General features: G+C 38.8%; 1 protein-coding gene and 1 pseudogene across 3 annotated transcripts; both read left to right on the forward strand.

Moving 5' to 3' along the window:
* The first annotated feature begins 28,952 nt into the window (after nt 1-28,952).
* LOC125777533 (uncharacterized) lies at nt 28,953-30,295 on the forward strand (annotated as a pseudogene).
* A 6,744-nt stretch (nt 30,296-37,039) lies between these two features.
* On the forward strand, nt 37,040-38,729 carry LOC105228344 (antigen 5 like allergen Cul n 1). 3 transcript variants are annotated; one of them, XM_049446125.1, is made up of 4 exons: nt 37,054-37,326; nt 37,391-37,788; nt 37,842-38,136; nt 38,226-38,729. In XM_049446125.1, exons 1-3 carry the CDS (start codon nt 37,183-37,185, stop codon nt 38,110-38,112), a joined length of 813 nt encoding a protein of 270 aa, XP_049302082.1. In that variant the 5' UTR covers nt 37,054-37,182; the 3' UTR covers nt 38,113-38,136; nt 38,226-38,729. The 3 variants fall into 3 exon arrangements, with proteins under 3 accessions (XP_019847126.2, XP_049302082.1, XP_011206485.1); XM_019991567.3 differs by lacking the exon at nt 38,226-38,729 and having other exon boundaries at nt 37,040-37,326; nt 37,850-38,106; XM_011208183.4 differs by having other exon boundaries at nt 37,842-38,729.
* Nucleotides 38,730-72,089: the final 33,360 nt, after the last annotated feature.

Below are 72,089 nucleotides of genomic sequence, written 5' to 3' on the forward strand. Positions count from 1 at the left end.
ACAGGAGAATGATCAGATGATAAGTCTGTACATGTATCAGCTGTCATAAGCGTTCTATCTATATTTTTGACTACAGCAAAATCTATTAAGTCTGGTATTTTTCTTCTATCACTGGGCCAGTATGTCGGCTTACCAGGAGATATTATATCCAGCTTATTATGCTTATTCATAATAGTGTAGTACAACTGTCGTCCTTTCGGATTAATAAGACGCGAGCCCCAGTACGTGTGTTGGGGGGAGGGGGGCGGTTATAATCTCCACCTGCTAGAAATTTTTGACCTAGTGTTCCCAAAAAGTCTTTAAATTCGATTTCTGTAATTTTAAAACGAGGTGGACAGTATATAGCAGTAAGGTTTAAGTCACAACCCCCGATTTTTGAGTGGAAATTTGTTGTAGCTTGTAACTGTGGAGTAGCATGCGATTCTAGGGCATAGTGGTTTAAACGATTTCTAATCAACACTGCCGTGCCACCATGCGCTTTTCCATCTGGATGATTTGTGACATAGACTCTAAATCCAGGAATATTGAAATTATTTTTATTTGTTAAATGAGTTTCTGATATAAGCATTACATCAATATTCTTTTCAGACAGAAATCTGATAATCTCTAATTTATGTTGGTTAACACCGTTGGCATTCCATATACAGATATTTAGTAAGCTCATTTTTTCCTTAATAAATTTTGCAGCATTTGATTTTGTGATTTTATTAAATCTTGGATCATGTTTTGCATGGTAGACATAAATTGTGTCATACACTGTGTAAGATTTATAATCATAGTTTCAATACCTCCATTTGGAGGATTTTGCAGTTGCATTTGCACAGTGTTGCCTTTCACTACATTTGCATAGCTTCCTTGCATATTATTATTGATAGAAGTAATAGGATTTGAACTTTTCTCTGAGGTTGCTATAATTTCATTACGGGGTGTTTGTAACATTTGGTTACGACGTGCTTGAATGCCCTGTGACAACTTTGATTTCAAATCTTTATATACAGGACAACCCCTGTAGTTAGCAGTGTGATTTCCTCCACAATTGCTGCATTTTTTATTTAATTCTTCTTTCTTAAGGGTGCATTTCGAAGTGGGATGTAAATCACCACATACCACACAAACACTGCGTAGAGTGCAATATGATTTAGTATGCCCATATTCTTGGCAGTTAGTACATGGTACCGGACCGTTTCTTTTATGTGGTTCTTCCACAGTTACTCTGCGATGCAGCAAATATTTCAGATTGTATATAGGATGGGTCTCATTTTTTTTTAGTTGATTCGAATTCGGCAACAATTCAATTTTTTAAACATTGGCTGTGGTACTTTGTTTCTATTAAATATATTTACAACTGTTTTAATTTCAAAACCACATTCCTCCCAATGCTTCTTTAACTTCACTAGAGTCCACGGCGGACTCTATACCCTTCTTAGAACTCTTCAGTTGATACGAATAATAATTTTTGTTTTATTCGACAAAAATTTAACGATTTCCATGAAACTTTTTTCAGTGTAGGACTGAATTTTTTGTTTCGTCTATACTGCCTTTTTTCAAAGGCACTATATGAAAAATTGTTAGTGCCAACAATTTATTACTGCTACGCTCGCGCAAATATATCGGAGGTGGTTTGGCATTAACGACTGTGGTGGTACCCTTCGCATCGTCGTCTGAACCATTGCTTAGTATGGCAAATCTGTTGCCATTTTAAAACTTCCGTTTTATTTTTATTTGGGTGTGCTGCCTTGAAATTTTTTAGGATTGACCGCTGATTTAGAAGGACTTAATTTCCTCTTTATATTGACGTAGCGGTCAATGCCTGTTTGTACAGACGGGCCTTTTTTTGTTGGTACACTCTCACCTTGCCTTGTGATTTTCTTCGTTGCCTGCTCGTTTGTTGGTACCTGCAGGCTGGTTGGTGTCAGGGCATTTGTTATTGCCCGATTGTTGTTTTCGGCTGCTACTGGTGACTGCGTTCTTTGCTTCGATTCCTTTTCAGCTGATCGCCGCGATGACTCATCATCGCCGTTACACTTTTATTTCCAGTAGTTGTGGTTGTTGTTGGGTCGACCAAAGCTGAAGTAGGCATTTAAGGAATGCCTACGGCCTTGCTGATGAGGCTGCGAAGCACTCATTATTGTTTGTTTGATTTTTTTTTGTTTTTTGTTTTCACTTGTTGATTCGTATACTAATTGTTTATGTTTATTATTATTTATTTGTGTGCACTGCTTTAAATGTTTGTTTACAATTTATAAATTGTTTTTCTTTTTTTTGTTTTACTTTTTGATTGGTTTTATGATTAATTTTTTTTTTTTGTAAAGATTGATTTCACGGAGCGAGTTAAATAACACGTCCGTACTCTTTGAACACTCTCGTATATATACTTATATTGAAGTGAATGTGAAGGGATTTTGGGATTGCGGATTTGCCTACATTAAGGTGCGACCTTTTTGTAAATCGCCTAATTTTAAAATTTTAATTCGGTCAGTTTTTTCGCACATTATCTCTTGTCTTCGCAAATTTAATTCTTGGACAATATTTTTTCGCGTTAAATTTTCGACTGTGCTAGTGCTCATTTTGCATAACTCATCGGTTTGGCTTTCATATACTTGGGAATCGATATTATTTTTTCTCGTTTTCGTAACCGATTCCAAATATATTTGTTGCCAACCTTTATTGCTATTGGTTTGGCTTTCGTATATTTGAGAATCGCTTTATATATTTTTTTTCGTTTTCGGTATCGATTCTTAATATATCTGTTGCCAACCGTTGTAGTTTTTTTTCGGAAATTTAATTTAAACACGCAAAATGAGCAAGCCAAAGCCAACTATCGCCAACCTCTCTCCAAGTAAGGAGTTAATCGACTTAAAGTCATTAAAGCGTCAAAGGACGGTGGCAAAAAATAGTATTTTGCGAATAAAGACGGGCCTTTTAGAAAAAACCATGTCGTTAGATCCAATTGAATTGGAATGTCGGCTCGACATATTAAATTCACATAGCGAAAAGCTAATGAAATGCCAATCTAAAATTGAAGAGATTGATGAAGACGACATGGCCCGAGGGGAGTTAGAGGACATAATTGTTGAAACGAAATCAATAATTAAAAATATTTTAGCCAAAAACCGAACGTCAATTGCCGAAACATCTTTCGTAGCTTCTCACAGCTCAAGGCTCCCTAAAATGAATTTGCCGAAATTCAAGGGAGAATATTCAGAATTTAAAAATTTTATGAGTTTGTTTGAGAGCTTGGTTCATAATGATCCAAATATCCCAGATATAGAAAAATTTAACCATTTGGTAAATTGTCTATCTGGAGAGGCTCTGGGAACAGTTAAAGCGTTTCAGATGTCGGATGAAAATTATCCGAAAGCGTTGGCAAGCCTCAAAAAGGTCTATGATAACAAATGCTTGATATTTTTCAATACAATATCTAAACTTTTTGAGCTGCCAACCATCCCAAAGCCATCCGCGCCTTCATTGCGATCAATGATTGATGAAGTGTCTGCTGTTTATGACTCTTTGCTATCTCTGGGCGATGAGAAGCAAATAACAAACGCCATTATAATACATATAGTTATGACAAAGGTTGACCCTGCCACCCGATCCAAGTGGGAAGACCAACTTGACTACGATCACTTACCATTATGGAAGGATTGCGAAGCAACTCTAAATAGAAGGTTTCAGCAGTTAGCAGCGGAAGGAGCATCTTGTTCGAGGACGAAATCCGGAGCCACAACCAGCATGAGCCACATGAAGCAGCCACACATGGATAGGACTAAATCAGCTTTAGTTGCTGCAGAGGCAAAGCAGCCAACTTGTCAAAAATGCAAGTCAAAGGAACATCAGTTAACTGCCTGCCCCACTTTCAAGGCGCTTCCGGTACAACAGAGGTTTGAGTTTGTGAAATCGGTGCCCTTATGCATAAATTGCTTGCGTAAGGGGCATACTGTGTCCAAGTGTAGAGCGGATCGATGTCGTGTATGCAATCGATCGCATCACACATTGCTACACCAGTACCCGATTTCCTTCCCCGCTGCATCTCATCCGCAACCAGCAACCACACATGCCATGCATACAGCGAGTATGCCGGATCGGGTAATGTTGGCGACAGCTGTTATTCAAGTGAGGACCAGTTACGGCGAATACCTGCCTGCGAGAGCGTTACTGGACTCAGGCTCCCAAGTCAATTTTATGACGGAGGACTTGGCACAAAAGTTGCGGATTCGTCGCCAACACAAAACGTTGAACATAATAGGAATTGGAAATTCCAACACGAAAGTGGGGACAAAACTAAGCGCGTTTGTTAAGTCGCGGGTAAATAATTACGAATTTTCGGCAGAATTCTGGATAATGCGTTGCATTTCGGCTAATCATCCAGACCATAACATAAATGTTAATGGCTGGAAAATTCCGCGCAATATTAAATTGGCGGATCCAGAATTCCATAAATCAAAAAAGATTGATATCTTATTGGGTGCAGAAACCTTTTTCGATCTGTTAGCGGTTGGCCAAATTAAAAGTGGCCCTAATCAACCAACGCTACAGAAAACCCTTTTAGGGTGGGTTGTGTCTGGCAAATATGCTAGCAATCTAAGTCCTCCTCCTTCTGCAACTAGCACATTATGCCAATCTGAAGATGACTTAACGTCAATTAATTCGGTGGTCCAAAAATTTTGGGCGTTAGAAGAATTACCTTCAGAATCAAATGGCATCAAATTCACACCAGAGCAACAAGAGTGTGAAAAATTTTTCGTAAATACAACTCAAGTATTGCCTTCAGGACGGCTTCAAGTCAGAATGCCTTTTAAAGCTGACCGTAAGTTACTCGGTCACTCCTATGAAACCGCAGTTCGGCGGTTTCAGGCCCTGGAGAGAAGGACATTAAAAGATCCAGAACTTCGTAAAATGTATCTGGACTTTATGAATGAATATAGAGCCTTGGGTCACATGAGCCCAACGAACAATAAGATCCCGAGTGAGCCACACTACTTCATTCCGCATCAATGCGTTTTAAGGCCCGAGAGCACAACAACCAAATTACGTGTTGTATTTGATGCTTCGAGTCGATCTTCAACTCAAATAGCGTTGAATGAACTTTTGATGGTAGGTCCAACCATCCAAGAAGAGTTATACTCAACTCTTCTTCGTTTTCGCTTACATAAGTATGCACTAACAGCGGACATTACTAAAATGTACCGCCAAATAATTATGCACGAAGAAGACAGAAATTGTCAGCTTATTGTGTGGAGAGAGCATCCTTCTGAGCAAATTCAAATTTTTCGTCTTAACACCGTAACATACGGCACTGCGCCTGCTCCATTTCTCGCAACACGGTGTTTGCAAATGCTCAGTGATGCCAATACAATGAAATACCCACTCGGTTCATTGGCCATTAAAAGAGACTTTTATGTTGATGACTTATTAACAGGATCTGAAAATTTTGAGTCTCTAGATCTTATAAGAAGTGAAGTAATTGAAATATTAAACTCGGCAGGATTCACTTTAACAAAGTGGTTTTCGAACCACCCTAAATTTTTCGATAGTAATTGCACTGAAAAGTCATTAAGTTTCAATGACAAAAATTCTACTAAAACACTAGGAATCCATTGGTTGCCGAAAGAGGATTTGTTTCGATTTGTTTTGGATGCCAACTTTAATGATCTGCGAGCCACTAAACGGAACATCTTGTCAGTCTCCGCTCGCCTTTTCGATCCTCTTGGATTATTAGCCCCACTAGTTACCAAAGCAAAAATCTTATTGCAAGAGCTTTGGATTCAAAAACTAGATTGGGATGAGTCGATTCCATTGCGCCTCGACACTAGCTGGCAGAATTTCAAAGCCAACCTACTGCAGCTCTCGTCAATTAGCATTCCTCGGTATGTAAACTTAGAGTCGACTGCTACATGCCAAATCCATGGCTTCTCCGACGCTTCAATAAGAGCGTACGGATGCTGCATATACATACGAAGCCAAGCTGCTAGTGGTGTAAAATGTATGCTGCTTACTGCAAAGTCTAGAGTGGCTCCGCTGAAGACCAAGTCTCTTCCGCGTCTCGAGCTCTCGGCAGCACATCTTCTTGCCAAATTATGGTCACGAGTTGCACCAATGTTGAGTCGACGATTCGAGAAAATTACATTTTGGACAGACTCTGAAATTGTATTGCACTGGGTAAAAACGCATCCATCTTCATTACAAACCTTTGTCGCAAATAGAGTGTCCGAAATCCAAGAATTGACTGACAATGTACAGTGGCGACATGTGCCAACGAAACAAAATCCTGCGGATCAAGTGTCTCGGGGTTGTAACGTGGACGAATTGAATAATTCAATATGGTTTGGCGGTCCACAGTTCCTCCTAGAAGACCCTGCATTATGGCCAATTAATAACCACTTCCAGCTCTCACCAGAAGACGAAGCATTAGAGAAGAAGAAAGCTACATTTACATTAATTTCGACTGCTGAGAAAAATTCAATATTGGACCTCATTGAAAAATTCTCTTCTCATAAAAAATTGCTTCGTGTGGTCGCATATATATTACGATGGATCAGACGACCACCAAAATCCTCCAGGGGACAAGATCTGACTTCAGAAGAGCTAAACTTGAGTTTCTTGAAAATTGTCCAGGTGACTCAACATTCCGAGTTTGCGAGCGAAATCCAAAAACTGACGAAAGGCACGACGCTACCCGCAAACTTGCAAAAACTCAACCCGTTTTTGCATGAGTACTCGGATATGTCGCTGTCATTCACATTAATCCGAGTAGGAGGTCGCCTATTCAATGCACCTCTCCCATACGATGCCAAATTTCCGCTTTTATTAAATAAAAATTCGCACTTCGTTATAACGTACTTACGGTTCCTGCACATTCGAAATCACCACGCTGGGGCAAAAGCGTTGGTTGCGCTTCTTCGAGAACGCATATGGCTAATTAATGCCCGAGAAGCTTGCAGTAGAACCGTAAGAAACTGTATACATTGTTTTCATTACAAGTCGAAGTTGCAAAACCAAATAATGGGAAATTTGCCAGTCGAAAGACTTCGAGCACTACGGCCCTTTCTGATATGTGGCGTAGACTTTTGTGGTCCCATATATACAACGTTAAAAATACGTGGTCGACCACCCGTAAAAACGTATATAGCAGTTTTCGTTTGCTTCACTTCAAAAGCAGTACATTTAGAACTAGTCTCGGACCTGTCTACTAATTCTTTCATTTTCGCCCTTAAAAGGTTCATTGGTCGCCGAGGGATGCCACAGAAAGTATTCAGCGACAACGCAACCAACTTTGTCGGCGCCGACCGCAAGCTGCGCGAGCTGAAGGAGGCGTTCCTCGCGCAAGCGCCAGAACTAATGGGGTTCGCAGCCGAAGAAGGATTCAGCTTCGGCTTTATACCACCCAGGGCGCCGCACTTCGGCGGATTATGGGAGGCGGCCGTGAAGTCCGCCAAGCATCTGCTCGTCCGCGCACTCGGCAACGCTCTACTCACGACGGAGGAGCTATCAACACTACTGGCCGAAGTGGAGGCCATTCTGAACTCTCGTCCCCTAGCACCGTTGGGACAGGACCCCAACGACGGAGAAGCACTAACTCCAGCGCACCTTTTAATCGGTTGCCCTCTGCGAGCGCTGCCACCAGCACAAGTGCCAACGGACCCAATTCGTTGCTGCGAGAGATGGCAACTTGTTTGCTGTCTCAAGCAACAGTTTTGGCGACAGTGGTCCAAAACCTACATGACGGGCCTTCAGGAACGCAACAAATGGCTGCACCCCAAACGCAACCTGCAGCCAGGCGATCTCGTCCTCGTCCACGAGGACAACGTGCCGCCACAGCAGTGGGTACTCGGACGCGTGGTCGCCGCCGTCGAAGGGCAAGACGGCAAGGTGCGAGTCGCAGAAGTAGCACCCAAGACGGGCACGATTAAGCGCCCCATCCACAAACTGGCTGTCCTTCCACTAGATATTGAAGGAATCTGATCCTGTCAAGGTGGCCGGTGTTGCGTCAAGCGACAAAATATATATTTAAACCTAAAACTGAACTTAAGAAAAATGAATTGTAAAAAATTATAAATATTGAATTACATTAGTATTGTATACTTACCCTAATAATATTAAATATACTTACCATAATCTATTACTTTAAGTTAAAATGAATTACTCACCTCTTTTTGTACATACCTGTATACTTCCATTCCAACTGTTCTATCCCGTTAGTTTTAAGACTTAGGCTAAGTAACTAGATGAGCTGAAATAAAGAAATAATTGTTATTTGACCGCAATTGAATCCGCACGCGTTTTTCTATTTTTCGCTATCTCGTTCGTTCGCTTATTTTTCTTCACAGTATCGTGAGCCAAAGTGCAGGCAATTGGTTGAATTTTAATTTTAGTGATTTCACGTGTCCCGACTATTATTTTTATCTCAAAAACTCTTGAGAAATTTCAATATCATATACCGAATTTCATTCGTTTCATCGTTCGAGCAGTTCCTGAGATATGGTTTTTGGTCCATAAATGGGCGACGCCACGCCCATTTTCAATTTTTAAAAAAAGTCTGGGTACAGTTTCCTTCTGTCATTTCTTCCGTAAAATTTAGTGTTTTTGACGTTTTTTGTTAGCCGGTTAACGCGTGTTTTTCAACATAACCTTTGTTTGGGAGGTGGGCGTGGTTATTATCCAATTTCTTCCGTTTGAACTGTATATAAAAATGACTGAAGGAAACGACTATATAGAGTTTAGTTGACATAGCTATAGTAGTTTCCGAGATATATACAAAAAACTTAGTAGGGGGCGGGGCCACGCCCACTTTTCCAGAAAAATTACGTCCAAATATGCCCCTCCCTAATGCGATCCTTTGTGCTTAATTTCACTTTAATATCTATATTTATGGCTTAGTTATGACACTTTATAGGTTTTCGGTTTCCGCCATTTTGTGGGCGTGCCAGTGGGCCGATTTTGCCCATCTTCGAACTTAACCCTCTTATGGAGCCAAGAAATACGTGTACCAAGTTTCATCACGATATCTCAATTTTTACTCAAGTTACAGCTTGCACGGACGGACGGACAGACAGACATCCGGATTTCAACTCTACTCGTCACCCTGATCACTTTGGTATATATAACCCTATATCTGACTCTTTTAGTTTTAGGACTTACAAACAACCGTTATGTGAACAAAACTATAATACTCTCCTTAGCAACTTCGTTGCGAGAGTATAAAAATTTATATCACGCTTCCAACTACTTGAAAAAAAACATATTGTTCCTTAAATTTTGTAGGAAATTGAATGCTCTACAAAAATGATTCTTTCGTAAACCCAACCGTTTAAAAGATATTACTGGTAATAGTTAAAGTTTGATTATTTTTGGTAAAATTTTTTATTTCCTATGAATTTTATAACTCAATGAAAAAAATCGACATCAAGAACGGCGGGGCGGTGTAGCAGAGTATGGTGGGGCCGCATGCATACGAGTATCTGGCACTGATAGTCCGTTGCGCACTCATGCGTAAGATGGGTGGATGCCAGACAATTTAGGCAATGGCCATGTGCCTGAGCGACCTGCTGGCGTTGCTGAGGGGTCATCCCCTTGAAGATGCCATAATGTGGCAACCGATGTCGACATTACATTGGGGTTGTGGCGGTTCCGGAGCCAGAGATCACTTGTCGTTATTCGGAGCCGTTGAAACTGCTCGGAGAGCTACGGTGGCTATGGTGGTTCGTGGTCTTCGAGCGCGGAACAGTAACGGCCGAACGTACTGAGAAAAGCCTCCGTCGTCAGATTTGTACATAGCTCAAGGTGTACTGCTTTTGTCGTGAGACAGACAAAAACAGCCACATAGCCTTTCATGAGGGTAGGAGACCTTAGCATGGACGCCTTTATCATAAAAGGCCCAGCAAAATCTACACCTGTAGTGGTGAAAGGCAGAGAAAAATTGCAGCGTTCAAGTGGAAGTGCTGCATTATCTGCGATCGCATTTTCTGCTTTTGCATAGTGAAATTGCACTTCTTTATTTGGGGCTTCAGTCGGGGTATGTACAGCTCTTGGCGGACCATATGTTACATGAGGCGATGTTAGGCGTGGCGCATTAGTATGTAATAAATAAAGTGGCAAACGGACGTTAGGCTTGAATGCATCGCAATGGAGATAAGTTCCTCCTTTAACCTTAAGTTTAACCCGCTCTAAAAACTTGGGCATATAGGCAACTACCCGGAGGGCTCGGGGGAACGATGAAAATCGTTCCAGGATGTCAGTGTCATCCAGTGTTGCATGATAAGTGTCCATTTTTCGACTTTCTGGGGCAAGTATATTGCGCATGGGCTATTGTGGCAAAGAATCGGGAGATTCTGTTAACCATCGGGGGCCATTGTACCTAGATCAGCAGGATTGTCAGCACTGGCTACGTGTCGTCAAATGGCTAATCCTACTAGATCAAGTATTTCAGACGTTCGGTTAAAAATATACGTTTTCCACGCATGTGGTGGTTTTTCTAACCAGGCTAGAACTATGTACTTGTGTACGCACATATTTATATAGTGGCACAATATGGCTTTTCAGAGGCGTCGCAGAAGCCGTGTAGTTCCACTTTGTATTCGGAGGAATAGTTTACCCACCGTGGAATTTGTAACTGCAAGATGTCGCTCAAATTATTAGCGAACTGGGACCATTTTTCTAAGCGAAGAGGTTTCACTTGTTAGTCCCAGTCGGTTCCGTCTAGCCATAATTCTTGTATCAGAATTTTCGCTTGTATCATAATTGACGAAAGTCATCCTGCGGGGTCGAAAAGTTTCGCCACAGAAGACAAAATGTGTCTCCTTGTTATGGCGGATAATACGGATATTGACTCTGTAGTATATGAAAACTTGTCAGATATCGCAATCCATTGGATGCCTAGTGTTTTTGTTGTACTTTCCTTTTCGAATATAAGAAAATTAGTATCCACCAACTTTTTGGAATATTTTTTAAAATATTTGGGTGATTAGCTGTTATCTTTTTTAATGAAAACCCTGCGGTGTTGAGGGCATTTATGACCTGTGATAAGGTACTGTATGCTTGTGGAAGACTGTGGCTTCCAGACAGGATCTCGTCTACATACGTTTGCGTTTTTAAGACTTATGTTGCCAGAGGAAATTCTGACTCTGTTTCTTCTGCCAGTTCGTGCAGTGTACGAATGGCTAGAAATGGCACAGTTTACGCCAAAGGTAACTGTTTTCAATTTAAAGTCGCGTAGTGGACTATTGGCAGATTTTCGGAAAATAATTCGCTGAAAATCTTGATCACATTTATGTACGAGTATTTGTCGATACATCTTTTCCACATCCCCATTGAATACGTATTTGTATATACGCCAATTTAATATGAGGAGCATTAAATCTGGTTTTAGTATGGGTCTCGTATATAGAATATCATTTAGTGAATTCCCCCAGCTAGTGGATCTTGAGGCATTAAAAATAACTCTATCTTTTGTTGTTTTTTTGTTAGGCTTTACTACTGCATGATGCGGCAAGTAGAATGTTTAATATTTGCCTTTTATAATTTTTTCGCATGGGCTTATTTCTTCCATGTGGTTTAAATGGAGGTATTCTTCTAAAACACTATCATAATCTTGTTTGATTCTTCATAACCTCCATAGAATGTTTCTGTGTCACATGCGGTGAATGTGGTGGATGCCTGAACTTGGCTTTTGACAGCTCTACACTACTGTGGGGAGTAGATGCAATTGCTTTAATGAGCTTTAGTTGATCGCAGATCATAACTTTTGTTTCTTCGTAGTGGTCTAAGCAGTTTTCGAATATGGCGTAAGCAGATAATTTATTTTTATTAAATATTTTTTTTTATTTGATAATTTTGTGGTAGATCTGAATCGTCAGAGCCGCTTTCACCATTCATAATAATTTTTTTTCATTGAGTTATAAAATTAATAAGAAATAAAAAATTTTCCCAAAAATAATCAAACTTTAACTGTTAATATCTTTTAAACGGTTGGGTTCACGAAAAAATCATGAAAGACCTTTTTGTAGAGCATTAAATTTCCTACAAAATCTGAGGAACAAGATATCTTTTTCAAGTAGTTATAAGCGAGATATAAATTTTTCGAAAGCGAAGTGGATAATGTGCAGGTATGCTCCCGTATGCACTTTGATATTATATTTAGTATATGTAATTTATCTGCACTCGGTAAATATGCATATACATATATATGTATTAGAGGTGTCAAACTATCGATAGTCGCACCATCGATAGTTTCAAAAGTTAAAAAAAAACTATCAATACTCATCGATAGTAAAAAAAAACTATCGATACTATCTATTCGATAGTACTATCGTACTTCAAAGGTTCATAAAAAAATATTTAAAAAAAAAATCTATTGCATTACAAAAAATCTGTCTTTCCAAGAACAAAATAACTCATATTTATTTTTATAATAAAAAAAAACATTAATAAATTAATTTACAACATAAGTTGAAAGCTTAAGTTTACGTTCAAACGGAGATCGAAGAGCCACTCAGTGGTTTTAAAGAGATCAGTATTAGCACATTTTGTGATTTTTGTTGATAAATAACAACATATCTACATTTTTTTCCTTCAGTCTTGTTCGTCTGTCTGAGACTAATTCTCCAGCTTTGCTGAACATACGCTCAGACTCCGTTGAAGTTGCCGGAATGCATAAATATTTGCATGCCATGATTTGCATTGACTTTATTTCAGTCGATCTAGTCTGAAATTGAGATAAATGTTTGTTTATATAAGCGTTACACAAAATGTCATTGCTACCTTCCAGTATTCCAATGGGTCTACATCTAGCGGCTCATTGGGGTTTTCAGTGTATTCGCGTAGTGTGATGATAGCATCCGCTCTGTTGGATTTGACTTTGCTGGATAGCTTCTCTGTCAAAAACTCATAAATTTGTGGAATTTTAACGCTTTTTGATGCCGACGGTTCCTCCCTGTTGTCATTCGATGACGATGCTGCAATTCTGTTGATTTCAACCAATTCGTTTTCCAGCAACATAGACGCTTGGGCCGCATTTTGACCTGACTGAAACCCTTCTTTTTTAAATCTCGGATCCAGCAAGGTGGCTAATCTAGTAGCACTTCTGGGTTCATATGGAAACAGCCTCTGTTTAATTTTGTCGCATAAGTACAACTGTGCTTCCGATCCAACGAAAGTTTTCAATTTTGATTGAAGCTTCATTAACGTTGAGTGCAATCCCCATGCAATGGGAATTATATGGGAAATCGTCACATATTTATTACCCGATAAAATGCTTATATATGTGTTGAATGGTTCCAACAATAAACATATGTCTTGAAGTTGCTCTATTTCCTCTGCTGTTAGAACTGGTGGCGCTTTTGGTGTTCTGAAAAGCACTGCAAAGATGGCATCCTTAATAAGTAAAATCCGCTGAATCATAGCAAACGCGCTATTCCATCTTGTTTTTCACTATCCTGTTCTTTCTTTAATTTTGCATATGCAATAGTGCTGCTTTTGAAATATGCTACAATGCGTTTGCAATTCGACAATAATGCTTTTACTTTTTCAGTAGACAAAAGGTCTTGTACTACAAGATTGATGGAATGAGCAAAGCACGGCAGATGCCTCTTCTGAAACAGTTCATAGGCTTTAATCATTGATGCAGCGTTGTCTGTAACTACGTAGTTGACTTTTTGGAATATATTCCATTTTTGCAGGCACTCACGCAACGATACTGAAATGTTTGCAGCTGAATGGTTGAGTTCATTAGCGAGCTTTGATGTCGTTAAAACTGCCGATCGTATTTTGAAATCGCCATCAATGAAATGACACGTAACGGTCAAATAGCTTTCATTTGCCTTCGATGACCAACAATCAGTGGTTATAGCACAGCTTTCAATTTCATTAAGAATGGCCTGTAATTTAGTTTTACCATTTTCATAAAGCTTTTGTATATGAACATTCAGAATGGTATTTCGAGATGGTAGTTCATATCAAGGATCAAGACACCGAATGAGCTCTCTAAATCCTTGATCTTCGACAATACGAAATGGTTGTACATCTATAGCAACCATTCTTGCCAACGCCAAATCAATGTCTGCTTTCCGCGTGGAATTATTACCGTAGATGTCATCTTTTTTAAAAAAAATTTTCAATGTGCCGCCGGGCTTCGCCTGCTCGGCGTGCAGAGGATGACCACGCTTAAGGTGGTCCATTAAGTTGGATGTATTTCCACTAGTTTTATATAATTTTTGGCACTTAATGCATTTTGCATATTTTTTGTCAGCATTTAGTTGGAAATGCTTCCAAACATCCGAAATTTTTTGTTTTTTGTTCGCTGGCGCATCTGCGTACGAAAAGGCGCTTAGTATGAAAAATCATTTTTAAGAAATGTACCCACCTGATGAATTGCTGTCCCCGATTTCCATTTTGGAAGGAACCGTCACTTATGTAAATCTACAGCTTAGTACTTTATTGCAACTAATACTAATTTGACCACAATATTTATTTTTAATAACACGAAAAAAGGAAACTGACTCGATGTCGTTATTTCACAATGCAGAGTAGTAATGAGCGAGATGTCAAACTATCGATAGTCGCACCATCGATAGTTTCAAAAGTTAAAAAAAAACTATCAATACCCATTGATAGTCAAAAAAATAAAAACTATCGATACTATCGATAGTCCCATCGATAGTTTGACACCTCTAATATGTATGTCTGCTTTGCTTTTTTATATTTTTTGTGTTGCTTTTTATGTTATAATTTTAATGTTTGCCTTTGCTTTCTTAGTTATACATATGCAATCCTACTTACTGCTGTATCAAGCAGAAGGGGTATTGCCGGAAAAGATTGCAAGTAAATACTTGAATTTTGGCTGCTTTTTGCTTTTGTTAAATAGATGGGTTTCAATACACAAAGGTAAGCTCAAAATATAGGCATTAAATTTTTTTTATAAATATTTCGACATATGGTATATTGTTGGTAATTTAAGTTACAGATTTTATATTAGTATATAAAACCGTCTTTTTAATGAGACTGATTCCATAAAAACCGTATATTTGAAAATTATTCTACAACTCTGCCATCCCCTTCAAAGTAGTCCTCTTGGGCAGCTATACAGCGATTCCAGCGCGTTTTCCATGCTTCGTAACATCCAGTTACGACCGATGTCTGGGCGCACCCTGTTGACTCGTTTTCGCAATCTTTCGAGTACTTGACAATAGTAGACTTGATTCACAGTTTTCACCGGTGGAACGAATTCTTTGTGGACGATTCCACGGCTATCAAAAAAGGCAATAATCATCGTTTTTACCTTCGACTTGCTCATGCGAGCTTTGTTCGGGCGGGGGGCGCGCGGAGACAACCATTGTGAGCTTTGGCACGACTAAGAGCACTATCACCATACACTCATATAATTTTAGCGTACGCTTCCGAAGCTGTTTCGCCCAATCTGGCGCAAAATTTTATCGCGAGGCGTTGCTCTTGATTTCGTTTTTCCATTTTCGTGACGAGAACTACAAACACACGTCTACTCAACTTAACCCAGCAGGCGAACTAAACAAGCTAGAGCGATGGTACATATATCAATGGAGAGGGGAGGGATGCCGAAAAGAGAAAGGGAATATCAGGGTCATATGTTTCCTTAATGCTGCCTGCGTGTTTTTCTCTTCCTTTCTCCACTCCTTCTCTCCTTTATGTTTCTAGCCACTTAAAGGTACACCTTCTATTTTTGTTGTTTAATATTTTTTAGCTCTGTTTTTTTTTGTTCGCCCCCGATTGTTTTGTTTTTGTGTATATTTAATTGAGTAGGCGCTTTTAGATTTCGCTCCCGATTAATGTTTTGTTCTTAGGTATCGCGCGTGCGATTGCATGTGTATTTTTTTTTTTTGTTTTTATTTTCATGTTCCCTTTTTTTCTTTTTTTTTTTTGGTTTTTTTTATTGTTTTGGTGCTTTTACTTTTCGCGCCCGATTTATTTTTTTGTACTTGTACAGTTTTGTTTTTTCACCGTAGGTTTGTTTTTTTGTAATGTTTCGGAACTGTGTCTTCTAATATTTTCCTGATTGTGAAGTGATTTGACATTACAATTTAAATACTTATATATACAAAATGTATACAGAAATTTTAAATAAATCTTAATTCCTTACATACATATGTGCTAGTTTTAATTGAAACTTCCTTCATCAGTTCGGGAACTGGATGAGGAGGACAGGGCGTATAAGTAATAATATAATACTTATTTATGTAAAATTCGTATGTAGCATTTATAGATATTATATTTCAATAGTAAGACGAGCACAAATAAGTTTTAACTACTTTATAGCATAATCGAGGATCAATTGATATCGCAAATTAAATTTTATATTACCATTCTAAAATAACTATTGCAAAAACAGATTGCAAAAGACTTGGGACCATTTTCTTAAAACTTGTAAGCCTTAACCCAAAAACACCGCATTTGTACGAAAACAGAAGGTTCATAGAATCAGAACAAAAAGCTACAAGAAGGCCCCAAAGCAAGGTAACCATAACACCAATAATTATATCAGCAAGACAGTAAGAGAATTATAAATAAATTTGCTGACATTAGAAAAATATATCTTTAATTTTTAATTTCCTCAAAAGAGGAGACTACGTCCTTAACATTGGGGATTACTTTGAAGGCGACAAAATAAATATTAATGAATAATTAAATATTTTGGGGTTTTTTGAGATTTCGGATTGCTTTTTTGTCGCAATTTATTACATTAACCTTATTACTCTAATCATAATTCAAAGGTTAGTATTTTAAATTTAAAATACTACACGTAATTGTAGCTTAATATTTTTGATAAGACAATAATTGCCAAAAATAAATTGATTGCTAGATAGTGTACATTCTTAAAACTCCAGTTGATACCTATTCTAATAAAAACCCGTATTATTAAAAACTTTTAGTTTAGTTTAGAAGTTTTTTTTTGAGTTTTTATACACTCTTTGCTCTCATTTCCAAAGTTCAATTATGACTTTCATTTCCTTTTTTTTATTATTTCCGAGTCATCACCAAATAACCAATGCCAAACATCACTGCGAATGCATAAACAAAAAAAAATCAAACTCTAATGCAAAAAATGCTATAGTGGACTGAAAACAAAAACTATGCCGGTAGAAATTTCCATAATTGTGGTTTGCAATTGGAAGTTGTCAGTCAATTTGTCAGTCAGTCACCGCAATGCTAGCAGGCTAGCTGAACACATTCATCAAGCTTTATATCTGATTAATACGCTTGGAGAAACTTGTGAAATAGAGTGAAATAAAGTAATAAAAGAAAAATGGAAAACAACGCACAAAAGTATATTGAATTGCAAAATAATTGTAAAAAGGTCATAAAAAACTTGGAATCGATAAAACTCCCTTATTAAAGACACTTAACTTAGCAAATAAGCAGGCACAGACATAAACAAACGATCACACAACAAAGAAAGCTATTGTCATCTAGAAGAAAAGAGCAGAATGAATTGGCATAAGCACAATAACAAAAAGGACTATAATTGACATAACAAAAGAAGGAGCTGCCTTTGCTTACTACACAGGTTGCAGCAGGTGTTTGTACCTGCCAGCCAAATAATAGCTTGACCTCTTTCAATTCAAACCGCTAAATTTTTCGGTACTTTGCATTCTTGAGTATTCAAGTATGAAAATATATATTTTTATCTTAATTACCATCTTTTTATATTTTTGCTTTCTTTCCTTTTAAGCACTTTTTATTAAATTCTTTATAAACGTTTTTTAAGGCTTTTGTTGTGCACTTACCAGTGCTGATTTGCACATATTTTCTTTGATAGGGTTGAATCTCCGAGTCGTGCTGAGAGGGAATGAATATTTGCAAAGGTGGGCACTAATTTTAGCTTATGGCATATGTATAAAACATACCGCGGTTCGTTTGTGTTAGTATATGTTTAGATTTTGCTTGCCGAGGTACATAAATAGTTAAGCGTTAACTACTCGTAACAGTCAATTTTTACTTTAAAACGTTGTATTTTGACAATTTTTTTAAGAGATAGTCTCAGTGTGATCCTCCGAAAAACCGCAGATTTCCGAGTTTTTTTTTTTTAATGTTGAAATGAACTAATCGGTATAGTTTTTTTATAAATAAATACATTCGTGATAAGTACAAAATTATTTTTTTATGTTTATTTTTTGGTCTATTATACACCATTACAATTGTTTAAATGACACGTAAAAAGAAATGTCCTGTCGATGTCCACGATTGTGATCGCAATTTTCATCTAAAACAAAAATTTCAAAAAGATTATTAATCTGTAGGAAATTGAAATTTGACAAAATATATTTCAAAAACGAAAAAAAACTTTCATAAAACGCGTTAGAAGATTGAAGTCGCTATGTTCCCCACTCTGTTTTCTTTCTACAAGACACGCAGTAGCGACCGTAATAATTTTAATATCGATTTCTAAATTTAAGAAAATGTTTATTACAGATTATACTATGCAACAAAAAAACGATTACTCGAATATCACACTGAGTAGATCCCTTAAGTTGTTCTCGTTTTACTACTTAAAAGTAATGTAGAATAGTGTACAGATCAAAATATTTTTGTCACCTAACGGTTTCATATCACGCAAAGCTCCGGATATAAAGTATATATAATTTATATTATTATTATATTATATATATATATATATATATATATTAGGGTGTGTCATTCTGAGGCAACCTTTTTTTTCAACTGAAAAACAGGCTCAAAACTTTCGAAAATGCGTAAAAAGAAGTCACTCAAAGGTGAGCTCTTAATATTAATATTAAGAGGTGCCTATTTCAAATTTTCTGTTTTCCATATAGGTAGGTAGGTAGGAGTGCAGCCCTATCGGGCTCAATTAGCACTGATGTGCCATTTTGATACACTGTTCGTGGAACCTCCTGTATCTGCTGTTACGTTCCACCTTCTCTCTCAAACCATTTTGAGGTTTCGATGAAACTACTTATGTCCGATATGCTTTTGGTGGAAATCCATTCAAGGTTTGGTGCTTGGTGGATTCCGAGTGTTTTGTGTCGGATCTGTGCCAGAGCTGGGCATTCGCAGAGAAAGTGGAAGATTGTTTCCTTGTTCCCTGCTACTCCGCAGCCACGGCAGATGTCGTTGTAGGGCATGCCCATTTTGGACGCATGTTCCCCAAATGGCCAGTGCCCTGTTGTGGTAGCTGTTATTCTGTATATACTTTTCCTTGACCTATTTAATAGGTCGTTGGTTCTTTTCCTGTCGTATGTTGGCCATAATTGTTTAGCTATGACGCATTTTGTAGTGTTTTTCCACCTGTTGTTAGCAATTTGTTGAAATTGTCTATTGATCTCTCCTTTGATCGATCCTAGCGGGCTCGGTATGAGCTCCGCCTCGGATTCATTGAGGAAAGCTCCTGCCTTTGCCAACTCATCTGCTTTTTCGTTACCAAAAATGTTCCTGTGGCCGGGAACCCAGATCAAGTTTAGCTGGAGCTTGTCTTTTATTGAGCTTAGCGCTCTCTTGCAGTTGTGAACTATACTGGAATTTGTCATGGGTGAAGACAATGCCAGGAGGGCCGCCTGGCTATCCGTAAATATAGTTGCTTTATGTATATTCCCGTGGTTTTCTAATAGAACTTCGCAGGCTTTTTCTATGCCTAGTACTTCTGCTTGGAAGATGCTAGCCGAGTTCGGTAGACGTATAGAGAGAGATATGCCCAGATCAGCGGAGAATACCCCCGTGCCCACTCCGCAGTCCATTTTGGACCCGTCGGTATAGACTGAGGTGGTACCCTCCTCTGCAATTGAACCTCTTCTCCATTCTCGTCTAGATGGTATCCTCACCTGGAAGTGCCTATTGAAATCCAGCTTTGGGAGAATGTAGTCTGATTTATTAATAGTGAGTTTGTTTAGGATTACGCTATGTCCGTAGTTCTGCTGATTCCAACCTCCCAATTCTTTTATTCTTATCGCCGCAATAGCTGCTGTTTTTTGAATAAAAATGTCCATTGGTAGTTGATGCAGGATCACATTGAGCGCATCAGTCGGACATGACCTGATTGCGCCCGTAACACCCGCACATGCTGCTCTTTGTATTCCATTTAATTTTCTAATGTTGTACAGTTTGTTTAGCGCTGGCCACCATACCAGATCTCCATATGTAAGTATAGGTCTTATGACCGCCGTGTACATCCACATGATTATACTTGGTTTGAGGCCCCAATTCTTGTTGACAATTTTCTTACAAGTATAGTAGGCCATGTATGCTTTGTTTATTCTTTTTTCTATATTTATTTTCCAGGACAGTTTGGCGTCAATCTCCACCCCCAAATACTTAGATGTGGGGGATAGGTTGAGTTTTGTTCCGATTAGTACCGGAAGTTGAAACTGAGGTATTTTGGTTCTGCTAGTGAATAGCATCAGTTCTGTTTTGTTCGGGTTAACTCCTAGACCATTGCTTTTAGCCCATAGGTTTAACCTACGAAGTGCTCTTTCCATAATCTCGCTGACTGTTGAAGGAAACATACCTGATACCAACAACACTATATCGTCTGCATACGCTACTGCTTTCACTCCTCCACCGTTTAATTGGAGGAGTATTTCGTTCAGCGCTACAACCCATAGAAGCGGAGAGAGGACCCCCCCTTGAGGCGTCCCTCTACTCACATAACTTGTTTGTGTTGCAGCGCCGTTTGAAGCTATAATCTTCCTATTCTCAAGCATCGATAGTATCCATCTGCACTAGAGATGAGCGATATTGCGATTTTTAAATCACTGTGATTTCAGTGATTGCTATTTTTAAATCACTGTGATTTTATATTGCTATTGCGATCGCAACTAAGTCGACGTTCGAACGTCGTTGTTGTTGTTGTAGCGGCAGATTCTGCCAATTTGACACTGTTTGGCCGAATAAAAGTCCGGGTCTGTTCCACTTACGTAGACCCGACTGTCATGCGAACGACGGAAACATTTTGTCGTTATTGGCGGCAAATTCTCTTTTGGCTCCTGTAGCTCGAGTCAAGTTTTTCCGCCTTTCTTTTCACTACATTTCCGCAAATGTTGGAGTGGTTCGGCTACCTGACACTTATAGCGTATTGCATAGTTCATTTAAATGATGGTATGATGGTTTCACACAATTCTAAGAATGAATTACCATTAGTGTGGTTGATAATTTGTTTGTTTAGTATACCCGCTTTTAATATTTTCAAGACCAAATAATTAACGCGAGTTTCCTAATCTTTGGGAAAATATTAAAAACGCGTAATTTTTTTTCCATAATTTTTTCTGAAATTAATTAGTTACAATTCTTGTTTTCATCACAAAAAGCTTTCAAATTTGGTTTTAACAATAAGTAAAATTAAAAATTTTATTAAAACAAATTAAAATATTCCATTTTGATTATATTTCATCTACCACTTCAAACATCACACTTCACTTCTTTTCCTTGATACATTTCCTGCCATTATTAAAAATTATAAGAACGTTACACTCAAAACTTCAAACCGCTATGACGAAAAATAGCATATACGATATATACAATACCCTGAAGAAAGTTGTTACTTTTCTGCTATTTGCTATTGTGATCGTAATTCACAGGTTCGAACTGCGATCACAGTTTCGAACGTTTCGAACTGCGATCGCAATCACTGGTTCGAACTGCGATCACAGTTTCGAACTGCGATCGCAATCGCAGTTCATAGAAGCGAACTGCTATTTATAAAAAGTGATCGCAATTGCGATTTGCGATTTTTCAATCACAGTGAAAAAATCACCGGTAGTGAAATATCGCTCATCACTAATCTGCACACAGTGTCATCTATGCCCCCATGCGCCAGAGAATTAATTATCGTATTTACTTCTATGTTATTGAAAGCGCCCTCTATGTCTAGAAAAGCAGCCATGGTGTATTGTTTGTGGTGCAGTGATTTTTCAATCACACTTATCACCTCGTGAAGGGCGGTTTCGGTTGATCGGCCCTTTATGTACGCATGTTGGGACTTCGATAACTTCTCTGCCATTATTGTTCTTACGTGTATATCTATCAGCCTTTCTAGTACCTTCAGCATAAATGAGGTAAGGCTTATAGGTCTAAAATCCTTGGCGTTCTCGTGCGTTCTTCTGCCTGGTTTCGGAAGAAACACAACTTTACTCCTTTTCCAACTTCTTGGGATGTAAGATAGTTGAAAACTTCTTCTTCTTTACTGGCGTAGACACCGCTTACGCGATTATAGCCGAGTCAACAACAGCGCGCCAGTCGTTTCTTCTCTTCGCTACGTGGCGCCAATTGGATATTCCAAGCGAGGCCAGGTCCTTCTCCACTTGGTCCTTCCAACGGAGTGGAGGTCTTCCTCTTCCTCTGCTTCCCGCGGCGGGTACTGCGTCGAACACTTTCAGAGCTGGAGTGTTTTCATCCATCCGGACAACATGACCTAGCCAGCGTAGCCGCTGTCTTTTAATTCGCTGAACTATGTCAATGTCGTCGTATATCTCGTACAGCTCATCGTTCCATCGAATGCGATATTCGCCGTGGCCAACGCGCAAAGGACCATAAATCTTTCGCAGAACTTTTCTCTCGAAAACTCGCAACGTCGACTCATCGGTTGTTGTCATCGTCCAAACCTCTGCACCATATAGCAGGACGGGAATTATGAGCGTCTTATAGAGTTTGGCTTTTGTTCGTCGAGAGAGGACTTTACTTTTCAATTGCCTACTCAGTCCGAAGTAGCACCTGTTGGCAAGAGTAATCCTGCGTTGGATTTCCAGGCTGACATTGTTGGTGGTGTTAACGCTGGTTCCAAAATAGACGAAATTATCTACGACTTCAAAGTTATGACTGTCATCAGTGACGGGAGCCAAGACGCGAGTGCGATGACTGTTCTTTTGATGACAGGAGATATTTAGTCTTGCCCTCGTTCACTATCAGACCCATTTGTTTTGCTTCCATGTTCATTCTGGAGAAAGCAGAACTAACGGCGCGGGTGTTGAGACCGCTGATATCAATATCATCGGCATATGCCAGCAGCTGTACACTCTTATAAAAGATTGTACCTGCTCGATTCAGTTCTGCAGCTCTAATTAATTTCTCCAGCAGTAGATTGAAAAAGTCCGTAGACGATAGGGAGTAGCCTAGTCTGAAATCTCGTTTGATATCGAACGGCTCGGTGAGGTCTTTCCCGATCCTGACGGAGTTTTTGTTAGTGCTCAAATAGTCAGTCAATTTACACAGCCCAATTAGTTTTACGAGGATACCAAATTCAGACATAGCGACATAAAGGCAGCTCCTTTTCAATCTTTCAAAAACAGCTATGTATTCGATTAAGAGGTGGTGTGTGTCGAGCCTCTTTTCATGGGCCTTTTCCAAGATTTGGCGCATAGTGAATGTCTGATCAGTTGTAGATTTTCTTGACCTGGAGCCACACTGATAAGGTCCAATCAGTTTGTTGACGGTGGGCTTTAATCTTTCACACAATACGCTCGATAGAACCTTATATGCGATGTTGAGGAGGCTAATCCCACGGTAGTTGGCGCAGATTGTGGGGTCTCCTTTTTTATGGATTGGGCATAGCACACTTAGATTCCAATCGTTGGGCATGCTTTCGTCCGACCATATTTTACAAAGAAGCTGATGCATGCTCCTTATCAGCTCTTCGCCGCCGTGTTTGCACCGTCGGCCCCTGCCGCTTTGTTGTTCTTCAGGCGGGCAATTGCTATTCGAACTTCTTCATGGCCGGGTAATGGAACGTCTGCTCCATCGTCATCGATTGGGGAATCGGGTTCGCCTTCTCCTGGTGTTATGCGTTCACTGCCATTCAGCAGGCTGGAGAAAAGTATGCTCTGGGCATCGGTAACTAGATCACCTTTGGGGGTTCTACAAGAGTATGCTCCGGTCTTGAAACCTTCTGTAAGCCGCCGCATTTTTTCGTAGAATTTTCGAGCATTACCCCTGTCGGCCAGCTTATCAAGCTGTTTGTACTCACGCATTTCGGCCTCTTTCTTCTTCTGTCTGCAAATGCGTCTCGCTTCCCTCTTCAACTCTCGGTATCTATCCCATCCCGCACGTGTTGTGGTCGATCGTAACGTTGCGAGGTAGGCAGCCTGTTTTCTCTCCGCTGCGACACGGCACTCCTCGTCGTACCAGCTGTTCTTTTGCACTTTCCGAAAACCAATGGTTTCGGTTGCAGCTGTACGTAAGGAGTTTGAAGTGCTGTCCCACAATTCTCTTATACCGAGTTTTTGACGAGTGCTCTCAGAGAGCCGGAGTGCAAGTCGAGTAGAAAATCTTTCGGCTGTCTGTTGTGATTGCAGCTTCTCGATTTACCGACCGTAGTGCCAAAGATACCTTCTTTGCCCACCCTGGCGTTGAAGTCGCCAAGCACGATTTTAACATCGTGGCGGGGGCATCTCTCATAAGTGCGCTCCAAGCACTCATAAAAGGCATCTTTGGTCACATCGTCCTTCTCTTCCGTCGGGGCGTGGGCGCAAATCAGCGATATGTTGAAGAACCTCGCTTTGATGCGGATTGTGACTAGACGTTCATTCACCGGAGTGAATGATAGTACTCGGCGACGGAGTCTCTCTCCCACCACGAATCCCACACCAAACTTGCGCTCCTTTATATGGCTATTGTAATAAATGTCACAAGGACCTACTAGTCTCTGTCCTTGTCCCGTCCATCGCATTTCTTGGACGGCGGTGATGTCAGCCTTTATCTTTACGAGGACATCTACCAGCTGGGCAGCGGCACCTTCCCAATTAAGGGACCGGACATTCCAGGTGCATGCCCTCAAATCATAGTCCTTGTTTCGTTTGCCGTGGTCGTCATCAAAAGGGGGGTCTCTCGTCCGAGGCTGTTTTTTTCTTTTCATTGGGGGTGTTTTTTACGTGGCGGGTCCCAAACCCAGCGCACAACCCTATGCAGGGGATGTTTCGCCTTCTCACTTTAGCTCGCCTTCAAACGGATGTTCTTAGGCTACCCAGAGGATACTTGGTCAAAGACCGGAAGTCGTGAGCTGCTTGAGTCATATGTAAAAGAATCGTTTCTGGCCACTCCCAAGTGAATGGCGATCAGAGAACTTTCCTCACTTGCGTGAACTTCTACACATGACTCCATCCTTGAATGCTTGCTTTGTATATATTTTCAAGCCTTAGAACCATTGGTTCTACCAGTTTCTGCAGCATTATGGGCATAATCCCGTCAGGACCTGCCGCTTTAAATGGTGCAAAACTATTTATGGCATATTTGATTTTACTTTTGTCTACTATTTGGCTTCGATAGTCAGCTGCGTTCACCGGTGGTTCCGGTTGAACCCTCGTTGAAGGTGTTTGCTGACTCCCGGGGAAGTGTGTTGTGATTAGTACCTCCAGAGACTCTTTTGCCGAGGAGGTCCAATCTCTTCCCTCCGCCCTAATGTAGGCAGTATTAATATGGTCTTTGGATAGCATTTTACTCAGCCTAGCGGCTTCTCTGCAACTTTCAATCGATGTGCAGAAAGCTCGCCATGAGTCATTTTTAGCTTTCCTGACTGCTTTTTTGTATTCCTTCATAAGGTCTTTATATGGCTGCCATATTTTAGTTCTAAAACTCTCATTGAAAGCTTTCCTTAGTTGTGTTCTCAAATTCTTGAGTTCACTGTTCCACCAAGGAAGAGACTTTCTCTTTTTCAAAACTGTTAGCGGAGTAGATTTATTAAAAGTTGTGATTAGGATTTTTTCCAACTTCTCTACTTCTGAATCTAGTTCCTCTGTATTTCTGATACTCTTATTGCCTCCCTTTTCGAGGCATTTTGTTGCTATACTGGTAAATTTTCCCCATTCCGTTCTTCTAGGGTTCCGGTATGTGAGAGGCGGACTGTACCTCTCGCGGATGCTGAAGAGTATCCAGGAGTGATCCGACATGGAAGGCTCATCGGACACCCTCCAGTTATCCACAACGAGACTGTCTGTGTCTGTTGATAGCGTGAGGTCTAGAACTTCCTCCCACCCCGGGAACCTATCCGAGCTTGGGAAAATAAAGGTTGGCTTATCTCCCTTGTTGCAAATACTTAGATTACTATTCAAAATATACTGCAAGAGTGACTCACCTCTGGTGTTTATACTGGAGCTACCCCATACGGTGTGCCTTGCATTTGCATCACACCCTATTAGGACATCATCCTTCTTGTTCTCCTCTACTAGCTTGGTGAGCGGGGCCGGTGGTATATCTTCGTCATGGGCCAAGTAGGCCGAGACCAAGAAGAAGGGCTTTTCCTTCTGTTCCACCTTCACCACTGTGATATCTGCTGTGCTGTAATTAGGACAAAGAAATGCATTTATACTTTTATTGATAAGAATGCATGCCCTAGGTTTACCTCTGTTCCGCATGTAAAACAGGTTATAATTGCTGCTGTTTAGTCCTTTTATGGAGTCTTCATTGACCCAGGGCTCCTGTATTAGGCTTATGTCGATGCCCCCCTCGTTCACGAGGGTTGTCAGATTCGCTGTAGCACTCTTCGAGTGCTGCAGGTTAATCTGTACGCATCTTATGCTGTTGTTATTGGGCATCTCGGGGTTCTTCAATGCCCACATTCCTTAGCAACTGGCTGGCGTCGTCGACCTCTTCCGTGTCGTCTTCGTCAGCCGCTTTGTCGCCTTGGAAGATTTTTATTCTTGCCTTGCGTATTCCGAAGCTGATTTTGTTGTCAGTCTTCTTCAGAGCCTCAATGGACTCATCACAAATGGCCACTTGGCTTGCTTGATTTGTTCGGGTTTTCCTCCTTTATAAGCTGCCACTCATCTATACCAGGTATAGATTTGTTCTGCAGCTTAATGCACCTCAGGAGTTTTTCGCCTGGCTCCTCTAGTGGGGGTAACCAAATGCGAGCCCGAGGCCTCTATGGAATATCCCTGGCGGGTATAAGCCTCAATTGGAGGCCTACAAAGGCGTTGCTAATTTTAGCAACACTACCCGTCAGAAAATCCAGCGAGGCCTGGTCCGCGCACTTGATGACCCTGTAGCCCCTGAGGGTCTCAGAGGAGTCAAACTCCGGGTGGGGACCCGCAGGATTGTCGAGTACATAGCTTAGCACCATACTCGACAATCTGACATCTATCTCCACCCATCTCTCCTGAATAGTGCTCGGAGCCCATCTATTATGGCCACCTGCAGGCTATCCCTGGCTACATCGCAGAAATGCCTTGCCGTTGTTGTGCTGCTGTGTTCACCCTCACTCCTCCTCAGTTTTTTGGGCTGAGCTCCGGGTACTTCTGTGGTGGAGCGATTTCTCTTCTGAGAAGTGCTCTCTCGTTTGCTCTCTTCTTGAGGTTGTGATTGCTTCCTTTTCAGGTAGCTCTCATATTCCTCTACAATAGATTTGAGGCGCTTTGTTTCAGCCTCATCAACTGGGGTACCGGCTGCCTGATCTTTGGCTATCTTCCCTAGTATGAAGACTGCCCGGTTTTTCCTCAGCTGATTCTGGGATTTTTTGCGTTTCTTTCTGCTGTCTCCTTTAGCCGCCAGTGCACTTTGGTTGGTGCTCATGGCAGCCTTGGAGGTGGACGCCTCCTCCCTTAAATTTGATGGTTTGTCTGCTGTATCTACCGGTGTACTTTGGTTGGTACGTCCGGTAGTACTCTTACTTGTCTCCTGGCTGGAGGCAAGCAATTCGTCCTCTTCGGATTCCGTGATCGGATTCCTATAATTCATGTCCGTAGTCGTCGCTGTTGTCGTCGTCATGGTTGTTGTTGTAGTTGTTGTTGTTGTTGTTAAGTTGTTTGTTACATTCATGTTTTGGTCCCACGAGTAATCCGGAAAGGGTTGGTCACTCGTCCGCAGAGCCGGTATACGGAGAGAAGGCGATTTATACCTCCGACCTCGCCCGGGCATCGGAGGGGACCGTTCGCGATCAGCTATTTTTACCCCACGCTGACCATTCAGCCCTTGGCACGGGTACCTCGACACCTTGGCTTGGGGTGGTGTTGGTTCGGGTATCCTCACAATTCCACAATAGGAGATAAGCGTAAAACCTAGGGTTTATTCATCCATTTCACTATTGTGGGAAATTATGAAGTGTCCCTCTTAGTTCGTAAGATTAGAGTGCGTTTCCTTTGGGATGCACACTTTATTCTTACTTAAGCCCCTTCGCCACGGCAAGGCGACCAACTTCAAAGAGGCCATATAAATTACATGGAAAAAAAATCATTTTTTTTGTGATGGTTATTGTGCGGAGGTTTTATATGTGCCCCGATAGCTGCCAGTAGGGATGGTAAACTCGATTCCGATTCTACTCGAAAATCGAGTTTTCTCGTAAAATAATCGATTTTTCGAAATCGATCTCCAGTGGTCGAAGTCGATTAAGAATCGGTTCTTGACATTCGTTCATCTTGCATACCTTCTAGTACCTCTTCTTGCAGTATCTTTAGCAACTCGCTATCTGTTTCGTTGCGCATCTTCACACCGAACACAATTTCGAATGGTGTAAATTTTTTGAGTCATGAAAGTGAAAATTAATGGCGCGCTGTACTTGTGGCATCTTCGCTAATATGGACGTGCTCTACTTTATGCTTTTCACAAAGTTCTTTAAACATTTTTAAAGTATAAGCTGTACCCTTATAGCCTTGACAGACGACAGCGTTAACCCTCATTAACTGCGCACTTAATCAGATTCAAATTTATAGGTGACATACACTAGCGATGCGAGTTTGCGAACAGCTGATTGACGTATTAATACCATTTTCAATTTCATAAAACAAAAATGAATAGAAGACAAGTATTGCGATTGTTAGCCGCACAGATGGTGCAAAACTACAATTTGTTAAACAAAAGTATAAATACATTACTATTAAAACTGCTTCAAAAGATTAAATTGATGAATGAATTGACAAAATCGATACTGGAAACTAGTACCAAAGTGGCGTCTTCAGAAATAAAGGAAAGAAGCGCCTGGAAATTTATAAGTTTAATATATTGTATATTGAATATTAATATTTTATACCCCTCATTTATATATGTTAAGGACCGCAATGGCACTTTTTGGTAGTACGATGTCAAAAAGATGGATCCGATTTAAAGAAAACTTTCGTGTAAATAAAGAAGCTTTTCACAAAGTATGTGAAAAGGTTAAGGAAATCGGAAAGTCCAACAACGACATGCCACTTCAGAAAAGAGTGGCTATTGCGTTGTATGCGTTAGGTTCTTCAGCGGAATACAGAACTGTAGCAAGTTAATTTGGCGTAGGACGCACCACAGTTGGGGAAATAGTTGTGGATTTTTGCAAAGCTTTGTGTACAAATTTATCGGATTGCATCAATTCCTATTTCCCGAGCATAGAAGAAGTAGAGCGAAATGTACAAGATTTTGTACACCTTGGTTTTCCGCATTGGTTTGGAGCAATAGACATTTAACTATCGTTTATCCAAATGCCTCAGAGTTATAGAGAATGCTTTGCCCGAATTAGAAAAATTGGCAGAAGTTTACCGGTAGCTCCAAAAAACGCTAACGTTATTATACATGCATGCTGTATTTTGCACAATTTTCTAAAAATTGAAAATGATGAAATTCCTTCTTCGTGGATCCAAGATGCTGCAGAAATAATTACAGAAATTGAACCACATCACACTACAAGAGCTGGGAAAAATAATGTAACAGCATCGGCTATTAGAAATGCAATAGCTCTGAGTTTTCGTGAGTATAGATGTATAGAGTAACAGAAACCAGATATTAGTACACATAATTGCAAACATTGATTTTTTAAAGAGATCATTTTTTATTTAAATTCATTTTTTTACATTATATAATGTTTTAAGACTAGAAAATAACAAAACATTTCATTAAATAATGGTTTAGGAATGGAAAAAGAAAACGATAAAATTATTTAATTTCATTTTTTTTTTGGATAACAAAACATTTCAAACTAGAAAAAACGATAAAATTATTTTAAACTTAAAGTTTCTCTGCGATTTTCTCCATAAGGGTTAAAAATCTTTCGGACAAATTACTGTGCTGTCGAACAGTCTGAATTATAGTATTTCCTCCGAAGCGTGCTTTGTTTCATATGCAACCCTTTCCAATATGTCAGTTTGTTTATTTAAAACCTTTAACAACTCGGCGCTAAAATTACGTTTTCTTGTTGCAGATAAAGGTGATGGTGACGGCATCGGACATGATGGTGATGGTGATGGCAACGAAGGTGGCAGCGGACATGATGGTGATGGCATTGGACATGATGGCGATGGCAACGGAGGTGATAATGATGGGTCGGACGGCGGCAACAATTGGGTTAATGTTGAATTCTAAAAAAAATGAAATTTATAAATGCATGTATTTACATATATAAATAAAATAAATTAAATAAAAGGGCCAATTTGGTTTTCTCCTCTCTGAAAGTAGAGTTATTAATGTGTTAAAAGAAGAAATGAAAAAAATGAAAAAAATCACCTGTATTTTTTTTCATGTTTTTCACTTTGCTGTGAATTTTCTTCGCGGCGTATTTTTGTGCCATTTCCTGCGAAATCTTATTGTATATATGAGCATTTGGCTTTGCACGCCGGAGGTCGTGGGAACATGCCTCCCACTTTTCCAGCAGCTCCAACTCATCCTTTAAAGTCCACCAAAGATAATAATTTTCGTTTAGAAGGCAATGCAATACTAAAATTACTTACTTTTTATCTAAATCGTCACTTTTCAAAATAAAATAGAATACAGCTGTCAATTATTAACGATATTGCTAGTGTTTCTGTAGTTTTAGTAGGATATATCCAAGTATATTTCGAAACCATCCACGACAGCAAAAATATATTTGTAACTCTTTGATATCGCATCTAAAGTACCCAAATGGTCAATATGAAGCGTAGATAGGTGACTATCACCTTTATCGATGCAATGTAGAAAATCCTCTTTCTTACCCAGCTTCTGGTTATACATAATGCATTCTATACAGTTTTTGATAGTCTGCTGAACGTTCTTTTCGAGATGTGGAATATAATAGTTCTGCCTTGGACGTTAAATAAGCTGCTGTAACTTCAAGGAAATAGCTGTGTAAATTTTCCTCTTGTGGGGAAGTCTTCTACCTCCAATAGAAAACAGGATGCCACTTTTCGTCACGCTGCTGCAAAATTGTTGCGCCAAAGCCATGTTTCGAGGCCTCGACATGTAACTGCGTATTAGCATTCTGCTTGTATATTTGTAAAACTGGTTCCGACGTGAGTGCCGACTTCTGGTAATTGATCGCTCTAACCTCTATTCCTCCAATCTGAAATACTGTATCTCTTTTAATGGTCTGATCCAGTGTCTACCAAACAGCACAAGTTATTAATTGTCAACTGCTTCATTCGCTCTTTGTTAAATACAAGTACAGATATTACACCTATACTCGGGACACTGCATAGCCATATGACCAGTAGGGTGGGTCGATTCCGGACTTTTTTCGATTCGGGATTTCTAATAGTGCGGAAAAGTTGCCTTAGTACTTCCTGATTCCAACGCAACTTTTTGTTTTGAGATCGGATTGCATCTTCAACCCCAACTCCGGCCTTGAAATTTCTGAAAATCGCCTAAAATCGTGAAATTGTCTACCTAGCGCCTGAACTACGCATCTCATGGCAAAATGTATAAAACAAAAGTTATTTGTCACGTCATTTGCTACCGAAATGGTATATGTGATCATGGCCGTAGGACGAACCGTTCCCGAGATACGAGCGAAAATGCGGCGCGCCCCAACGCAAGGTGAAAATCGGCTTGCGGCCACACTTCTTGACGTTGATTTCGCCGAGTACTATCACTCGCATTCATTCACCTACGCCAAAGGACACGTTCGGATAGGTCTCCACACAAATATTTTTTCATCGAGTTCCTTCACTCTTGTCGCTGATTTCGCCGAGTACTATCACTCGCATTCATTCACCTACGCCAAAGGACACGTTCGGATAGGTCTCCACACAAATATTTTTTCATCGAGTTCCTTCACTCTTGTCGCTGATTTCGCCGAGTGCTATCACGTTCGGATAGGTCTCCACACAAATATTTTTTCATCGAGTTCCTTCACTCTTGTCGGTGATTTCGCCGAGTTCTATCACTTATATTCTCTCAACAGAACACAGAACGCAAAATGTCTGTATCTAAATTTAAATTTAGACAGAAATGTCCTGTGTTTGGCACATATCCGTACAATCTCTCTGAGTCCCAGTTACCTACTTACCAGGATGTTCTTTTGTGTTATCAGTTTGAAAGATTTCGTATAGGGCGACTCCGAGGCGACAACTTTGAACCTAGGAGTAAAGAGGTTACAGAAATAGTTGCAAAAAAGGTTGAAAATACTTTCAAAATGTCATCTATTCCGATAGTTTCTCACACCAGAGTTGTACAAATGCTCACCACATACCATAAGAAATTTCTGACTCTTAAACAAATATTTTTAATGAACCAAATAGGTTTGAGCTCTAAAAGAGACGACTTTGTCTCTTCTGCCGGAAAATTATTTGACATCGCTGCTTGTAAATGCATTTATTTTTCTTCTTGCACTTGTCCAAATGAAAGGAAAGTTCCTATCAATGAACATTTCTCTTGGACCAGAGAACCAGAAGAATTGGTCACATTGGAAGTGTTGATCTACCTGAAACAAAAAAGATTACAAAGAAAAATTAACGTAAAGAAAAGCTTTCAAAACGTCATTCAACATCAACACTTACCAGAAAAGTATCAGCTAGAACACGTGACCATTCAGATCAGCCAGACTCTCATACAGACGACAACAATGTAGGTGCGTCGCACATGGATTCTTCCAAAAACGATGCTGATGATGATTTTTCTCTTCCATTCTCTAAAACCAAACAAAACACACTAATATTAGAACACACTGCTTTAGCTGCCCAAAGATTTGGAGTAAGTGATAGAGCAGCGGCCTTGATTGTTTCATCTGCTTTTCTGGATGCCGAAAAGGCAGGTTTGATAACAGAGGATCAGGCTAGCTTTATCACTGACAAATGCAAGATTAGTCGGGCAAAAAAAAGTGTTGGAGTTAAGCTCCAAAACACCGAAAGTATTGACTCTGTATATGGGCTGTATTTTGACGGCCGCAAAGACAATACACTTACACAAGTCAGCGAAGGTGAAAAGTACTACCGCGACACTGTCAAAGAGGAACATATTTCTCTTATAGCGGAACTTGGTTGTCATTATTTTGGCCACGTCACCTCTCCTTCCGGGTCAGCTGAGGATGAGACGCAAGCTATATGGCAACATTTACAAGGCAATTCAGTTGATGTGGAACATCTAGAAGTTGTCGGTGCGGTTGGCACCAACACAAACACAGGTTGGAAAGGTGGAATCATTCGGAAACTAGAAGAAAGAATAGGTAGGCCATTACAGTGGGTTGTTTGTCTTCTACATTTCAACGAACTTACATCTCGTGCTCTTTTCGAACACATAGATGGTGTCTCAAGGAGTCCAAATACATTCTCTGGCGACATAGGAAAACTGCTCCTGTTCCCTGAGAAGTTGCCTGTTATCAAATTTGAAAGTTTTCCATCCTGCCAATTACCTTCTGAGGTTATTTAACCGACCCAACTTAGTACAGACCAAGCTTATCTCTATAAAATATCAGAAGCTGTTATTTCCGGCCAATGTTCCTCAGAGTTAGCGTCGATGCATCCAGGTAACATGTGCAAATCCCACTGGCTCACCTGTGCAAATAGAATTCTGAGATTATACATTTCTACGGACAAACCAAGAACGGAAATAAAGATTTTGGTCAAATACATACTTACAGTTTACTCACCTTTGTGGTTCTCAATAAGATTCAACAGTTCAATCAAAGATGGCTCGCGCCATCTCTATGCTGCAATTCAAAAGTCGAGATACTTACCTGCTAAACTGGGCAAGGTTGTCGATTCATCCATTCAACAGAATGCTTTCTTTGCTCTTCCAGAAAACATTCTCCTTAGTATGATGACTGACGAACGGATAGAAGTCTGAAAGTTGGCCCTTGACCGTCTTCTGGCAGCCAGAGAAGCAGACTCTGACACTGTAAATGGAAGGGTTAGATGTAATAAAGTGCCAAAGCTGAATTTCAAAGCTAATATTTATTACGATATGATTAACTGGAAGACTATTACCTTGACTGTTCCACCAGTTCTTTGTTCAGTTTCTAACGAAGAACTCATAAAAGGGTTGTCGGGAGACACTGCAGAGGTATGGAAATTTAGTGAATTCCCCTCTCACAGTCGAGAGAACCGTCAAACTGGTGACAGAGGCATCTTCTAAAGTTATTGGCCCCCAATCTCGTGATCGTTTTATACGCTCTACACTGAAATCTAGGCAACAAGTGCCAAAGTTTAGTACAAAATCTGATTTTATCAATAAATTTGACACAGATTCAGACTAAAACAAGCCTGACATATGGTTGGTTGGTTGGGTTGGGCTTGGAAGGAACCCGAAGAGCAGTCACATCCACGCGGTGGGTTCTGGGTGACCATTTCGGTAGCAAATGACGTGACAAATAACTTTTGTTTTACACATTTTGCCATGACATGCATATTTCAGGCGCTAGGTAGACAATTTCACGATTTTAGGCGAATTTCTGAAATTTCAAGGTCGGAGTTGGGGTTGAAGATGCAATCCGATCTCAAAACAAAAAGTTGCATTGGAATCAGGAAGTACTAAGGCAACTTTTCCACACTATTAGAAATCCCGAATCGAAAAAAGTCCGGAATCGACCCACCCTAGTTACCATATCGGTCTCAGTCAAAATCAGTCCCGTTCTAGTTTTATTTGTCGCATCGGGTCATGCTATACCTTTTTGGAAAGCTCATTTCACGCGCTAACACGCGTTTGATTGATTGTCGTTTCTTTTAAGTCGTTCGTGAGTTATACCGTCGCAAACATGGAGCAAAATAAGGAGAAAATACGGCATATTTTACAGTATTACTACGATAAAGGCAAAAATGCATCTCAAGCCGCCAATAAAATTTGTGCAGTTTATGGACTCGATACAGTTTCCATTTCCACCGCACAACGATGGTTTCAACGTTTTCGTTCTGGTATAGAGGTGGTCGAAGATGTGCCACGCTCCGGAAGGCCTGTCGTCGAAAACTGCGATAAAATCGCTGAATCGGTCGAAATAGACCGGCATAGTAGTCATCAAACCGTTATAAACCATTTGAAGACGCTTGGAGTCACTAAGAAGCTCGATGTACGGGTGCCACACGGATTGATTCAATAAAAATACCCCAAGACTTTTTTGACAACCAATATTATATGAACTCATAGTATGAAAATGGATGAAATCGAAAGACAACCCCGCCAACTCCCCATATAATGGTTCCGTTAAAAACTACTAAAAGCGCGATAAATCAATGAATAAATACTCATGACATGATACAATAGGACTTTATAGGTGTGGCAGTGAAAAATGGATGATGAGAGTGCAACCTCCCATACTTCGGTGAAAAGCCATATCTCAGGATATACAATACTTATATTGCTACGTCGTTATGTCACAGGTGGAATATCCAATTGGCGCCGCGTAGCGAAGAGAAGAAACGACTGGCGCGCTGTTGTTGACTCGGCTATAATCGCGTAAGCGGTGTCTACGCCAGTAAAGAAGAAGAAGATTTGTTGATTGAATTGAAAGACAGCATTTCTGGTTTCGGATTACCGGCATCATCATTTATTATATAACAAAGCTTAATATCGTCTATATTAATCTAAAGATTCTTCGTAGCTTCTATCAACATATAATAACTAGATTGAGGAACGAGACAAATATGTCTACACATCCGTTTGATTCCGGAGTACTAATTTAATAAACAAAATAATTAATTAGCGGCTATTGTCTTTGAAGATTTCTAAACCTTATAATGACCTTAAACTTTATTCGGCAATATTACGATTCTTGCGGCGCCGCGATTTCATGGTACGGATGGATAGAGGAGGTACTCAGGATTAAAAAATATACACGCATATACCGTCCTCAGACTTATAGTTTTCGAGATATTTCACTTTAAAGTTCAAAAATTTGTTAAACCAATGCTCGTTATTTCACTATGTTTTACCCACTTTTCACAAATTTTTTAATTAATATATATTTAATTACACTGTAGACATTCGTATATATCAAAAATTTTTATTAATTGTATATTTTTTAAGAAAATAAATATACTTTAAAACAATTTTGCACATTCGAAGTTTCAAGCGATTTATGACATATAGCAGTGTTGCCATACTTTGTGTCCTGAATATATAATCAAAAATTTGTTTTATATATTAAAATAGAAAAAACGTATTATAGAATGGAAAGTTTTTCAGTTTTTCTCTCTTTTTGATTAAAATAGGTGTTCGATCGATGAGGGTTATTTTTTTTTTGAAGCGCGGCCGAAGGCCGCCAGTGCAGAAAGTTGTTCGACACAAAGGAACTATCAATACCCCGGTGTTCGATCTATGAGGGTTATTTTTTTGAAGCGCGGCCGAAAGGCCGCCAGTGCAGAAAGTAGTTCGACACAAAGAAACTATGAATATCCCGGTGTTCGTTCGATGAGGGTTATTTTTTGAAGCGCGTCCGAAGGCCGCCAGTGCAGAAAGTAGTTCGACACAAAGGAATATTATTTTGTATCTTTATTTATCAATTAACATAATATAAAAAACCATTTGTACCATTTTCTTTATATATGTTAAACAGAAAAATTTTTAATAGTTTTTTTAAAAGACAATATGTGGCAACACTGGTATTTGTCATGACATGTAAAGAAAAACAAAACAAAACAAAATAAGAGTGAATTGTATGTAAAATTGTGGAACTTTGAAGTGAAATATCTCGAAAACTATGCGTCTGAGGACGGTATATGTATATTTTTTAATCCTGAGGACCTGCTCTATCCATCGGTACCATCAAATCGCGGCGCCGCAAGAATCGTCATCGTGCCCTTTAATCATTAAAAGGTATGAAACCGAAATAAATTTATATTTTAAAAATTCTATGCTAAATATTTATATTGATATCCGCGCATCCTTTTAATTTTCAAGCCTAATGACACTTCGGAAATTTTATCGATTATTTCGTAGAATCCTTATTTTTAAACTCTTGATACATCCTAATAACCACATTACTTATTAATTTATTTCTTACAAATGCTACTTACACATTCTCCATGAAATTGTAATCTAATTTGAAGTGAAATATTAAATTATTTTGTATTTGTAAGTTTTAATATTGTATAATTTCAATTATTTATACGCGTGCAAAACCATCAGTATAATAGTATGATAAATGTTCTAAACATTGGCTTTTATTTTGTCGCTTTTTCGATATGGTCATGCGTTTCCGTCAATGCTTATTATTATTGTGATAAGCAAAAGGAGTTGTGTGGCACTAGTAAGCATTTTATGTGTAATCAGGATGATGTGGTAAATGTTCTTGCACATATGTATATTATTAGTACATGTCTAAAGCATTAATCTCTATTCTAAGCCTAGGGCAGGGGAACTCCTTGGACTTTTGCCATTGACAGACAAAATAAAGCGTATGTATGTCGATCGACACAATGAGTACCGTAACAAACTAGCAGGGGGTGAACAAGCTTTCAAAGGAGGTGAAAAATTTCCTAAAGCCACGCGCATGCGTGAAATAATTTGGGATGGCGAGTTAGCGTATATTGCTGGACACCATGCAAAACGTTGTAATATGAAGCATGACGCCTGTCGTGCTACTGAGCGATTTCCAGGCTCCGGTCAAAATCTCCATATAATGGGCACAAGTGTAAAGCCAAAAACGGTAGCAAATGTGGTAGTGCAGGCGGTGGATGATTGGTGGAGCGAATATTTATTGGTGACTGATGGAAATAAAATGGTAGAAGAATTTCCACAAGGGTCAGTGTAAATATTTTAAAATCTGAGACGTAATGACTTTCGTACCATTTCAGCGTTGCAGACTGGCATGCTATCGGCCACTTTTCTGCCATTGCAAACGAACGTGCAGCTTTCGTCGGGTGTGGTCTGGCGCTATGTCAAAACTGTTCGTTTGGATCTTATTGTATTGAGGTTACCTGTAATTACTCAAAAACTAATGTAGCAGGCACATTCATGTACAAGAAAGGCAATTCATCAGCCTCCGAGTGTGATCATTATGAAAGTGTCCAGAGTAGTAAATATCCTCATCTTTGTGAAAATACCGGGAAAATATTTAAAGAATAGACTGATTTGCAGATTTTGGTTGTGGTAATAAAATACGAGTACCTTATTTAAAACGCAAAATATTTAATTATCCATCAAAATACAAGTACATATATATGTTTTCGTCTTCAAAGTGATCTCCACCAGATGTAATACACTTATGTCAACGATTTTTCTAGTCCTCGAAACACTTTTCATAAGCGCTTTTTGGGGTAGCCTTCAGATCCTTTAGTGAACTTTGTTTTATCTCCTCGTTTGTTGACTTTTTTGAATCTCAAACTCATAAACTTACCTGATAGGCAGGTATAATACTCTCAATGAATGTAAGATTGGAATTCGGACGAACAAGCATGTCCAAGAAGACCTGTTTACGATACTCCAAAACACGAACATCATGCGAACGAGCTCACGAGAGATGTGGAACTCTCTTACCATCTCTCTAAAACTTGCCTGACGATTTTCAATATTTTTATTAGTTGATGCTGAATCACCGTAAGCCTTTTCCAACATTCGCTACGATTCCGAACTTGAAATTTGGTTAGAAATACAAAATTTTATATAAATTCTTTGTTCTGTGTGATTAAACATACTGGTTGTGTAATTGTATTCAAACATTTGTATGCTGCAGCAAAAATTATAAATCCTTTAATAATTTCCTAATAAGTAGTTTTCCTTTTTAAATTATTGCAGTAAGTTGCTACAGAGTACGTGTTGAAATCTGGATGCCTGTCTGTCCGTGTGCCTGTATATGCTAGCTGTAACGTGAGTAGAGTAAAAATTGAGATATGGAATAAAACTTGATATAGGTATTCCTTAGAAAAACCTCTACAAACAGTGTGAAAATAAGTGAAATCGGATCGTAACCCCGCCCTTATAACGGTACTCTTGAAAATTACTGAAACCGAGATAAATAAATGACTAAAAACTCCAGAGACTTTGGAATCGACTACCGAAGTTATACATATTATACAGCGTTATAATAAGCGGGGTCAAAATTAGAAAATGGGTGTGGCACCACCCTATTTCAAGTGAAATCACATATCTCGGAACCTAGAAGACCGAATTCAACTTAATGGGGTTGTTTAATCCAAACAAATACTCCTCTGCATTACTCTCACAAATTACATAAAGTAATAGAGGCGTAAAGCAGAGGAATATCAACCGCCCCAACTTCACTCAACAGAACAGAAGGAGAAAAAAAAAAGACAATTTTTCCGCGATTTTTACACAAAAGGGGGCGAAAAAAAGATGCTTTTGGTTTTTGGACACGATTTGACTTTATTTAATTTAAAACAATAACTTTACATTTACAAATAAAAATGTAAAATGAATCAAAAATGTAAATCGCACGGTTAGCCGACGAAATAGTACTCGGTGAGATCATTTGATCGTACATATGTAGTTTGTTGAACGTAGCCCTTAGGATTGATGTCGCACCAAGTAAATAAAACGAAAGATGGTGTCGACGCGGCGCAGTATGGAATCGAATCTCAATGCTACGCGCGGGATGGATGTTGCAACCGGACGGTGTATCAAACGAATGCAATGCTCGAACTGTATGTGACGAAAGAATTGTGTCGAATGTGTCTCTATCCTGCTGTCAATCCTTTTTGTTTAGTGTGTACAGGTGTGGTGAGTTGTTTTGGTGTTGTGTGGTGATGTGTGTTCGCCCTTAAGGTGCGCCAGTTTTTCCCGGGTAGGATGGGGGAGGATTAACTCATTTAAACAGTAATTATAATAATTCAATAATGAAATGAATACATTTATTTAATTGATAACACCAATGAAAACTGTTCGGGCAGAAATTATGAACAAAAATTTTCTCAGAAAATCTGAAGAAATTGTTTGATATATCGAAAAAGAATGTAGAAGAATTGCTCACGGATGATAAGAAATTATTTTTTTTTGTCACAAAAATCTGAATCTCGGTACGGATTAGTTGACAATAATATTTTAGAAACATCGTCAGCTACCCATGATGACATGATGGAAGTGAACCACTGTGGTAATTATTAATTTATCTCTCTTTTAATTATTATCTTAATAATAATCGACTTTTTACATACAATTAATTCTAAGGGAAATTCAATGAATAACTTTATTATATTCCGTTTTAGACACAAATCTTCTGCCCAACGCTAATGCTAATGACCTTCCACTCTCTCAGCCAACAGTTTTTTCATCATTTATTTCTAGTTTATCTTCACGTACTGTTTCGAATTTCGAAGATGAAATTCACTCCAGATCGGCTTCTAAAATTGACATAATGACTCCAGATCTCTGTGCTGCTCTAGACAGAGCAAACATTAGTAGTAGAAACGGCACTTTCATCTTATCTAGTCTGTTGATAAGTATTGGACTAAATATTGCTCACAATAATTTAAGTCATCGAACAATCCATCGATGCCGTATTAAATTCAGAAAATACATTGCTACGGGATTAAAAAAAGAATTTAATACTGATGACCGTTTTGTTCTGCATTGGGATGGCGAACTTTTACAAGATCTCATTGATCTTCAATCTGTAGAACGGCTCCCAATTCTACTGTCTGTCTCAGGTGTTGAACAACTACTTGGCGTCCCGAAAATGGCTAAAAGTGATACCGAAAGTCAAATATCAGTTATCATTACTACCTTAAACCAATGGCATGTTGGTTCTCGCGTTAAAGCCATGTGCTTTGATACTGCAGCCGTTAATACAGGTAAATTGATTGATTTTGGGTTTTTTGTTAGTTTGTCATAAACCTTACATACAATTCTACTCTCTTATACTTAATAAATATTATTTATTGTTGTCACCAGTTAATCTTGCAATGATTACATTTTCTTCTTCTTCTTCTTTACTGGCGTAGACACCGCTTACGCGATTATAGGCGAGTCAACAACAGCGCGCCAGTCGTTTCTTCTCTTCGCTACGTGGTGCCAATTGGATATTCCAAGCGAAGCCAGGTCCTTCTCCACTTGGTCCTTCCAACTGAGTGGAGGTCTTCCTCTTCCTCTGCTTCCCGCGGCGAGTACTGCGTCGAATACTTTCAGAGCTGGAGTGTTTTCCTCCATCCGGACAACATGACCTAGTCAGCGGAGCCGCTGTCTTTTAATTCGCTGAACTATGTTAATGCTGTCGTATATCTCGTACAGCTCATCGTTCCATCGAATGCGATCCATAAATCTTTCGCAGAACCTTTCTCTTGAAAACTCGTAACGTCGACTCATCGGTTGTTGTCATCGTCCAAGCTTCTGCACCATATAGCAGGACGGGAATTATGAGCGACTTATAGAGTTTGGCTTTTGTTCGTCGAGAGAAGACTTTACTTTTTAATTGCCTACTCAGTCCAAAGTAGCACCTGTTGGCAAGAGTGATCCTGCGTTGAAATTCCAGGCTGACATTCTTGGTGGTGTTAATACTGGTTCCGAAATAGACGAAATTAGCTACAACTTCAAAGTTATGACTGTCAACAGTGACGTGAGAGCCAAGTCGCCCTCGTCTTGCCCTCGTTCACTGCCAGACCCATTTGCGTTGCTTCCTTGTTCAGTCTGGGGAAAGCAGAACTAACGGCGCAGGTGAGAAGAGAGAATGATATTGATATCATCGGCATACGCCAGCAGCTGTACACTCTCATAAAAGATTGTACCTGCTCGATTAAGTTCTGCAGCTCGAATAATTTTCTCCAGCAGCACATTGAAGAAGTCGCAAGATAGGGAGTCGCCTTGTCTGAAACGTAGTTTGGTATCGAACGGCCCGGAGAGGACCTTCCCGATCCTGACGGAGCTTTTGGTATTGCTCAACGTCAGTTTACACAGCCGTATTAGTTTTACGGGGATACCAAATTCAGACATTGCGGCGTAGAGGCAGCTCCATTTCGTGCTGTCGAAAGCAGCTTTGAAATCGACGAATAGGTGGTGAGTGTCGATTCTCCTTTCACGGGTCTTTTCCAAAATTTGGCGCATGGTGAATATCTGGTCGGTTGTTGATTTTCCAGGCCTAAAGCCACACTAATAAGAACAAATCAGTTTGTGGACGGTGAGCTTTACTCTTTCTCACAATACGCTCGATATATTCTTATATGCGATTTTCTGGAGGCTTATCCCATGGTTGCTGGCGCTGATTGTGTGTTCTCCTTTTTTGTGGGTTGAGCAGGGCACACTTAAATTCCAATCGTTGGGCATGCTCTCATCCGACCATATTTTGCAAAGAAGCTGATGCATGCTCCTTATCAGTTCTTCGCCGCCTTGTTTGAATAGCTCGGCCGGCAATCTGTCGGCCCCTGCCGCTTTGTTGTTCTTCAGGCGGGCAACTGCTATTCGAACTTCGTCATGACCGGGCAATGGAACGTCTGCTCCATCGTCATCGATTGGGGAATCGGGTTTGCCTTCTCCTGGTGTTATGTGTTCACTGCCATTCAGCAGGCTGGAGAAGTGTTCCCTCCATAATCTAAGTATGCTCTGGGCATCGGTGGCTAGATCACCTTTGGGGGTTCTACAGGAGTATGCTCCGGTCTTGAAACCTTCTGTAAGTCGCCGCATTTTTTCGTAGAATTTCGTAGAATTTTTATCAAGCTGTTCGTACTCACGCATTTCGGCCTCATTCTTCTTCTGTCTGCAAATGCGTCTCGCTTCCCTCTTCAACTCTCGGTATCTATCCCATCCCGCACGTGTTGTGGTCGATCGTAACGTTGCGAGGTAGGCAGTCTATTTTCTCTCCGCTGCGACACGGCACTCCTCGTCGTACCAGCTGTTCTTTTGCACTTTCCGAAAACCAATGGTTTCGGTTGCAGCTGTACGTAAGGAGTTTGAAATGCCGTCCCACAGTTCCCTTATACCGAGTTGTTGACGAGTGCTCTCAGAGAGCAGGAGTGCAAGCCGAGTAGAAAATCGTTCGGCTGTCTGTTGTGATTGCAGCTTCTCGACGTCGAACCTTCCTTGTGTTTGTTGGCGTGCGTTTTTTGCTGCACAGAGGTGGGTGCGAATCTTGGCTGCAACAATATAGTGGTCCGAGTCGATGTTAGGACCTCGGGGCGCACGCTCATCTAAAACACTGGAGACCTGTCGTCCGTCTATCACAACATGATCGATCTGATTGGTGGTTTTTCGATCCGGAGACAGCCATGTAGCTTGATGTATCTTCTTATGCTGATATCTAGTACTACAGGTAACCATATTTCGGGCCACGGCGAAGTCGATCGGCCTACACCAATTTGGGGATGTTTCATAGTGGGAGCTAAATTCACCGACCGTAGTACCAAAGATACCTTCTTTGCCCACACTGGCGTTAAAGTTGCCAAGCACGATTTTGTTATCGTGGCGGGGGCATCTCTCATAAGTGCGCTCCAAGCACTCATAAAAAGCATCTTTGGTCACATCGTACTTCTCTTCCGTCGGGACGTGGGCGCAAATCAGCGATATGTTGAAGAACCTCGCTTTGATGCGGATTGTGGCTAGACGTTCATTCTCCGGAGTGAATGATAGTACTCGGCGACGGAGTCTCTCTCCCACCACGAATCCAACACCAAACTTGCGCTCCTTTATATGGCCACTGTAGTAAATGTCACAAGGACCTACTCGTCTCTGTCCTTGTCCCGTCCATCGCATTTCTTGGACGGCGGTGATGTCAGCCTTTATCTTTACGAGGACATCTACCAGCTGGGCAGCGGCACCTTCCCAATTAAGGGACCGGACATTCCAGGTGCATGCCCTCAAATCATAGTCCTTATTTCGTTTGCCATGGTCGTCATCAAAAGGGGGGTCTCTCATCCGAGGCTGTTGGTGGCTTTTCATTGGGGTGTTTTTTCACGTGGCGGGTCCCAAACCCAGCGCACAACCCTATGCAGGGGATGTTTCGCCTTCTTATTTTAGCTCGCGTTCGAACGGATGTTCTTAGGCTACCTAGAGGATACTTGGTCAAAGACCGGAGTCGTATGCTGCTTGAGCCATATGTAAAAGCGAATCGGTTATTAAGAAAACTATTAAATTTTAATATTTTCCGAAGTCTGCACCTTTATTCGCACATTTCTCAAGTTGTGACGCAAATTACAGTAAGTAGTTTGCACAATACTCGGTACTACAAAAAGTTGTCAACTCGAATGCTTTTTTGCTACTTGAGGAAAATGTCAATGTTATTTGTAAGTGTTTCTGCTGGCTATACTGTATTCTCTGGGTTGAAAAGCACTCTTTAGCCATTCTTCAAATGAACTGCGAGACACACAACAGTCGAAAAAAAGATACCCTACAAAGCGCTTTATTGCAGTTCACGTATCGACCGTATCGTTCAAGACCAATAACCTCCTTATTGGTTCCTTTGATGACGTACTTACAAACGTATTTTATAGATTACACCAAACTGCAATAATAAACATTGATATGAGTTTTGAATGTGAATTAGACAACAGTGGAGAATATAGTACGATCAATATGTTGTCAACTTCGATATTCACTACTCTAAGTTGTATGGTCGTCTGATGAGCTACGACGATAGAGTGGATATCCATCATTTCCAGTTTGCGATTCCGAAAGAAAAGCAAGTGGATAGTGTTTCGTGCATTTATTGTCAGACATACAAACCTCAGTGAGATTGTGGTGTCCGCAAGGTCCATGAACCACATTGGTTTTCATCACTACGTTTAATACTGGATATTTCTCTGCATCAGGAATTTCCGCAGAAATGATTACATCAATTTGATCTGGTGGAACCGCTATCCACCATCCAAAGAAGAACATCGTAACTGTTGTTTGAAAAGTCGTGCTGTGACGACGTGACGATCGCTTGCTGATTGACCCCGATCCATAATTCCACACGTATGTATGTCATCGCATCCTGGGAGTACTCGTTCATGTGCCTTGGCGTTGATGGCAAAAACAACACCGACCGATATTAGCGGGACCTCTTCGTGGCTTCGTAACAAATTTCAATCTGCAATTGATCACTTCGTTTGAAGCACACATAAAGTTTTCACTGAATAATTTTCAAATTTTTTTTTTAAACAGCCGGAATAAAAGAGCAAGCGACCGAAATTGAACGATTTAAATAATTTACAAATCAAAATATTGAAAAACAAAACAAAAAAGAATTGTATGAAAAGTCACTTTTTTTTCCTTATGAAAAGTATATGGCAATTCTTCCTGGGAATCCAGCGTAATGGAAGAGCTGTCAAAGGGTGATGCACAGTCTACAACTTCGTGAACTGTAATAAATTAGTTTATAAAAATAAATACAAAGGCAATATTACGATTTTTCCGGCGCCGCGATTTGATGGTACGGATGGATAGAGGAGGTCCTCAGCATTAAAAAATGTATACACATATATGGTCCTCAGACCCATAGTTTTCGAGATATTTCACTTTAAAGTTCAAATATTTGCAAAAACAATGCTCGTTATTTCACTATGTTTAACCCACTTTTCACATATTTTTTAATTAATAAATATTCAATTACACTGTACACATTCGTATTTATCAAAAATTTACACTAATTGTATATTTTTTAAGAAAATAAATATTCTTTAAAAATTATTTTGCACATTCAAAGTTTCAAGTGATTTGCGTGTTTACATTTATGACAAATAGCAGTGTTGCCATACTTTGTGTCCTGAAAATATAATCAAAAATGTGTATATTATATATTAAATAGAAAAAACGTATTATAGAATGGAAAGTTTTTCAGTTTTTCTCTCTTTTTGATTAAAATAGGTGTTCGATCGATGAGGGTTATTTTTTTTTGAAGCGCGGCCGACGGCCGCCAGTGCAGAAATTTGTTCGACACAAAGGAACTATTAATACCCCGGTGTTCGATCGATGAGGGTTATTTTTTTTGAAGCGCGGCCGAAGGCCGCCAGTGCAGAAAGTAGTTCGACACAAAGGAACTATGAATACCCCGGTGTTCGATCGATGAGGGTTATTTTTTTGAAGCGCAGCCGAAGGCCGCCAGTGCAGAAAGTAGTTCGGCACAAAGGAACTATGAATACCCCGGTGTTCGATCGTTGTGGGTTATTTTTTTTGAAGCGCGGCCGAAGGCCGCCAGTGCAGAAAGTAGTTCGACACAAAGGAATGTTATTTTTTATCTTTATTTATCAATTAACATAAGATACAAAAACCATTTGTACCATTTTCTTTATAAATGTTAAATAGAAAGATTTTTCATAGTTTCTTTAAAACACATTATGTGGCAACACTGGTACTTGTAATGACATGTGAAGAAAAACAAAATAAAACAAAATAGGACTAAATTGCATGTAAAATTGTTGAACTTTAAAGTGAAATATCTCGGAAACTATGAGTCTGAGGACGGTATATGTTTATACATTTTTTAATCCTGAGGACCTCCTCTATCCATTAGTACCATCAAATCGCGATTGCGTTTAACGAACGAAGCTGTGGCAATTTTTCCTCCCACAAGCAGAGAAGTAATTCAACTTCCTCCTTATTCCATGTTGATCTCTTTTTCCTGAAAAATTAAAAAATTTACATATATTTTAAATAATAATTTTATTAAAAATAAGTTTACGTCTTTACCACGCTGTCGGCCATTTTGGTTTACTTTGTCATTTGACATTTCTCCTCTTTTTCGCAAAAATTATCGATAATATTAGGAATAACACCGATTATCTAGTTGTGTAATCTGAGATTAATTTTTAATCTCGGATTAACTAGAGAGGAATTTTGTATGGAAAATCTCGTTTCTTAATTACGGATTATCGAGTTAATCTCGTCAATGGAGATAATCTCGTTATATGTAAACATACTACAGGGTAGGCCATTTAAAGTTGACCCATTTGTTTCTAAAAAAAAAGAACAAAAGAAAACAATGTTTTTTGTTCATTTCAAAAATAATTTATTTTGGTCCAAGGGGATTTGTTTCAGCTAATATTTAAAAATTAGATCGCGTAAATGGGCACCTTTAGCTTTGACAGCTAAATGCACTCTTTTTTCGTCATTTTCCAAGACTTTGGCCAATGTTTCGGATGATATGGCGGCTGTTTCACGTCGAATGTTGGCTTTCAGTTGAGCTAAGGTCTTTGGCTTATTAGCGTATACCTTGGATTTCAAATAACCCCACAAATAAAAGTCTGGTGGCGTCAAATCTGGTGATCTCGGTGGCCAGTCAACATCACCATTTTTCGATATCAATCGCCCGGGGAAAAATGGTCGCAATAAATTGATTGTTGGTCGAGCTGTATGGCATGTAGCCCCGTCCTGTTGAAACCAGAAGTTATCCATGTCATTTTCGCGAATAATGGGTATCACAAAATCCGTTATCATGGCTCGATAACGCTCACCATTGACTGTTGTCGTGGCTCCATCATCGTCTTCGAAAAAATACGGTCCGATGATCATATTCGCGCAAACACCGCACCAAACTGTTACTTTTTGGTCGTAAAGAGGCTGTTCTTCAATTAATTGAGGATTTTCGGTGGCATAAAATCGGCAATTTTGCTTGTTTACGCCTCCATTCAACGAGAAATGTGCCTCGTCTGACATGATGAGTTTTCGCCAAAAGTCAAGTTCGTTTTCAGCCATTTCGATGGCCCATTTGCCAAAATTAAGGCGTCGCGGATAATCAGCTGGGTTTAGTTTTTGTGCCATTTGAATTTTATATGGAAACATCTTCAAATCGTTATGAATTATGCGTCGGAGAGTGGTGCGAGAGATGTCTAATTCCTGAGAGCGGCGATAACTCGATGTCGATGGAGTCTCCTCAATACTGGCTCGTACAGCTTCGATATTTTCATCAGAACGTCTTGTGCGTTGTCTGGATGCATGACTGGCATTACTGAGATTACCGGTGTTCACAAATTTTGCGTATAAAGACTTAATTGTGTTCTTAACTGGAGCACTTTTCACTTTATTTTTTTTGCGAAACGCACGTTGAGTTAACACAATTAAAAAGTTATTTTGAATATAAAGCTGAACAATTTCAGCGCGTTCTTTTGGAGTGTACTGTTCCATGGTATAAATTGTCTTCGAATGACGCTTCTAACGCGGTATGACATTAGCCGATTTGTCAGCGCTGTTAAAAGTTACAGCGTTGCCAGATGGGTCAACTTTAAATGTAAACATGCTATTAGCTTAGGTTAGATGGCTGATCAAGAGATCGCACATGGACTAGTAGAATTAGTCCTTTGTGAAGCCATTGAAAAAAGAACTCCTGTGTTCGGACTTAGATATCGGCAAACCGTTTAGTGTGCAATACAAATCTGCAGAGGCGCTTAATTTCTATGCCCGCCAGGTCGGCGGGTGTTCTGAAGCTATGAGCCCCCAAGTGTCTAAGTCTTGATCTCCCAAAAGCAGAGCAGTCGAGAAGGAAGTGCTGGCTAGTTTCTACTGCATCTTCTTCCAAGCAGCTTCTGCATGCGGCGTCCGGTAAGATTCCCAGTCTTACAGCATGTATGCCAATAGGGCAGTGGCCCGTCAGGAGCCCCATCATTAATAAGAGGCTAGCCTTACTGAGGGCAAAGAGATCACCAGATCTTCTGCAGTCTATCTTGGGCCAAAAGGCCTTTGCGACCGCACAGATACCAATGCTGGACCATCGCTGACCGAGCCGTCGCGAGGCCCAGCCATCCAGTAGTAGAGAACAGGAGGATGCAGGAGCATCTACCCGTTCCCATTCTACCGATAGCGATTCTAGGGTGGCTTTCCTTGCCAGCTCATCAGCCTTGCAGTTACCTACGATTCCGCTGTGGCCCGGCACCCACACCAGTCTTATAATAAAAGCTCTCGCCGCCAGAAACAGTGACGCCAGACACTCTTCGATCAACCTTGAACGCACTGTGAACGCGTTCAAGGCTAGTATCGCCGCTCTGCTATCTGAGTGAATGGTCACTTCCCTGAAGGTGGACACTCTTTTGAGCAGCATGTCTGCTTCTACCTTGATGGCTGCAACCTCAGCCTGGAAAACGCTGCAATAGTCGGGAAGACTGAAGCTGGATTTTATGGACAGCTCCCAACAGTAGACCCCTCCACTGACCTTCCCCCCAAGCTTCGACCCATCCGTAAAGAAGCTTACTGCCCCTCTCCTCCAGCGACTTCGAACCTCCCTCCTCCTCGATATTCGGCTTCCATGAAAGCTTCTTATCCAGGATGAGCCCTAAATACTTCACTGTATCCGCCGGTTGCAAGCGGATACCTCCCAATAGCGGTAACGGCGTCTCCGGAATCTTGTACCTTCTACTAAATAAAACCATTTCTGTTTTATTTGGATTGATGGCAAGTCCACTTTCGACCGCCCATTTCGTTACAACGCTGAGATATCCCTGCGTCAATTCATACACGGTGCTTAGAAACCTTTCAGCATAAGTACTACATCGTCTGCATAGGCAATCACCTGACAGCCAAGATCCTCTAGCGTTTTTGAGAAGGTCGTTAGCGACTAGGATCCAGTTCGCTGCGCTGGTATGATGCTGTCCGGTCCCGGGACTTGAACGGTTTGAACGAATTTATCGCCTAAGTCAAGTGACGCTCATCCAGAAGGTCGACAAAGGCCGTGCTATCAGCATTCAACGCTCCGAGAGATACCTCCGTGGAGGACGTGTTACTAGTGAAGTGAGCATCAAGGAGCATCTGTAGTGTCTCTTCACTGCTCAGCGCCCAGTTCCCATTTACATCCTTAAGGTACCCCAGGGACACAGGGTTTTTCGCGAGAATTCGCCTGAATCTAGAGGACTCGTGAAAGCCCTCCACTTTTTCGCAGAAGCTCTTCCACGAGATCCTCTTAGCCCTTCTTAGCTCGGACTTGTATATCGAAAGTCTTGTTTTATACAAGACCCAATCATCGGGTAGCCCACTCCTACGGGCCTTGTTGAATAAGCGTCTACAGGATCCCCTAATTTCCGAGAGCACCAAAGTCCACCATTGAGATTTACCTCTACCCTTCGGTGTTTTCAATGGACAGGAGCTCTCCAGTGCAGTGTTGCACGACGAGCTGAAGGCCTCGACCCACCCATCCACCACATCGGCGGTGGCCAGCGCGCCTACCCCCGGTGCGCGTGAAAGAGTTTGCCGAAGCCTTCTGCGGTAACCTTCCCAGTCCGTGCTTCGGGGATTTCTGAAAGATTTCCTAGGAGGACCTTCTCCGTCAAGACTAAACCCGATATATCTATGATCAGAAAAGGAGTGGTCATCGAGAACCCTCCAGTTCGAGATCAGCGGGGCAATCCTGTGTGAGGCTAGAGCGAGGTCGAGAACCTCCTCCCTGCCTGCGGTCAGAAATGTAGGAGAATTTCCCCTATTGCAGATGCAAAGATTTTCGCTAACGATAAAATCAAAAAGCGACTCACCTCTAGTGTTGGTATTCGAGCTCCCCCAGATCAGATGTCGCGAGTTGGCGTCCGAGCCGATGATGACATCAGCACCATTCTGGGACGCTTCATCCAAGGCCCTTCTTAATATTGCGGGAGGTGGCTCCACCTCATCGTCGTGAGGCATATACGCAGCGACTAGCCAGATACTCCAGGTGTCGCACTCTAGTTTTGCTGTAACTACGTCAGCGTTGCTGAAATTAGGTAAAAGAAATACCGTTAGTTCGTTTCTGACCAGCATACAGGCTCTATTTCTACCTGCATCCTTGGCCGCCAGCAGCTTGTGGCTCTTCGTCCTTAGTCCCGATACTCCGTTGCCAGTTAGCCAATTGGCTTGGATCAGAACCACATCGGCTTCGTCTTGCTCCAGACGAACCAGTAGATTGGCGGAGGCCGCCTTTGCGTGATGGAGGTTAATCTGGATGAATCTCATCCTTCAGACTATCCTCTAGAAGCGCCAGTTCAGCGCTTAGGTCATGGTCGACCCTCACCTCCTCAAACAATTGTTCGAGGCTGAAAACGGAGTCGCCGATCCGCCTCCAGTACTTGCCACGTCCAAGAGGTTTGGGTCGTTTTCCCTGGTCGCTTGACCATCGCTAACGCCTTCTCCACCGCATCTGCAGCTTGAGCGCCATCAGCCCTGGCATCCGTTGGGAGCACCTTCAGTACCACCATTTCAAACCCATAGCTGATGGCTCCCTTGATTTTGCTAAGAGGACCGATATGGTTCATCGGTTCTCTCCAGCCTTATTACCCTCCAGTCATGCGCGGGGAGTGAGGGGTTGCAGTACCTGAGGATTTCCTCTATCTCCTTTGCTGTTGACGGTTCGGAAGAGGAAGATCCTCTTTGTCCACGGCCTCCAGTCTGACCCCCTTCCAAACCTCCCCCACCAGAGAGACTACCTTCTTGTATAAGATGGCCGATCTTTCATCGGCGCATCGAGTAAGCTTGTTCAGCCCATGGTACCAACCGGCACTAACGCATTTTGGCGGTGGCCCAGGGTTTTCCTTGACCACCCTGAGGAAGAACGAAGAGATAGCCGCCGCTACTCTCTCCCACTCTTCATGGGAGATAGCCCCGTCCTCCCTACTGCGGTTGAGCACCCCAAGTATCCTATGCTCCAGCAGCGTGTTAGCTTTGTGCTCAGATACCTGATCAGCATGCTCACCACCGTAGCGTTCCACTATCTTTGCCGCTAGTCGACGGTCCGACTTTAGCTTCCTAGCTAAATCCCCTTTGCTAATGCCCCCTGTGGACCCCTTCATAACTCTAGCAGAAGTTCCTCTGCTAGTGCAGGCGATTCCGCCATGTATGAAGGCTCCACCCTTCACTACCTGTTTTGCCGGCGGGCTTGCGCCGGCTTCCCTCATCCTACCGCCTGATGCGGAGACTTCTATCAGGGTGCTAGTTCTGCTGCTTCTTGGCGACGATTTCGTCGTCCCGGGAGCAGCAGCCCCCCCTGGGACAGATCTGGGTGTCGATTTCGACGCCCCTTCACCTCCCTTCGTCACCTTCTCGTCCGTGTTTGTTGGTGTTGCGTCTATGCTATAAGAAGGAGTCTCTCAACTTACACCTACCACGCCAACTTAATGACGACGGGGGGGAACGTACTCTGGGCCCCCCGTAGTTAATAACAAACGAATTTTTTCGTTAAATTTATATTGATTTTCCAAAAATACCAAAATTTCTATTAAAAATTTCTCTTATTCATTTTTATTTCACTTTTTGTTTTTAAATAAATAAACAAATTTCACAATCAGCTGTCCAAATGCACAAGTTTGCCGTCTGTCACCACAAAATTTCAATGCGCATTAGCGTTGCTTAATGCGTATTAATTTTGCTCGTCTGTCAGGGCTTTAAATTAGAAATATAAAAACTGCTTATCTCTGATGATGTTTAGCACATTACACGTGGTGCTTTATAGCCCTGACAGACGACAGCGCTAATATGCATTAGCGGGCTTAATTTACATTTATTTGCGCATTTGACCCATGTTAATGCAAGTTTGTAATGCACAAAAATTCCGTGCATTTGGTTGATTTGACTAAATTTGAGTAGGCAACACTGCTCAAAAATGGCGGATTTTTGCTATTTATTGACAGATGTCGCACTTTTGCTATCTATTTTTCCAATATTCTTAACTTTTTTGCACACTTTTTCCGCATTACAATCAATTATTGCTATTAATTTCACTCTATTTTCTTTTAACGTAGATAATAATAAACGATTTTTTTTCGTTAAATTTATATTGATTTTCCAAAATTACCAAAATTTCTTTTAATACTTTATCTTATTCATTTTTGTTTCACTTTTTTTTTTGTAATAAAGAAACAAATTTCACTATCAGCTGTCTAAATGCACAACCCTGCCGTCTGTCACCATAAAATTTCAATTCGCATTAGCGTTGCTTAAGGCGCATTAATTTTGCTCGTCTGTCAGGGCTATTATTTGCGCATTTGACCCATGTTAATGCAAGTTTGTAATGCACAAGAATTCCGTGTATTTGATAGATTTTACTAAACTTGAGTAGGCAACACTGCTCAAAAATGGCCGTTTTTGCTATTTATTGGCAGATGTCGCACTTTTGCTATCCATTTTTCCAATATTCTTAACTTTTTTGCGCACTTTTTCCGCATTACAATCAATTAATGCTATTAATTTCACTCTATTATCTTTTACCGTAAATAATAATAAACGAATTTTTTCGTTAAATTTATATTGATTTTCCAAAATTAGCAAAATTTCTTTTAATAATTTATCTTATTCATTTTTATTTCACTTTTTTTTTAATAAAGAAACAAATTTCAGTATCAGCTGTCTAAATGCACAATCCTGCCGTCTGTCACCATAAAATTTCAATTCGCATTAGCGTTGCTTAGGGCGCATTAATTTTGCTCGTCTGTCAGGGCTATTATTCAATATCAAAAAGGAGTGTTACAAAATGACAATTCAATTATAAAAGGTTACATGACATTTAGCGGTAGATGGCGCATAACACGGCTTTAAACACAAAGCGACATCTGTCAAACATTAGCAAAAACTCAAACCTAGTTAAATTTGGTAAATTCAGTTAAACGCACGAAATTTTTGTGGATCACTAATTTGCATTAACATGAGTCAAATGCGTTTGCATTTAACCCTCCGATGTTCGGTGCCTTATGATGCGGTAAGTGCATCATAAGGGTCTGCCCAGACCCATAAAAATAATGTAAGAAAAACGGTTTTAAAAATAATTTTATTTATTTATTTGAACGGATTAGTATTAATTATGAAGAGCAATTGGGTTTACAACTATATAGTTGCATGGAATGTTCATTAAGACATATGGGACGATTACATTTGCTGCAGTTATATCGAGTTTTACGTCGCTTTTTCGAAGAAGAAGCAGCACAATGCTAGCACGATGACCGTTTTGAAGCAACTTGAGCATATGATTGTTGCTGTGTTGCATCTGATGTTGATGGACAAGATTCCGGTACCTAAAAGTAGCGAAATAATTTATTTTAAATTAGTAAATATGAATACATGCATACACATATCTTTATACGCGGAGATATATGTAGGTGTGTATATAATTCATACTCACCTTGATATTGAAAAGATTCATTGCTTGTCTTATATGAGCAAACCTCCATACTAATGGGTTAGTCGCCCGTTTCGTCATATGTGGAATAACTAGCTGCCGTGCCAATTCAATGATAAATGAGCGCCTCTTATCACTCTGCTTTGCCGGATTCAGCTCGTCATAGATGATGAATGAGGCCAAACCGGCAATGTCCAGCATATTATAAAACATTGCCAGTGGCCAACGGTTTGTCGAACGTTTGCACGAATAGCCAGTCAACATTTGATCCATGTATCTACCCCCGTTTTAAATTTATTGTAGTCCAAAATTTGATCTGGCTTGAATACTTTCAATGGATCGGTGCTTTGACGGTAATGGGCAGTGGATATCATAATTACTGGCATTTTCGGCTTTGCCATATACGAGCACAGACCGATATTATTATTGTGATAACAAAATAAAGTGCTTTTAACATCACGCTTCGGGTTAAGCAATTCATGCGGAATGAAGGTCTTATTTTTTCTTACGGTACCGACAAAAGCCACTCTACGATTCATCCACATTTCTGCCAAGTTGTATGTTGAAAAAAAATTGTCAGCATAAACAGTCCTACCGCTGTTCATATAATTTTGCATCAATTTCATGACGACCCGTTCACCTTGATTCGTTTCTCGCTGGCCACCTGGTGGTTTTCCAGTATAAATTATACCTTTCAAAGGGTAGTTTGAAACAGAGTCACAAATCCACCACACTTTCATGCCATATTTTGCCAGCTTACTCGGAATATATTGGGTGAATCGAGTGCGCCCACGATATGGAAATAACTGTTCATCGACGGTTACATGACAATCCGGAGTGTATGCTTTCTCTAAATTGGCCATCAGCATGAGCCATACATCGTCCAGGGCAGCAGTTTTGCTTTGCTTCAACCTCTCAGCACGAGTACCACTGTTATCGAAACGGATGAAAGTAGTTAAGCTCTTGAACCGATTCAATGACATAGTGGCCTTATAAATTGGCATATTGTAGCTGGCCCACAATTCTTTCGCTGGCTGAGAATTCGAGTGGAATACACCAGCAATAAGTAGCATCCCAAAAAAAGCATACATTTCGTCTTCGTCAGTCATTACCCAAGAACGCTGTTTATTACTGGGATGCTTTTCATTCCATAGACGAAACGCTTCAACGGCTTTTCTGTTGGTTTCCCGCACAATAATACTTACGATTTCAGGAGACAGCAATAGCTTGAAAAGGGCTTTATGGCCCTTTACGAGTAAAAGTTGTAACATTGTGACAACGAGGCCTTCCAGGTGGTGGAGGATTTGAATTCCACATTCTACCATCTTTCGACCTGTATATAAGGCCCTGGGTAATATATGTGCTGCATGATTCCATTGTAGTTGAAGCCTCAAGGGCGATAGCTTCTCTATACAAATCCTCAATATCATCATGGTTTTCATCCAGAACAGCCTCTAACTCGATTTCCTGTTCTATATCTGATGCTTCACCGAAGTCATCTTCATCTGGAAAATATTCATCATCTTCTACGTCGCCACTTGTTTCAAATGGATCGGACTCCTGTCCCATAATTTCTTCAATTTGTGCCTGAAGTCGCTGACGTTCTTCCGGACTCACATTTGCTGCGTTTAGCTTACGAAGCAAACGCGTCAACACATCAACTTCATCCATATTTACTTGTTCCATTTTATTTAAAAAAAAACACTTCCCACTAATTAAAAAACACGTGTTCACTTCAATTGTCAAATGTCAACTAAAAAATTATCTCTGCCTCTGACTCCGCTAACAGTTTAGTTGTTTACACCTAACGCTTAACCGATTTACATGAGAAGCTTATATGGGTCTGCACAGACCCATGTGAGCTTAATAAACGAAATTAGTTTAAAATTATTATTTTTACAACAAATATAGCAAAAATCTTAATTTTGCAACTTCATTGTGTTTAGCACACTACATTTCAGGAAGTCATGGACTAAGAAGCCTCAGATATTAAAAATAAAAGATCTACATACATTTAAAGATCGAATGGGTCTGGCCAGACCCATATGAACATCGGAGGGTTAATATAAGATTGTGAAATTTGTTTATTTATTAAAAAAAAGTTAAATAAAAATGGATTAGAGGAAATTATCAACGTTAATTTTGATATTTTTGGAAGATCAATATAAATTTCATGAAAAAATTCGTTTATTATTAAACGAGTTAAAAGATGATAGTGTACAATTAAAAGCAATACTTGATTGTAACGCTACCTTAAGATCTGGTATTACAATCGCTCAGCCTTATCTACGAAATATTTGGAAATTCGTTAGTCAGTAGGTATTTTAATTTAGGATTGAAATCAAAAACTGTGTATTCTAAGCACCGAAGTGGTAAGTTTTGGGAGCACGTTATCCCTGTAATGGATAAAGTTAAAAATATTGGAAAAATGGATAGCTACATGAGGCGCTGTATCCCACTTGAAAAAAGTGTACTTTCATTGGGTTCGGCAAGCGAGTAGGCATAGGACAATTGCTAGCTTTTTTGGCGTTGGGCGCAGCATAGTTGGCGAAATTGTGATGGATCTGTGATCACAGATAAATTTGTGACTATATTGATTCTCATACCCGTAGGGTTGCCACATGGCCTGGAATGAGCTTGATTGTCAAGATTTTTTAGGTCCTGTCAAGTGTCAAGATAAAATTTAATTTGTCCAGTTAATTTTTAAAATTAAAAAAATTCAATATTAAAAAATATGTATCATCATTTGCTAAACACCAAACTCAAAAACTAATTCTTATTTTTTGCCCAATATCAATAATTCATTGCAATCGATAACCAAAAAAGTATCAACACTTGTAGTTTCCTCCCTAACTCACCATTGACTTATTGCTTGTTTTTGCCCATCACTAAAAAAAATACAACATTGAACAGCTGATTGAAATTAAGCGTTAATTTTTCTGATGCGTATAGTAAACTTAAATTGTTGAATGTTATATTCGTTTAAGAATTCAAATTAATATTGTTACAATATATTGAGCCGTTCATTTACCATGGAAAATAACGAAGATGCCGGAACTTCAAAAAAAAGGAAGATATACAACATTCTGCGATAGATGGATTGAAGAAGCAGAATATAGCAAATGGATTAAAAAAAAAAAGATGATTATACCGCATTTTGCAAATTATGTCAAATTAATATTTGTATAAAATATAAAGGAAATCGAGCATTACGCAAACATGCCCAAGCAAAACGGCATATGAAATTAGCATTGTCTCAAAAATTGTCACACAGCATGATAAACTTCACTGTTCCGGCAGACTCAAAGGAGGATTCACACATATCCAGGGCTGAACTATTTTGCGTTTTTCACAATGTTGTTCACGGGCTTAGTTACAATAGCTTAGACTGTCAATTAAAACTAAGTTCTTCAATATTTTGTGACAGTAAAATTGCTAATAAAATAAGTTGTGGCCGTGCCAAAGCATCAGCTATAACACACAACGTATTGGCACCATACGCACGAGAAAAAGTAACTGATGCATTAAAAGAAAGTTTTTACTTTTCGATAAGCAGCGACGCATCAAATATCGGAAACGTGAAAACGTATCCATATTCCGTTCAATATTTCGATGCTGAAACAGGAATACAACAGAAAATTTTAGATTTTTATGGAGACCCAAAAGAGGCTGCCAAAGACATTTTTGGCAATATCGTAAGAGTAACAACTGAAAATAACCTTAACATTCAGCAAATTGCAGCATACAGTGCGGATAATGCGGCAGTTAATTACGGTGTTCATAATTCCGTATATAAAAAACTTAAAGAGGTAAACCATAAAATTGTAACTGCCATGTAATAAATAACTGCATCAAAAGTGCTTTAAATGCTTTATCTGTCGACACAGAAAACATTATGATTAAAACCTTCAATGAATTTAGCTCATCAGCTTTCAAATGAAAAGTTAAAGGAATGTTTTGAGTTTGCATGTATCGAATACAAGCATCTACTTCGGCATGTTCCCACTCGTTGGCTTTCCCTTTTGCCTGCAATTGGCCGATTATTACATTCTTGGCCTGTGGTTAAAAGGTACTTTTTACAAAAGGGGAAAAATAACTGCAGAAAAGAAATCTGGAAATTTGTATCATATGGAATGTCAGATACTGAACTAAATAATGCGGATGAAGAATGCATTTCCGAAGGTTTATCAGAGGCGTATTTGTATTTTATTCCTAATGTAATGCATGAATTCCAATCAGCTATACTAGCGCTTGAAAATGATTCTTGTACAATAATGGAACTTCACAGCATAATGAGTAAACTTATAAATAGTCTTCAAAGCCAAAGAAAGGATTGTTTCTATGGAAGTACAGTTTTGGTTATTTTTAAAAATATTTCAAACATTGATGTTGAAGCATTCAAATTAGAAGCAAATCAATTTTTAACAAATGATATTCCATACTTGGAGCAACGATATGATTTCGGAGATGAATCAGTTTACAAACACATATTAGTTTTAAATCTGAAACAATCTCTTTTGTCATGGGATACATTAGCAGAGCCTCCAAAAATTTTACAGATATCAAATTCTATTGATAATGATATGTTATATACAGATTATTGTTGTTTTCGAGAAGTATTTGACCAATTGCCAAAAGATATTCCCATTGACAAAATATGGTCTTACTTTTTCAAAAAATGTGATAAAAATAACTTGATAAATATATTTAAATTGATCTCGTTTATTTTTTCTATTCCAATTAGTAATGCCTTTTGTGAAAGAACTTTTAGTACATTAAACAATTTATATTCTAAAGAAAGGAATAGGATGGCCTTATAAAGGCTAAATTGTTAATAAGACAAAACTTACATGAAATTTATAAACAATTTCAAAGTTTTTTGCTAACGCCTAAAGGAACAGAACTAGTTAAGTCTGTTACTAAAAGTACAAAGTACATGTGGAAAAATTAATATAGTTAAATGTGAATTAAATATAGAATTTTTATATTATTTGACGTATATTGATTTGTAATACGCTTTTGTTTTTTAAATTTTTGTATAATTTGCTATGTTCTTATTGTTTTTTTTTTAATAAAATTTAGCAGTTTTTCTGCTCATTTATATGTATGCGTTATTTTAATTGTCAAGATATTTTTTTTGAAATCAAGCTCATTTTAGGTGAGTGTCAAGCTGGCTGGCTTTTGGGATGTGGCAAGCCTACATACACATGCGTTTACAGTCTTTTATTACTTGCAGATCAAAGTTTATGTACATAAATATATGTATGTAGTATCCACAGGAAGAAAAAATGATGACTGGAACGGCAGCAATGTTGAATACGATATATTCAAAAGAAAAAATAATTTTAATAATAAAAACGTAAAATTCAACTTACCACAGTAAACGATTCATAGGTTGCTGCCGTCAGCCCGATTTTTTGATGGACTGCATCAAATTGTTTCCAAGCCGATGGGCTGCCCCTCGAGGGCCCAACTTTTTTCTTTTCCTCTCTGCAATTTCTTCTTCTTTACTGGCGTAGACACCGCTTACACGATTATAGCCGAGTTAACAACACCGCGCCAGTCACTTTTTCTTTTCGCTACGTAGCGCCAATTGGATATTCCAAGCGAAGCCAGGTCCTTCTCCACTTGGTCCTTCCAACGGAGTGGAGGTCTTCCTCTTCCTCTGCTTCCCCCGGCGGGTACTGCGTCGAATACTTTCAGAGATGGAGTACTTTCGTTCATTCGGACAACATTGCCTAGCCAGCGTAGCCGCCATATTTTAATTCGCTGAACCATGTCAAAGTCCAACATACAACTCATCGTATTTAACAAAAGTTTATAATGTTAACAACGTTATGTGGATACATAGTATACTCAAATTTTGTGTAAAATTCCTTATTTATAACATGCTCTACTTTTAGTGTAAATTTATGTGCCATTTGCACAAATTGTACATAAGTATATCAACATAGATGTGCAAATTCCGCTTAGCACGTCGCAAAGCTCCGGCTCGTTCACGCCAAAAATCAATCAAAACCACGGTAGAGGAGGAGTAGAATAACTATCAGCTGGTGTTATATAAACCAAGGTACAGCTGAGAGGTGCCACTGTAGAAACGTCAAGGGGAGTCCGGTAGACCTTTTTTGTAGAGCATTCAATTTCCTACAAAGTCTAAGGAACAAGATATTTTTTCAAGTAGTTGGAAGCGAGATATAAATTTTTTCTATCTGATAATAAGAAAAAAAGAGAAAACTGTAAGAAGGAGGACCTTCCCGTTACAATTAGGAATTCATGCTTGGAGAGGCTTTCTTAGAGGTGTCTAGGAACCTTTTTTTCCGAGTACCAAACAAAAAAAATTTTTTTTTGGAATCACCCTAATATTTATTTATATCAAGAAGACACAAGGTCTGTCGCAAAAGAAACAGGACTGTTAAAAAAAACAACAAAAAATTAATATTTTTCAAAAGTTATATTTTTTATTTAAAGTAGTTTCTTGTGCTTCGATACAGCGTTTAGCCCGGTCAATTAGCATTTCAAATGAGAGTTTAAGGTAATTTTTCAGATTGCTGTTGAGAATATTGATCGTCGCCTTTTGGATAGCTGAAATGTCCTGAAACCAGTGTCCTTTCATGGACAAATGAAGTTTTCCAAATAGGTAAAAATCACAGGGTGCCAGATCAGGTGGGTAGGGTGAGTGATTAATGGTTAATATAGAGTTTTTTGTCAAAAAATCGGTGACAAGCGTCGACCGATGACACGGCGCATTATCGTGCAACAGGCGCCAGGACCCTGCCTTACGGTATTGTGGTCGAGCACGACGAATGCGTGACAAAAGACGCTTCATAACACCAAGGTAAAACGCAGCATTAATCGTTTGGCCAAGTGGGACAAACTCTCGGTGTACAATCGGAATCGTAAAAACAAATCAGCATTGTCTTTATTTTTGACTTCTGAAGACGACTTTTTATGGGTGATAGCTCTCGCCCTCACGACCTTCTTAAAATCGCTTAAACCACTCATACTACGGGATAGGCACTGATCACCATAAACTTTTTTCATCATTTGAAATGTTTCAGTAAACGTTTTCCCAAGTTAAAACAAAATTTAATATTTGCTCTTTGTTCAAAATGCATTTAACGACCGATGACCAAAAATTGCTGTCACTTTTTGAACGATAACATCGATTGTAGTTATCCGATTGTCTTAAAATTTTTACGAAATGTCAACAAGAGATCAAACTTCATATACCCACCAATAGATGGCGCCACCAGAATCAGTTATCTTTAAAAAGTTCTGTTTCTTTTGCGACAGATTTTGTATAATTAAATCTTTTGATAACAGCATTAAACTTCATTCTATAAGCAAAATTGAAAATAGTATTTATAAATGTATAAATATCGTACTGTAAATTTATAATTTAATATTAAAGCATTTTTGCTTTATGCAACCTGTTTTAACCTATCGCCACCCTTATTCACCAGTTTTTATTGTGAACGTACACTTTGGTGGTAGGTTAAGGACTGTGAATGGCTCTTTTACTATAGTGAATGGGCATTTTCCCTACTCCCTTCTACCATGAACACTTTCGTCGCTGATCGTTTAAATTGTGCGTTGTTTATGCCCTGTCATCTAAAAATATCAAAATTTGTTTTTGTTAATATTCTTGCAAAAAATATATGTATTTAGCAATATAAAAAACAGCTTACCTTTTGACGCTTTCCTACATTGGTTTACGTTTTAATCTTCTTATTTTTATCAATCATCATTCATAATAGTAAAAAATTGCTATTTGTGGGCAGTGTTGCCTACACAAATTTGGTAAATTCAGATAATTGCACGACATTTTTGTGCATCACTTGCGTATTTGACCCATGTTAAGCCCGCTAATGCAAATTAAGGCTGTTTGCAGCAAATATTTTTGGGAATAGAAGGAAGAAAATTTACTAATTCAAGCAAAATTTCTCAAATAGATTAGTTTATTATCTATACTAATATTATAAAGAGGAAAGATTTGTTGGTTTGCATTAAATTGGCTCCGAAACTACTTAATCGATTTGAAGCTACACTATCTGTGGTGAACATATGGTATATTAAATTAAATTAAATAGTTAAGGATCCATATTAAAACTTCAATAATAGTTTGAACAGCAAGTTAAGCTATTATCTTATTTTGTATGGAAGACTTAGCCAACATAATTATATTCTAGGTCTAGGTATTTGAAAATCGAAAGGAAATACTTTGATAGGAGCCTAAAAGTCGTCGTTTAATATTGTGTTGACCCTCCACTAGCATCTATAACTGCTTTCAAACGTCGGGGCATTGAAGCGACTAAATTTTCGAACTCCAGATGCAGCGACAGCGCCCCAAACCATTAGGAACTAAGTGTTTCGGGTACATTACGGTATTTCGTTTTCTCCAAATTTTGGCTCTACCGACACTTGCAAATGAATTGTGTTTTGACTCATCTGTAAATAATACTCGTTTCCAGAAATAAGTTCCTTTATCCAAATACTTTTGTGCGAATTCCAAACGAAGTTTGCAATTTTTTCGCTTACAGTGCATCACAAAAATAAGTATGCACTGTGTTTATCAATTTTGTTTTGAGAAAAAAATGCCGCAGAACTAATAATAATATCAATTTTTTATTTTTTCAGTTATTTAATATTTTAGTTAAAAGCAGTATCAAAAAAAATAAACTTAAATTAATAATTTTTCAAATTAGACAAAAAAAGGTTTAAATAGCTAAAAATTACATCACTAAAGTATGTATGCAATAGTAATACATTCCGTTTATATTCAACGGCTTTTTTTTTAAGCATTGATGGGCTGTTAATATTTTATTTGATAGCCTTTGGATTTTTTTATTGCATTCAATCCGAATGGCATGGATTTTACTAGTTTTTGAGCCACTGAAGATGGAATATTGCCCCATTCTTCGATTAAAGCAGATTTCAAAGATTCTTTGCGGGTTATTTGGTGTCTTCTGATTTTTATCTCTAAAAAAATCCCACAAATGTTCGATTGGATTCACATCAGGAGATTGGGCTGGTGTTTTTAAATTAAAATGTGTCTTGTAAAGTAGCCATTCCTTAACAATGTGAGCGGTGTGTTTTGGATCATTGTCGTGTTGGAAGACAAATGATCCTTCAAGTCCCAATTTGGCCGCACTATCGTTTAAATTCGATGTTAATATATTAAGGTAATCATATTTGTTCATTGTAACGCCCAGTGAATACAAGATTTCCTACACCACACGGTGGTTCCTCCCATACGACAAAAATAAAAAAGTCTATGTTTATATATTGGGCTTGTAGCTAAATAAATAGTTCATATGCCATCAAATTTATGTAATTTTGAGTTTGTTTTGATTAATTTCTAACGGAACTTCTTGAGTGAAAGCAACATATGTACGGCCTTGCACAGAAGTACAGTAGAATCCCGATTACCCGGATCAAAATAAAACCAGGGGTATTCCGTTATAATCGAAAATCCGGATAATCGATTTCAAAAGCAAATCAAACAATATTTAAATTACATATAATAAAGTTTTATTATGTAATAAGTTTAACAAGTGTAGTTTAGATAATATGTACGATATATAAAAACCGACGTATAACGATAAATAATGTCTTACATAATGCCTATGTAGTTTTTAAAATTTTGGTTGGAAATAAACTTGTTATTGGTCTTTGACGTAAAGAATCACATCGTTTCATTGCGGCCAAGCCCCTGATGCGTTTCAGTTGTAACAACTAAATGGGATTTGGTTGATTTTAGAGCCGAGACGAATGAATCCGGATAATCGGATATTCGGATAATCGATGTTCGGATAATCGGGATTCCTACTGTAAATTACAATACATACAAAAATAAAAAGCGAAAGCAACGTGTACATTCAACCTGCAAAAGTTTAATTTAAAAAAGTGTCTAAATAAAAATACTGAAAATGGAAATTAAAGTAGATGGTAATAGTATTATTTTTCAGTAATAACAAGTTTTTAAATTGTGCTGTTGTTTTTAGAATAACAAATTTTTAATGAAGGTGTCTTTTTGATTCAGTTTTGTTGTTCTTTGTTAAATGTATTTGGAGATTTAGTAACTTTGTCAACCGAATGCAGTCACCGGATTAGTGTGTAAATGTTGATACAAGTATATAATTTAAAATAATATTAAGTTCATGTGCAGGGATTTGCAGGTTTCTAAATAGAGTTCATAAAACTAACCTAACTTTTTAGTTTTCAAAAGTGTAGTTTGTACATCAAATGTGCGTGTTATAGCATTGGTTTTTGCAAGTAATGTCAATAAACAAATGTAGAATTAGTTGTTGTTGTCTCACTCTCTCTCTGAGATTTTTATTTGTGTTAAGAAACTACTCGGATTGGCTCTCTTACAAAGAGGTTGTTACCTTAAGTCTCGAAATTCTATCTTTGCCATCTGAAAAAGAAGAAGCAAAAGCAAGTAAACGTGGTCGCCCAACTGCTGATTTTCTCTGCATGCTCCAAACGGACTAAGCAACGTAGAATAGCAAAATTGGCAGAAATTGATAAGTCCGTAGCGGATACCTTACGTGAAGTACATTTGGAATCAAATCCACTTTTTCAGGAAGTAAATGTCACCGAAGTTCTTTCACTAATAATTGATACAAACTTAACAAAACATCAGTACCTAAAAATCAGTGATTTTATAAACTCTAAACTTTCGTACAAAGTTTTGCCTAGCTATAAAAAGGTTTTAAGTGAAAAAAAAGTTATCCAGATGCAGAATCGGTTAGCGTGAGTGAATCACAGAGCTGAAGTGGAGCTACAAAGTTTGCTTGACCATATAGCTTTCACGTATATTAGATCTACAAACTGAAGTGTTGAACGTCATAACCCGATGTAAATATAAGCAATCTTGTTTTGATAGGCAAGTGGGGATTCAGGTTAGAAATAAGTTTAAGATCAGAAATGGTTTTAATAGTGGACATGCCAAAAACAGGAGGTAGTGGACGTCAAACGATGGCAACACGGCTAGACGCTTTTTTAATAATGCTGGTTTGGCTTCTCAAATAATGGGCTTTGACGAAGAGCTCATACTAACATGTGCAGCATTACTGCAAGCTATGTCATCAGGATATAAAATAAACGCGGACAAATTTAAGCAATTCGCACTTGAAACTGCTAAAGGGCTTGTAGAGAAGTACCCTTGGTTCTATCTTCCACCTTCAGTTCACAAGATCCTAGTGCATGGTTCCGAAGTCATAGAAAGTGCAATAATATCCATTGGAGAACTATCAGAGGAAGCTGCAGAAGCCAAAAACAAGGATATTAAGAGGTATAGGCTTCAACATAAGAGGAAAACTTCTCGAATTGCAACAAATACGGATTTACTTAATACGTTATTGTTGAGCTCAGATCCATTTATTACAGGTCAACGAAAATTGCCATGCAAAAAGAAAAGCGCAATATTCCTTATTTTTTCTTCCAAACTAATAACATTTTATTTGAACTGTAATTTTATAAAATTAAATGGCACATCTGCTTTCCTTTCTATTTATTAATAATAAATCCGGGAATTGGAACAAAATTTATCACATGCTCAGGTATTTTAACGTTTAGAATTATATATGTAGAATATGAAAAGTGGGCGTTATACAATTGCGATTTTTTCAAAATATCGTATTTGCATGAACAGACAATATGCTGTGTATATTGCAGGTCAGTATCTCTATTCTAACTATTTTTGTCGCTATCCTCCATTACAAATGGAACCACTGTGCACCAGTTTGCAACAAACAGGTTTACCATGGCAGCCATATTCCGTGAATCAAGCTCTGTATTTGTTTTTCTCCATAGTTTTTCATGTCCATCTGAGCCAAAAATATACACTTACTTTCATCTGAGAAAATAAACAGAATTCCAGAAATTCTCTATACGAGGTGTGTTCGAAAAGTATCGCGTATTTTGAGTTTTTTCAAAAATTATTTATTTACTCATGAATATCTATTTTGTCCCATTCAAAGTAATCCCCATGAGATATTATACAATTCTGCCAACGGTTTTTCCAATCGTCGAAGCACTTCAAAAAATCATTTTTTTTTTATCTTCTTCAGCTACTCCTTCGATGCCGTCTTTATCTCGCCAAGAGAAGCGTAACATCGTCCTTTCATGGGCTTCTTCAGTTTAGGTAACAAGAAAAAGTCACAGGGGCCAGATCTGGGGAATACGGTGGCTCTGCGGCATCATTAGTGTGTTGTTTTTTGGCCAAAAAGTCGCGCACAAGCAACGATTTTAGAGCAGGAGGCGATATCGTCCGGATTATAGATCGATAATCGGATAATCGGGATTCTATCCTGTAAATACAATACATACAAAAATAAAAGCGAAAAGCAACGTGTACATTCAACTGCAAAAGTTTAATTTAAAAAAGTGTCTAAATAAAAATACTGAAAATGGAAATTAAAAAGTAGATGGTAATAGTATTATTTTTCAGTAATAACAAGTTTTTAAATTGTGCTGTTGTTTTTAGAATAACAAATTTTAATGAAGTGTCTTTTTGATTCAGTTTTGTTGTTCTTTGTTAAATGTATTTGGAGATTTAGTAACTTTTGTCAACCGAATGCAGTCACCGGATTAGTGTGTAAATGTTTGATACAAGTATATAAGTTTAAAATATATATTAAGTTCATGTGCAGGGATTTGCAGGTTTCTAAATAGAGTTCATAAAACTAACCTAACTTTTTAGTTTCAAAGTGTAGTTTGTACATCAAATGTGCGTGTTATAGCATTGGTTTTTGCAAGTAATGTCAATAAACAAATGTAGAATTAGTTGTTGTTGTCTCACTCTCTCTCTCTGAGATTTTTATTTGTGTTAAGAAACTACTCGGATTGGCTCTCTTACAAAGAGGTTGTTACCTTAAGTCTCGAAAATTCTATCTTTGCCATCTGAAAAAGAAGAAGCAAAAGCAAGTAAAACGTGGTCGCCCAGCTGCTGATTTCTCTGCATGCTCCAAACGGACTAAGCAACGTAGAATAGTAAAATTGGCAGAAATTGATAAGTCCGTAGCGGATACCTTACGTGAAGTACATTTGGAATCAAATCCACTTTTTCAGGAAGTAAATGTCACCGAAGTTCTTTCACTAATAATTGATACAAACTTAACAAAACATCAGTACCTAAAAATCAGTGATTTTATAAACTCTAAACTTTCGTACAAGTTTTGCCTAGCTATAAAAAGGTTTTAAGTGAAAAAAAAAGTTATCCAGATGCAGAATCGGTTAGCGTGAGTGAATCACAGGCTGAAGTGGAGCTACAAAGTTTGCTTGACCATATAGCTTCACGTATATTAGATCTACAAACTGAAGTGTTGAACGTCATACCCGATGTAAATATAAGCAATCTTGTTTTGATAGGCAATAAACAAGTGGGGATTCAGGTTTAGAAATAAGTTTAGATCAGTAAATGGTTTTAATAGTGGACATGCCAAAAAAACAGGAGTCGGTAGTGGGACGTCAAACGGATTGGCAACACGGCTAGGACGGCTTTTTTAATAATGCCTGGTTTGGCCTTCTCAATAATGGGCTTTGACCCGAAAGAGCTCATACTAACATGTGCAGCATTACTGCAAGCATATGTCATCAGGATTATAAAATAAACGCGGACAAAAAATTTAAGCAATTCGCACTTGAAACTGCTAAAGGGCTTGTAGAGAAGTACCCTTGGTTCTATCTTCCACCTTCAGTTCACAAGGTATCCTAGTGCATGGTTTCTCCGAAGTCATAACAGAAAGTGCAATAATTATCCTATTGGAGAACTTATCAGAGGCAGGAAGCTGCAAGAAGCCAAAAACAAGTGGGATATTAATGAGGTATAGTGCCTTCAACATAAGAGGAGGAAAACTTCTCGAATTGCAACAAATAAGGATTTACTTAATCGTTATTGTTGAGCTCAGATCCATTTATTACAGGTCACAACGAAAATTGCCATGCAAAAGGAGATTTCAAAGCGCAATATTCCTTATATTTTTCTTTCCAAACTAATAAATTTTGAACTGTAATTTTTATAAATTTAAATGGCACATCTGCTTCTCTTTCTATTTATTTAAATAATAAATCGGGGAAGGAACAAAATTTATCACATGCTCAGGTATTTTAACGTTAGAATTATCGAATATGAAAGTGGGCGTATACAATTGCGATTTTTCAAAATATCGTATTTGCATGAACAATGCTTGGTATAGTGCAGGTCAGTATCTCTATTCTAATCATTTTTGTCGCTATCACCAATGAACCACTGTGCACCAGTTGAACCAACAGGTTTTACCATGGCAGCCATATTCCGTGAATCAAGCTCTGTATTTGTTTTTCTCCATAGTTTTTCATGTCCATCTGAGCCAAAAATATACACTTACTTTCATCTGAGAAAATAACAGAATTCCAGAAATTCTCTATACGAGGTGTGTTCAAAAAGTATCGCGAATTTTTGAGTTTTTTCAAAAATTAATTTATTTATTCATGAATATCTATTTTGTCCCATTCAAAGTAATCCCCATGAGATATTATACATTTGTGCCAAACGGTTTTTCCAATCTTACGAAGCACTTCAAAAAAATTCATTTTTTTTTTTATCTTCTTCAGCTCCTTCCTTTCCGATGCCCCGTCTTTATCTCGCCAAGAAGAAGCGTAACAATCGTCCTTTCATGGGCTTCTTCAAGTTTAGGGTTAACAAGAAAAAAGGTCCACAGGGGCCAGATCTGGGGAATAACGGTGGCCTGTCGGCATCATTAGTGTGTTGTTTTTTGGCCAAAAAGTCGGGGGGCGGGAAACAGAGAGTAAGCAACGATGTGTGTGAGCAGGGGCGTGAGAGGGCGTTATCGTTGTGCAATTTTTTTGATAGGTAAAAATCGAAAACAGACGATCCAAAACAAGAGCAAGTCAAAGGCAGCTCGTCAACAATTAAATGAGCATTTCAAAATGGCGTGAGCTTGTCGGCCTAAGTGAGAGACATGAGTACCCAACATAACGACAACAAAAAATTCGAAATTCGCAATATACGTAACCAGCGGCGTATTAGAAATTAACTGTAATTTAGTTAGGTTTCCGAGTTTTTGGCCTCCTGACTTTGTGTTTTCTTTATACTAGTTTTATAATACATAGTATCCTTTTAAATTTTGTTGATAGTTCCTTGACCCATGTTGCGGATTTATGTTTAGTTTTATAATTATAAAAAAATGTTGTGAAGTTGGTTATTTAGAAATTACGAACAGATTTTTCCGATTACCCAATATGATTTGTAAACTTTTTGTAAGTATTTCACAATTTCAAAATTTCTTGGCGATTCTAGTAGGTCCCGATAATTTGTCAAGTACATCTTTGTATTAGTCATTTGAATTGCTTAATAATTTAGTCCAGTGAAACTTTTTGTTCATGTGAAAGACCTCATTTATAAACCTATGTTTAGCGGATTACTGTACAAAATTTTCAGAACCTCCCATATTTTTCTGGGGCTCGAGTGAGTCGTAATGTTACCTCTACGTGTTTGCAGTGTCGCCTTGGATAAAAACCAAAATATTAGAAATATGTATGTATTATCATATCACAGGACATTAGCTTTTGCAAGGTGTACGGAACGTGGATTGTAATTCGTCAAAAACGTGTAATCAGATTTGCAAATCTGTTAAACAATCAACAATAATTTAGTTTAAAAAAAATATTCACTATTTACTAATCAGTTACCTTTTTTTACGCTTTCTAATAAAAAATATCATTGGCCAGAATTGGTAATAATTAATATAAACAAAATAGTCTGTACCAAAAAAATAGACTAAAAAACAATAACTAAAAAATAATAACCAAAACGACTTAAGAACAAGCCAGACACTAAGCATTGTGTACTAGCAAGCACAGCGCAAGGAAAACAAAATTGCAAGGGATTGAGAATATACTACAAGCCTCAAAAAAAACAATTAGGGACATCAGTTCAGAGGTATTGATCGCTACTATTAATGTTAAAAATTAAATGGTTGGTCCTTTATAACATCATTAGATTCAATACCAAAAAAAAATTTGAATTTTCCAGATGGCCACCCGCCAATAATGGTAAAAAGCCGTATAGAAATTTCTTGATCGCAACAGATTTTGCCTTACTTGAGCAAAGAAGCTCTAACGTACTCGATGCTAAAGGATACCACCCCATCAGTCGGAAATGCCACCAAACGCCCTATAATCTGTTTTGTGGGCTCTAATTTTGTTTGTCTTGAGCGTTTTTTTTAGCTCATCATTGCGTCTCTTGTTTCCAAAATAAGCACTTCGAAACAATTTTTTTTTTGGTAACAAAGATGAAACAAATAAATCAAGCATACACTGAAAAAAGTATCATGGAATGATCGTAAAATTATTATCAAATAATAACAATGAATTTCTACTCCTACCAACTGAATGAGCATCTAAAGGCTCTATGTTGTCTAAAATGGGATAGATGTTTCTTTTTTTTTTTTTTCTTTTTCTTGGAGTTTATTCTAATGCGACCATCGTTTATTTAAGTGAGAATTATCACTTGGTATATGAATCTGGTTCAAGCTATTTTTGAATACAGCAGTAAATATTTTTTAACGGGAAATAATAGTCCCACAACCAATGTTTAAAATAGAATTGAGTCCAAATTCTAATCGTTTGTTCCATAAAGAAAACTACTAAAAAACAATCCCAATTACAATCTAAAACATATACTCCATTCGCAGAATAACAGTTGAGGAACCATCCATAAAAAAATGTTGATACCTTTAGTACAATGCCACAAAACTGCCAAGTGAGTAAGGACACACGAAATGATATTAACTGCACCACACTTCCAAAGGTACTCTGAAACAACGTAAGGATTTTAAGGCTTTAGATGCGGTGTGTCACCGAACATTTTATACTCTCGCATGAGAAGAAAGTGATCAGATATCGAGATTTCATATTCCGTCATTTACAATTTTTTATTTTGGATGTTCAAAATGATATTTTTAGATATGTAAGTAGGTTTCACTGAGATATGTGTTTTGCTCTATAAGTAGGCAGGACGCACACTTTGCCCATTTTTTCAATTAAAACCAAAAGCATTGGTTTTTTTTTTTGTGCAGCTCTCTTCCGTAAAATTAAGTGTTTTCTGACTTTTTTTCGTTTTTCGTTAGTCGGTTAAAGAACAGCACTTTTAGTGAGTTTGCAACATGGACCGTTGTAGGGGAAGGTGGGCCGTGCGTTTATTATCACGATTTCTGGCCATTTTTTGGCTAACGATATATGGAAATGCCATGAAGGAAAATACGACTTTATAGAGTTTGGTTGATTAATTAGATAATGTAGTTTTCGACGATAGGTACAAACCCACTGGGGATCACGGTTTCCACTGTTTCCAAAAAAAAATATACTTTCCAAATTTTCTGCTCCTCCCTAATTGCGATCTTTTTTGTTGCCAAATTTATTTTTAATATCTTTTATTTATGGCTTTAGTTATGACACTTTCTATAGGTTTTATGCCCGGCTTTCGCATGTCCTTTTTTGTTTGGGGTCATTGGTTAGTTGGATCCGATTTTGCCCATTGATCTTTCGAATTCGTAACTTCTTATGGTTAGCAAGAAATACGTATTTTCCTTGTAATTTCTATAGTATTCATCATGATATTCTTTAATTTTTTACTCCTAAAGTTACAGCTTTTTGCACGGACGGACGGAAAGAACAGACATTTTTTCGGATTTCAAGATTTTCATGCCTATTATGTTTTTCCCCCCTGGATCACTTTTGGTATTCAAAATTCCCAATATATACTGCCTTGACTTTTTCGGGATCTTACAAACTAACCGTTATGTGAACAAAACTAAAGGGTGATTTTTTTTTTTAAGAGCTTGATACCTTTTTTTAAAAAAAAAACGCATTAAAATTTGCAAAATTCTCATCGGTTCTTTATTTGAAACGTTAGATTGGGTCATGACATTTACTTTTTGAAGATAATTTCATTTAAATGTTGAACCGCCGGTCTTGCGTCTTAGGTGGTCCATTCGGAAAGATTAAGTCTTCAATTTTGGGCAACTTTTGTCGAATGTGATATTTTTTCGGCCGCCAAATGTAAATAGCCCTGTATATTTCTTCGGAAATGTTGTGTCTTCTCAAAGCTTTTGGAATA

This window comes from Bactrocera dorsalis, chromosome 1 (genome assembly GCF_023373825.1).
Source record: "Bactrocera dorsalis isolate Fly_Bdor chromosome 1, ASM2337382v1, whole genome shotgun sequence".
Taxonomy (NCBI): Eukaryota; Metazoa; Arthropoda; class Insecta; order Diptera; family Tephritidae; genus Bactrocera; species Bactrocera dorsalis.

What these genes read in the sequence shown, in the direction of transcription:
- LOC105228344 (XM_011208183.4), top strand. Translation starts at nt 37,183, where the DNA reads ATGATAAATGTTCTAAACATTGGCTTTTATTTTGTCGCTTTTTCGATA. An exon ending in TGTGTAATCAGGATGATGTG is followed by an intron (nt 37,327 to 37,390) that starts GTAAATGTTCTT and finishes CTCTATTCTAAG; the next exon opens with CCTAGGGCAGGGGAACTCCT. An exon ending in GTAGAAGAATTTCCACAAGG is followed by an intron (nt 37,789 to 37,841) that starts GTCAGTGTAAAT and finishes GTACCATTTCAG; the next exon opens with CGTTGCAGACTGGCATGCTA.